We start from the raw sequence: 51,296 nt of genomic DNA, 5'->3' as shown, positions 1-51,296 counted from the left end.
AACACAACAGCTGAATCCTCAATGTTTAAGTGGCTCACAGAATTTATAATTAACTATGGAATTTGATTCTCTAATTATGAGCGAACAAATGGCAAAGAATAATCTCAGGGGCCTCATTACAACAGCCCTGAAACTCTTTGAATCTCACGGAGGCAACATGTCCTAGAGCAGGGGTTCTCAAAATGATGGTCGTGACTCTTATTCCGTCATCAGCCTCCACCCCCAACCCCCACTTTGCCTCCAGCTTTTATAATAGTGTTAAAAATTTTAAAATGTGTTTTTAATTTATAGGGAGGGTTTGCCCTTAGAGGTTTGCTGTCTGAAAGAGGCCACCAACGCAAAAGTTTGACAACCACTGTCCTAGAGGAAAGCGGACAGGCTGGGAGCGAGGAATCCAAATCCGCACCCAGATCCACATTTGAGGCTGATCACCTATCTCTGCCAGGAGCCCAGCCAAAACCCTTGACCTTTGTAGTGTTCAAAATCCAGACCCGAGCACAGGTCTCCATTTCGTAGGTCAGACCCATCTCTCGTACAGCCCTCACCTTAAATATAATTTAATCTGAAGCAATTTTTAATTTCCTTCATCTTCCAGAGTCCTCACTGCCGGACGAGCCGGAAGGCCCGCTTCAGTCAGTGGCAGTGCAACCCGGCATGCCGGTGGCACTCATGATATTTGCGCACTTGGGGTGTGCAATACGGCAGCTCTGGCATGCACCCATCTATCAAGAGGCAAGTTGGATGGAGAGCCCTGGGGCCAGCGTGCAGCCGGAGACGGGCTATTACGGCAGGGCACCTGTAACTGCCATGTGCTCCAGGATTTAAGGAGGACTCGCCCTTTGAAGGGGACGGGGCGCTGGTTCAGGCGGCCCGGCCCCCCTTAAGGGGGCGGGGCGCTGGTTCAGGCGGCCCAGGCTCCCCTGGAGGGGCCCAGGCTCCGCTGAGGCGGGCGGATCCGGCTCCCGTTAAGCGGGCCGGGCGCGGGCGGAGGTTCGTTTTTTAAGGTGGCCTGGCGGGGAAGCCGCGCGAGCTCGAGGCCCCGCCCGCCGGCGGGTCTCTGGGCTTGGCGCAGGCGCGCTCGCTGTAAGATGGCCGGGCGGGGCGCCGCCATCCCTGCGCAGCTAGAGGGGAGCGCCCGCCCCACGGGCTCCCCCATGGCGGCGGCCCCCGTGGGGGGGGAGGCGGGGGGTAGGGACGGGGCCCCGCGCCCCGTGCCCAGTGTCCAGAGAGAAGGTGAGTGAGTGAGTGAGGGGCCGGGCGGGCGCCCCTCCCCCGCTCCCCACAGGGCGGGGCCGGAGCCTGGCGGGGAGCAGCCGGGCTAGGCAGAGCGGGGACGGGGAGCCGGGCCCGGGGCTGAGGCGTGGTGGGGCCCGGACGTGAGAAAGGGAGAGGGGGCGGGGTGTGGGGTTGACGGGGGGGCTGCGCTGGGAGGGGGAAGAGGAGACGGGGAGGGGGCTCACTGGGAAGAGGGTGAGGAGGAAAGAGGGAGTGGGGGGCTGCAGGGGACCTGGGGGGGGCTGCACTGGGAGGGGGAAGAGGAGACGGGGAGGGGGTGAGGAGGAAAGAGGGAGTGGGGGGCTGCAGGGGACCTGGGGGGGCTGCACTGGGAGGGGGAAGAGGAGACGGGGCGGGGGCTCACTGGGAAGAGGGTGAGGAGGAAAGAGGGAGTGGGGGGCTGCAGGGGACCTGGGGGGGCTGCACTGGGAGGGGGAAGAGGAGACGGGGAGGGGGCTCACTGGGGAGGGGGGGGAGGGGAGCTGGGGGGCTACACTTGGGGCAGTCTATGGGGCTGACGCTCCTGGATCCTGCAGTAATACCAGGAATAAGAGGAGTAATAATGAAGTGGTGGGGGTGCTGGGCTAGGGAAGGAGCTGGCAGAGGGCAGGGGAAAGGAGGAGGGATCAACACCCCTGCCCCAGCCTCCCCTTGAACATAAGAACAGCCGGACAGGGTCCCACCAATGGTCTCTCTGGCCGTCTCCTGTCTTCTGACAGCGGCTGGTTCCAGAGGCTTCAGAGGGAGTGAACCGAACCTGGCAGTGTACAGTGATCTGTCGTCCCCTATTGTCCACCCGGAGGCTAGGGACACCCAGCGTATGGGGTTGTGTCCCTCGGACCATCTTAGCTAAAACCCATTCGTGGACCCATCTTCCATCAACTTATCTCAATCTTTTTTTTTTTTTTTAATCCAGTTATAGTTCTGGCCTTCACAACATGCAGTGGTGATGAGTTCCACAGGTTCGCTGTGTGTTTTCTGAAGAAGTACTTCCTTATATTTGTTTTAAACGGGCTGCCTGTTAACTTGTGTTATGTGAAGGGGTAAATAACACTTCCCTATTCACTTTCTCCACACCGGTCATGATTTTTATAGACCGCTATCATGTCCTCCCTTTAGTAGTCTCTTTTCTAAGCTGAACAGTCCCAGTCTTTTTAGCCTCTCATATGGATGCTGTTCCATACCCCTCATCATTTTTGTTGCCCTCCTCTGTACTTCTTCCAATTCTAATATATCTCTTTTGAGATGGGATGACCAGAACGGCATGCAGTATTCAAGGTGTGGGCATAGCATGCATTTATTTAGTGGCATTATGATACATTGAACAGATGTTTTCAGACAACTATCTACAGTGACTCCAAGATCTCTTTTGTGAGTGGTAATAGCTAATTTACACCCATCATTTTGTAAGGATAGTTGCGGTTATGTTTTCTAATGTGCATTACTTTGCATTCATCAACATTGATTTTCATCTGCCATTTTGTTGTCCAGTCACCCAGTTTAGTGAGATCCTTTTGTAACTCTTCAGTCTGTTTTAGACTCACCATCTTGAATAATTTTGTATCATGTGCAGAGTTTTCCACATCACTGTTTACCCCTTTTGCTGGATCATTTATGGATACATTCAAGAGCACTGGTCCCAATACAGATTCTTGGAGGACCCCACTATTTACTCTCTCCACTGTGAAAACTGACTATTTATTGTTATCCTTTGTTTCCTATCTTTTAACCAGTTACTGATCCATGAGAGGAGCTTCCCTCTTATCCCACAACTATTTATTTTGCTTAAGAATCTTGTGAGCAGCCCTGTCAAAAGTTTTCTTAATGTCCAAGTATACTATATGCACTAGCTAACCCTTGTCCACTTGTTTGTTGACACCCATTATGAGAGGCATAATTTCCCTTTATAAAAGTTGTATTGACTCTTTCCCAACATATTGTGTTCATCTGTGTGTCTGATAATTCTGTTCTTTACTGTAGTTTCAACCAATTTGCCTGGTATTGAAATTAGGCTTACTGGCCTGTAATTGCCAGGATCACCTCTGCAGTCTTTTTTTTTTTTTAAATCAACATCACATTTGTATCCATTAGTCATCTAATACAGAGGCTGATTTAAGCAATGTTACATGCTGCAGTTAGTGGTTCTGCAGTTTCATATTTGAGTTCCTTCAGAACTCTTGAGTGAATCCCATCTGATTCTGGTGACTTATTACTGTTTAATTTACCAGTTTGTTCCAACACCTACTCTATTGATCTCTCAATCTGGGACAATTAATCAGATTTGTCACCTAAAATGAATGGCTCAGGTGTGGGAATCTCCCTCACATCCTCTGCAGTGAAGACCCATGCAAAGAACTCATTTGACTTGTCTTGTCCACAACAGCCTTGTCTTCCTGGAGGGCTCCTTCAGCACCTTGATTGTCCAGTGACCCCACTGATTGACAGGCTTCCTGCTTCTGATGTACTTTTTGATGTACCCAAAAAAAAAAAAAAAGTTGCTGTTAGTTTTTGGGGTGGGAGAGGGGCGGGGTGGAAAGGGAGAGGGAAGGTAGGGAGTGTTGTGGGAAGGAAGAGGTGGCTGGGGGTAGGAGGTGTTGGGAGCGGTAGTGGGAGAGGCTGGTGGGCAGTCTTAAAGGGAAGGTGTAGGGGTTAGAGGGAGGAAGAGGCTGGTTGGGGATGGGTGTTAGAGGGGACACAGGGGACAGCCATGGGAGTAGTAGCTGGAACTACTAAGCAGAGGCTGAAGGGCTGGGGCTCTCAGACTCTCCTGTGGGGAGACAGTAACTACACCTAACAATGGTATACCAGGCCTCTTGGGCTGCGAGAATTTAAATGAGGGAGATTTCAGAAAATAATGCGTGAGATTTTAAATCTCAGTGAAACATGCACAGCAAAACCCTGTGTCACAGGAGAGAGAAATTTCAAACACCGCCTTGAAATCCATTCCTTTTAACCTGGGTGTCTCCCTCCCTCCCACGTGCGCAAGTCTTGGCAACGGGTGTGCTTTTTGGCTCTGGAGCATAGCGAACCTGTAGTGCAGCTAGTGTGTATGTAAATATATACCCTGTCAGGTCTGCCAAGTCTCATTCATTGGGGTAAGGGTGACTCTCTTCTCTGTGATGCATTTTAAGCCAGAGTTTGAAGTCTCCCTTTTGTGAGGCTGGATTTTGCTGTATGTTTCAGTGAGACATTTAAAATCTCACTCATTCAAATTCTCACAGTTCGAGACTCATATCTATATTTTATATACTTTTTGGTGATGCCTAATCTGTCTTGCAGTGAGATCTACATACTGATCCTGATGCACCCTGTGCATTTGCCTCCCTGTAGACAATTTTCCCATACATGCTATGATACCCATTGCCACACATGGGGGTGAAAAAAAAATCTTACTAAGATTAAGAAAATGGCAGGAATGTGGCAGTGCAGTTCCCCCTGTGAAATAAAATGTTTTCCACCCTGACAGTGTCTAAAAGCAAGTAGCATTAAAAACCTAAGGGAGAAACTAATAACAAACAAGATGTGAACAGGAGGCTGACTTGCATATGTTTTGCTGTAAGTGGAAAGATGCTGTCCTTTCTTGAAGCAGCACTGAAGAACAGGTATGCTATGGAAAGAGATCCAAATTACTTGACCTTGAGTTCTTAAAAATGACAGAAGGGAGACTACCTGCCAGGTGTAGAGAGTTCGTCAAGCAGTGCATGTCACTGTCCTAAATCTTCTGGAATTTTCTTTAAATCTCAACAACAAACATGAACCAAATTTTATACATCAGACCTGTGAAATAGTCCTGAACTTAATCTTGAGGTTGTGGCTCAGGGTGAAAACAGTAAGTGTGTTTAAAAAAAAAAAAAAAAAAATCTTCACCTCCTCTTATCATGTGATCGTGGAGAGAGTCTCCTGTAGAGAGCATCATGTGTGGTAAAATGTAGCTAATCACACATAACTTACTACCTCATCTTGCCAGAAGTTCAGTAGCAGAGATAGTAAATAAGCCTGCCATCTTAGAATTCATTTATGTATTTATCTACAAAATACTTGGTAGGACACTGAGTACTACAGATTAAAATGGAATTAAGTTAGTGGTCTATAATTGTTTTATTGTTATTTCTGAAACTTGTATTTGTGATTAAATTAACAATGGATCACCCCATTGCTAGTGCAAATTAGTACAGGTCTGCTGCAATGATGAACAGAAATAATAGTGACAAAATGATTCCTTATGAGTAACAGAACTGCTTAAAGTATGGGTGGTAAACTGACACTAAGCCTTTTTTAACCATCAAATTCTTGAAGATGAAGTAAGTTTGGGAAAAGTGGTACAAAGTCTTGTTTTCTCACATTTTTAGATTTTTTGGTAACCACACAACTTCAGTTGAAACTTGGCATTTTATAAACTCATTAACACCAAAGCTCTCAGGGTGAAACTGTGTATTGAAGGTAGTCCTCATTTGCAATAGCCGCCTGCTCCAGCTACTATAAGAAGTATTTTTAAATTGCTAGTGGTTACTTCTCTGGTGAAAGAGAACTCATTCATATGAACTAGGGAGTAGAGTGTTTAAGGGCCCTCAATTCACTAATGTCCCTTTAAGATGTTAATTTTGCAAACAATACATTCTCACACCATTAAAATATCTCCGTTAGCTGGTAACAATAAGAACTAGATTCATGACATACATAACTATCTGTTCTTGTCAGCATATATAGTAGGGGCTGCTAGTTATGTGTTTGGACATGAACTAGCCTGAAGGGCGAATGTTAATAGTAGAGCTGTGAAGCAATGAAAAAAATCATACAGTTAAACAATAATAGAATACCATTTATTTCAATATTTTTGGATGTTTTCTACATGTTCAAATATATTTTAATTAACACAATACAAAGTGTACAGTGTTCACTTTATATTTTTGATTACCAATATTTGCACTGTAAAAAAACAAAAGAAATAGTGTATTTCAATTCACCTAATGCAAGTACTGTAGTGCAGTCTCTTTACCATGAAAGTTGAACTTACAAATATAGAATTATATACAAAAAACTGCATTCAAAAATAAAACAGTGTAAAATTTTACAGCCTGCAAGTCCACTCTGTCCTACTTCTTCAGCCAATCACTCAGACAAACAAGTTTGTCTACTTTTGCAGGAGATAATGCTGCTTGCTTCTTGTTTACAATGTCCCCTGAAAGTGAGAACAGGTGTTTGCATGGCACCATTGTAGCCGGCATCGCAAGAGATTTACATGCCACATGCACTAAAAGAGTCATATGTCCCTTCATGCTTCAACCACCATTCCAGGGGACATGTGTCCATGCTGATAACGGGATCTGCTCAATAACAATCGAAAGCAATGTGGACCAACGCATGTTCATTTTAATTATCTGAGTCAGATACCACCAGCATAAGGTTAATTTTCTTTTTTGGTGGTTTGGGTTCTGTAGTTTCCACATCAGAGTGTTGCTCTTTTAAGACTTCTGAAAGCATGCTCCACACCTTGTCCCTCTCAGATTTTGGAAGACACTTAGGATTCTTAAACCTTGGATCAAAAGCTGTAGCTATCTTTAGAAATCTCACATTGGTACCATCTTTGTGTTTTATCAAATCTGCAGTGAAATTGTTCGTAAAATGAACAACATGTGCCAAGACTGCTATAACATAAAATATATGGCAGAATGCAGGTAAAACAGAGCAGAGCACATACAATTCTCCCCCAAGGAGTTCAATCACAAATTTAATAAACACATTATTTTTTTAACAAGCATCATCAACATGGAAGCATGTCCTCTGGAATGGTGGCTGAAGCATGAAGGGGCATACAAATGTTTAGCATATCTGGCACATAAATACCTTGCAATGCCGGCTACAAAAGTGCCATGCAAATGCCTGTTATCACTTTCTAGTGACATTGTAAATAAGAAGAGGGCAGCATTATCGCCTGTAAATGTAAACAAACTTGTTTCTTAGCGATTGGCTGAACAAGAAGTAGGACTGAGTGGACTTGTAGGCTCTGAAGTTTTACACTGTATTGGTTTTTTTGAGTGCAGTTATGTAACAAAAATCTACATTTCTAAATTGCACTTTCACGACAAAGAGATTGCACTACAGTACTTGTGTGAGGTGAATTGAAAAATACTAATTTGTTGTTTTCACAGTGCAAATATTTAGAATAAAAAATAATATACACTTTGATTTCAATTACAACACAATACATTATATATGAAAATGTAGAAAAATCCAAAATATTTAATAAATTTCAATTGGTATTCTATTGCTTATCAGTGCAATTAAAACTGAGATTAATCGTGATTAATTTTTTTAATCACAATTTTTTTGAGTTAATTGCATGAGTTAACTGTGATTAATCGACAGCCCTAATTAATAGCTATGTCAAAGTAAATGTATACAACTGTATGTATGAGTGTCACTTGTGATGACACAATTTATTTGTATAGGAAAAGGGTTCTTCATGTGTATTTTATTTATTTATTTTTAAATTAACAGCAGTTGTTAGCTTTGGGGACCTATTCTGGCATCTGTCCTTGCACAGCCTAAGCCTGAGGTCTTTCATGGCATTTTAAGGTTCCAGACCATACTTTTAGTTGCTAATTAAACAAAACATAATGAACTCTAAACAGCTTACCTTTTCTGAGATCACAACCATGACCCCTGTACAGAGGAGAATGTGTGACTTACGTCAGTATATTAATGTCTTTTCTCGGAACAATTCATCTCCCCTCCTTCCACCAAAACATGTAATGGGCATAAAATGAGAGCTATTACGCAGTGTTTTACAAGCCAGTCTTCAAGGAGCACTGAGTATAATGCTAGTGAATACAATATCAATCATCTTACAGGAATTCTTACATGCCAGAAGAGCAGAAAACTATCTAACAACATGCACATTGACTTTCATCTTTGTTAAATGTTTGATATGAACAGGAGATACTCCATGTTTGTTTTTCTAGTATTGTCATACCTTCTTAGGATATGAGAACCACAAAGCAAAATGGTTCTGCCATCCAAAGAAAATAAAGTGACACTTTCAGCAAGAGAAGTAACATGGTCTATTATCCTGCAATTTTTTAAACACTGATCTGTGCTGTTGATTCTTTAAACCTGTTTTGGGCAGCCTCATGTGCAATGCTAGGATATAACATTTAGAGTTCATTGTTCCTTTAAGAAGTTAATTTTTGCTGGGATGAACCATGCTATATGTCCCATTTACCAGAAACTGCATAACTACTTGCTAGGCAGATGTCCAAGAGACTTTGTATGATTCCTGTGATCCTGAGCAGTGTGTTACAGTGGAAGTGGCTAGAAGCTGACAAGACCTAGAAATTTCATTGCTGTGCCAACTTAAAAAAAAAAAAAATCTTGTTCATTTCAATTTGCTTCAGCTGTAATGCACTGATCAAGATGTCATTGGTTTGATAGAATATAATGAGCAGAGCTCACTGTGACTTGGAACAGTGTGCACAAGAGCTAGAGAAATGGAAACAAAAGAACATGGATTGAAATGATGAGACTAAGGAAAATAGAGGAAGAGAAATGGAAACTGCAGCGTCAATCAGAATAACTTTATGGGTAAGAGTAGACTACTTCATTTTGTGGGCTTTCATCTTAATTTTCTTTAAAATCCAATATTGAACTTTTTGTGTCTAAGTTGTACATCACTTACAAACGTTTCAAAGGTGGGTATGGAGGAGAAGAGGCTTATTGATGCACACCCTGTCTAGGACAAGTCTTGCCAAAAGCCTGTCCTTTTATATGTTAAGTCAAGTATAATACCTTTTCACTGCTCTGTATATTAAGTGAACAGGTCTTAGGCCCACCTTCAGCCACGAGTTATAAGAGGGTTTGTGCAGTCAAGACCAAACCATGTTATCATCTAGCTTGGCCGGCACCAATTCTAACAATCCCCACTGAACTCTTGTTTTATCAGTATATAGCGGATTTTAGGCCCTTAACCTGCAAATGCTTATACTTAACTTGTACATATAGTCCCATTAAAGTCAACGAAACTATGCCTAGGAGTCAAGTTAAGCACGTGCAAAAGTGTTTGCAGGATTGGGCCTAATTTTGTGCAGCATCCTATCTACACAACTACCACAAAAGATTTCTCTGTGGTTCACTTTGAAAATATAGAATGGGGGGGATTTTTCAGAAGCACTCTGCATTGGCCTAATTCTGCTCCTATTGAAGTCAACTGAATCTTTACCATTGACTTCAGTGGAAGCAGACAGGCCAGTGCTGAGGTCTGTTGAAACTCTCAGCCGAATTCTCTCATAGCTTCGAAAATGAAGGCAACTTACTGAAATTTCAAGTATAGCCATTTCAGTTTTATACTATGCTTTTCCAAGCAACAAAGTACAGTTGTAACATTCCACTTTTTTATAATCTCTTGGGTTTTGACAAACTTCCACTGACTACATTATTTAAGAAAACTGAAATATATTAACAGTTACAGATTTTTCCTCATGGGGGCACATCCTTTCATCAGCCAGCTGCTGAAGCCCACATCTGTCTAGTTCTGATTTGTCTTGTCTGTGAGGTACACAGTTTTCTCTTTGACTCCACACTTGAGCTTGCAGCCATCTTTCAAATTGGTCACCAGAATGAGACCTTAAAAATTGAGGTCCTCTCTGCTCTCCATGGTTTACAAATAAATAAAATAAACCTTTGGCATTTTTCACATGAATAGGGCATTTGTCCTGATGTGCCTTTAAGAGTTCCCTTTTAACCAGCTGTGCTGTGGCTTGTGTGTATGTTTGGCTGCTCCATTGCATCCCAGCGGTGGCGGTATTTCTGTAGTGTTGTATGCCTGTAGTTTGGAATGAAAGGTGTTAAGAAAACATAATTTGATTTTTCTAGCACTTCTAGTGAATGTGTTTTTATGTATGGCTGTGATTGCTTTCCCTTCTGCCTCCCCAAAAACAATTAGCAAGAAAGAGACTGCTTGCCAAAGAGTTTGTTTTCCGGTATTTTCTACAATAGCACCTCTGCCTTTCGTTCTTGCAGTTACTATGAGGCTGCAAACAGAAAATCCTTTAAAAATGCTTGTGAAATAAGAAAATCACTTTTGGGGTCAACATCTGCTCTATATATTTGTTGAAGTCAATGTGTATATATGTTAATGTTGTGTTCCTGACTTTTAATGCTATACCTGTCTCTGTGGTATTTGAGGGAAGAATTTGATGGTATCGTGTTTTATTGGTGCCTTCAAACTGAAACCCCATTGCCCCGTCCTGCCCAAGGGCTGTATTTGGCCCAGGATTTTTCTTTGCACTCTTCTAGATTTCTGTACTCTTGCAAGTTATCCTTGAGAATCGGGGAAGAAGAGTTGTTAGAAATAGTGAGGTTGAGCACACTTCCTTTTCCTTAAAAAGAAAAGGAGTACTTGTGGCACCTTAGAGACTAACCAATTTATTTGAGCATAAGCTTTCGTGAGCTACAGCTCACTTCATCAGATGCATGCAGTAGAAAATAACAGTAGGGGGATTTTATAATACACAGAGAACATGAAACAATGGGTGTTACCATACACACTGTAACGAGAGGGATCAGGTAAGGTGAGCTATTGCCAGCAGGACTGAAAAAAAACCTTTTGTAGTGATAATCAAGGTGGGCCTTTTCCTTGACCCTCTGATCAAAAAGCATCTGCATAAAACTATAGCATGTCTACAATATCACTTTTCTAATGTTTTAACAACATACTCTCCTACCACCTTTAATCTTACACTTCTTAGAGGTTGAAGACTGAGGGCAGGTCTACACTACCGCGGGGATCAATGCTCAGATCGATCCACTGGCGGTCGATTTAGTGGGTCTAGTAAAGACCTGCCAAATTGACCCCTGTATTCTACCCTTGACGAGAAGAATAAGGTAAGTCGATGGAAGATTTTTCTCCCTTCGACCCCCCCACGGTGTAGACTCTGTGGTAACTTGACCTAAGGTAAGACGACTCCCGCTATGTTATTCACATAGCTGGAGTTGTGTAGCGTAGGTCAGCTTACCGCAGTAGTGTAGACATAGCCTGAAGGGAGTGGAAATAGACTGTGTGCAAAGAGAAATTTTAAAATCATCTTGAAGATGCTTATTAAATGACACAATCAGAACTTTCATGGGGATCACCAAAAGTTTTCTCTAAATTTTAACCTACAGTATCTGTCCCTACACTTTTGTAAGGACAAAGTTAAGAGAAAATGTCTGAGAACTTTTAGCATGTAGCAAAAATAAATTAGTGCAGTAATATTTCATAAAGTGCTTTAATTGCTGTATCAAAGCACTGTGCCAAAGGAGGAACAGACAAATAGTTACAAGGCTAAAACAAATGTAGCAAAGCATGCTCCTACAGTGGGGTAGCTAAGAACAGAGTGTCAGGAATTGAATCCTTGTCTCTTAATTCTGCTGCAGACTTAGTGTGCAGCAATAGACTACTCAACTGGGCCCAAACTTTCAAAACTGTCCGTTTGGGTTTTTTGGGGGGAAGTGCCCAATTTAAGCTTCCCTGGTCCTGATTTTAGAAGATGGTGAGGACCTCCAGCTTCCATTGTTTTCTGAAATGTCTAAATTTGGACAATGGAAAATGGAGGCACCTAAAATTACTCTGCTCATGAAAATGTGGGCCTTAACATCTCCTCACCTCTTACCCTCCCTGTATGATAGGGGTGGTGATAAAGCTAAATCAAAAAGCATTGGGAGTTCTGTAGATGAAAAGCAGTATATAAATGCTGAGTCTATGAGTACATTAGTGTGAATTCCTCTTCTTTTGGATGTTGCATTCCCACCCTCATTGAGTGTCTCCATTCTGGTACTAATTGATGTTCTCCATTATGATTCCACGACGTCTCATCACTAGTAGTTGTCAGATTACTTTTTAATCCACTTCATATTAACCTTTAGAGTCTTCTGCGCTGTTTCTAAATGCTCTCAAAGAGCTACAGTCAAGTGGCTTAAGCTGCCTTTAAATTGTTATAATTCACTAGATTCTACACCAAAGCTGCTTTGTATTGCCAGTTTTGGCTGTTGAGCAGTTAACGTACAGGACTCCTGCACTGCTCATGTTGAATCTACTGGGTGCAGTTTAAGAACGTGAATAAAAATAGAACAAGGAAGTAAATTAAATGGTTATTTCAAGCAGTCATAACAGGATATTTGCTTAGTTGGACAAAGACGTTTATTTTAAAACTTAAGAATGCTATTTTCAGACAGTGGAAAAGTAAAAACAAATTTAAATGATAAAAATGTGTCGATTATGGCCTTATAAAGAGGCACCGGTGATATTTGTACTTGGTATTACAATCAGATAGAAAATTTCTTCTTTTTTTAACTGATCATTTTTCAAAATGAAGACACTTCTTATGGAGTTTCCCCCAAAAAGTGTTGTTTGCTCTGCTGGCTGACCGTCTGCCATTAACTAGTGTACCTCATTGATCGCTTTGGGCACAGTGCTGCTGGTGTATGTACAAGAGCTACTGCTCCCAAGAATGATTGGTTTATATGAGTATGTATCTGTTCAGGTACAACTGGGTCTCTCTTTTTCATCTGAATTTGTTTCTCACATGATGATTTGTTTGTGATACCACACTTAGCTGTGGTTAATAATTATACTACCGCAAACTAAGGATAATAGATTCAAGTGGTGAATAATAGATCGTTGCTTGCTGTGGAATGGGCTTTCTATAAAGATAAAATAAACATTAGGAAATGAATGGTTATTTAAAGACTTTCATAGTGAATGTCTTTTAATAAAGAACAATGCTTAGAATTTTGGCATATAAATTAATTACATTTATGCTGGGTCTTTAATATGGTAAAGCATAAGGATAAGATAGCAATAAATATAGTAGAGCTTTCATATAGTCATATTTTTTAAATCTAAGCTCATCTGAGATATGGATGTGCAGTCACCTTTAAGGATCAGAGAACAATCACTGATGTAAGCATAGGTAAAGAGTTTAAGAAGCCTGTTTTTGCTCTAAAAGGAATCTTCAAAAAGCTTCCAAAATGCTTTAGTAATTAAGTTAATAAATTTTCAACAGCTCTGTAATGATTATCAAAGCATAAGATTTGGCTCAGAGCAAGTTTAGAATGTGAATACTTTGTGTCCCAGTCCTGGGTTCAGATTATTAGACTTACCTTCTGAGCCTAACTCAGAGAGAGAAGACCATAAATGCAAATAAAGGGAAACAGTAGACTCCAAGGTAATACAGACAGGTTCTGCACCAGAGAGCAGAAGAGCACTGAATTAGGGGGTGGTGTTTTGTTCAATAGATACAAAGAGAATGTATCTTGATATTCTTTCAAGATTACAGTTCTTGGGAAGTGGTATTAAGAAGAAGAGTGTGTGTTTTTATTTTTTTCCACATTGCTCACTTCTTTTCTTTGTAAACTCCAGCCTTCTAAATTTGCTTAATTTTACCTCAACTGCCATTCATTATCAATTATCCCTAACTGTGCATCAAGTAAAAACTATATTGACTTTGTACCTTCTGTCCTGGGAATATCTCTTTGCTAGCGAAAACTCAGATTATTTTAATTGATTCTAAGGGATGTACTAAATAAGCAAATGTCCTTGCTAAGCATATGACAAGTGCTGGACATATTTTCCTGTTTTAGAGATGTGGCCCACTGAGTTTAAAAGTTCCAGCATAGGATACTGATGAGATTCAACAAGGACAAGTGCAGAGTCCTGCACTTAGAACAGAAGAATCCCATGCACTGCTACACACTAGGGATCAAATGGCTGGGCAGCAGTCCTGCAGAAAAGGACCGAGAGGTTATAGTGGACGGGAAGCTGGATATGAGTCAAGAGTGTGCCCTTGTTGCCAACAAGGCTAACGGCATTTTGGGCTGTATAAATAGGGGCATTGCCAGCAGATCGAGAGATGTGTTCATTCCCCCTCTATTCGACATTGGTGAGGGCTCATCTGGACTACTGTGTCCAATTTTGGGCCCCACACTACAAGAAGGATGTGGAAAAATTGGAAAGTGTCCAGCAGAGGGCAACAAAAATGATTGGGGGACTGGAACACATGACTTATGAGGAGAGGATGAGGGAACTGGGATTGTTTAGTCTGCAGAAGAGAAGAGTGAGGGGGGATTTGATAGCTGCTTTCAACTACTTGAAAGAGGGTTCCAAAGAGGATGGATCTAGACTGTTCTCAGTGGTAGCAGATGACAGAACAAGGAGTAATGGTCTCAAGTTGCAGTGGGGGAGGTTTAGGTTGGATATTAGGAAAAACTTTTTCACTAGGAGGGTGGTGAAGCACTGGAATGCGTTACCTAGAGAGGTGGTGGAATCTCCTTCCTTAGAAGTTTTTAAGGTCAGGCTTGACAAAGCCCTGGCTGGCATGGTTTAGTTGGGGATTGGCCCTGCTTTGAGCAGGGGGTTGGACTAGATGACCTTCTGGGGTCCCTTCCAGCCCTGATATTCTATGATACTCCTTGTTGATCCAAGTGGCCTTTGCTTGTGTCAAACTAGAGCATTGCATGATGGAACTTGTAGTCGCCACAGCCCATATTAAAGATGAGGATGGCTACAATCTGCTGTATTTCATGCCAATAAATCTGCCAGTGTGGTCATCATTTGTACATGAGACACTTCATTGCCAATAGCACATCCAGCACATTTTTAAAAAATCATCTGTAATTTAAAAAAAAAAGCTGTTTTTTAAAAGTATAAAATATATAAGGGCTTATGTGGATGCTCTCTGATCTTTCTGAAAAGTTTGGTTTTAGTCCATTTCCTAGCAGAGAAGTGTCCATCTTCTCACAACCATCAGGGAAGTCAAATAGGCATCTTTATGTGTAGGTCTCTAAACCAGCTGAGTTTCATCTCATGAGTTCTTAGGCTGGAAGAAATGGAGCTTTCAGTTCTTTCACTTATGTATTGACATTCTTGAGTAGTCAAGCAGTGCTAGTGTGCAACAACTGGTATGTATATTTGAATTTGGAAGAGATTACAGAACACTTCTGATCTTCAAAACACTTACTCATTGGTTTTTAAGACAATGAAGGCATTTAATCAGTGAGAATGTTAAGATTTGGACTGAGAAGAATAATGCAAGGAATTTGAGTTACATTCACTCTGAAAACTAGGTTAATTTTTTTCTCTTAGCATTCATCTGGTTGAAGATCTCAAAGAAATCTTTCAAATTAATATGAATTAGTCTGATCTCACCCTCATGAGGTAGGTAACTATTTTCCTCATAGTACAGATGAGGAAACACATTTTTAAGCTTAAAGTGAGGCACCTAAATATAGTATGAATTTAGATAAAATTAGTTGCATTTGAAAAGCTTTGCCCAGATAAAGGTGATTCACCCAAGGTAACAAGTTTCAGAGTAGCAGCTGTGTTAGTCTGTATCCGCAAAAAGAAAAGGAGGATTTGTGGCACCTTAGAAACTAACAAATTTATTTGAGCATAAGCTTTTGTGAGCTACAGCTCTCTTCATCGGATGCTCAGATAAATTTGTTAGTCTCTAAGGTGCCACAAGTCCTCCTTTTCTTTTTCCAAGGTAACAAGCGTATTGTGGAGCTTAGACTAGAACCAAGTTGTCCTGATGAAAGTTCTGTGGTTTAACCACAAGACAATTGTTTCTCCTTTTTAAATACAACTGAGTTCTGGTTTAATTTACCCTGTTGTGTCCTCTTTTGCATATGTATTGTATAGTATATCACACTCAGGTATGAAATGTCTTGCTTTTATCCTGTTGTCACTAATGTGCAGAACAGCATTAACACACTAAAATTTCTATTTAAACACTATCCACTAACATATACTGATGTTTATACACACATTCAGGAATCCATTATTAATACAGGTAGTAGTCACTGTAGTAATTTGGATGGTGTGATTGGTAATGAAATCTGGAGCATTTCACCTCCAGATCATAGTTCAAAATATGGTCAGAATGGACAAAAATCTCTTCAGTTGAGGACTGTTCAGAGGCCTGTGTGAAATGAGTTGTTTATGGTCCACAATTACTCTGGTCTCAGTACCAGGAGTTTACATTGTAACAGACACTGTTTGTTAGCATTCTCAGCAGAGAGAAGTCACGCACTAAAGAGACCTAGTAGTGACTCACAGCCCACGTTCCTAATGGTGGACCCTCTAACATAGAATGGCAGGACTGTATAGGGAAATTATAGTGTCTGTGTATCTTCTGCTGATCAATAGAGGACTCTGCTTTCCTGAGCTGCCTCTTTGGTATCTATCACAAGTGCTTAAAAGTTTTCAAAATGTAAACTGCCCATAGAATATATGCTTCAAAGCAGCATACTTTTACAGCGGGCCCCAGTAAGGTCCAGTTAAACTCGCTTCACTGCAAGCTTTGTCTTAGGAAGCACAGCAGGGTTTGGCTCAATGGGTTCTCCTTATTAATGCAGAGTTGCATTTTTCAGAGTAATAAATAACTATCTTGCATGCCAAAATTCTGAGCCTGGGACTATATATTAATTGAGCCATGGCAGCACTGTGTTTCTCTGGAATCATCACAGCACCACTGTGGCGTGTCAGCCTTTTAAGAGCACTTTCTTGCGCTTAGCGTTAAGGTGTTCATATCTACCATTATTACACTATCGGTGCAAGTCTTTTCCCATAACTGGTCATAAGAGGGAAAGGTGTTGTTATTGTCTGTGGGTGTTGTGGCCAAATACAATGACCTGAATTGAAACCTGATTCACATGGATGCCTGGTAAACTTCAATAATAAGGGTGTAAAAAGGCAGTAAATATTTCTGGTGAATAGGCAATGTCTATAGTTACATCTACATTAGAAGCACAGCAATGTGTGTACTCGGGAATGTTGCTGTACATAAATGGCATGCAGGGCATGATGCCAAAGGCAGTGATCAATCAAGTAGTGCTGAGGTTCAGGATGTGATTAAATTGTCCTCATTCAGGAGTTCTAATACTTTTTCATAGCGTGGAGCACAGTCACATCTTAATAGGCTTTAGGAACATGAACGCTCCCATTCCCTGTCACCTAAACCACATCCTCTCCCATTTGCAATTGCACATCATCGCTGTGGCAAGTACAGCAATTAATTATATGCATAAGTAGTGTTACAAAAATATTATGTGTAACTTAGTTGCCTTTAATGTGATGTAGCACCTGGAAACTATGGAGGAATGTGCAGTTAGCCAGTTCTCTGGGGCCCATTGCCAAGTGGTCACTGTTGGAGGACAGCTGTTCTGTTCCTTCCCTTCTCCTATGGTTCTGTTTCTCTGCTGGGCCCATTTTTAAAGGGCTTTATTAATGTATCTGTTCTGCGGATTATTCAACAATAACAGGGAAATACAGAGCAGACTTTCAGTAATAATGAATTGTAACAAGCTGGCTCGATCCTGTGCTCCTGGATTGCTTGACTTCGCTGTCCCTACTCTTTGGGGTGGGGGGGTTGCGTGCTTTTCCCCTGCTATTTCTACCTTCTGGAACAGCTTTCTCACTGCTCTGCCTCTTCTGAATCCATCTCTAGATTCAGCTCTTCTCTCTGCTTTAGGGCCCCAACCCTCTGTAATAACTTATTTGGAGGACTTGGGGTTTGAATTTATAACATTTGATTAGTTTCCGCTGTTCTGCTGAAATGCACAAATATCCAACAATTAGTCTTTACATAATTGAACCAATACTTGGATATTTTTTCTTCCTGCATGTGAATTTCAATTCTTTTGACACAGCTATATTCATTTTGATATATAAAATAATACGAGTGAGCACTCATCTAGTGCTTTAGATCTCCTTATGATGAATTCAAATGCATAACAGCAAAAGCAGTCACTAGATAGGTTTGGGCAATCTATCTAAATCTATTTGCATAAAGCAAGAGAATCAAAACTCTCAATTATTCCCCCTTTCTCCCACCAGCCACCGCTTCCAGCAAAAGGAGTGGATTCTGTAATTACTGCCCAATTGAAGTATTCTATATCAACAGAACGGGTATGGCATGGCTAAGAGCAGGGAAGCTTCCTTCCCCCTACTGCTCTGGGCTCTGAAACCCAGCAAAGTGGGTGGTCTCAGAGCCTGGGCTCCAGTACAAGCCCAAATGTCTACAATGCTATTTTTAGCCCTGTAGCACAAGCCCAAGTCCATTGACCCAGACTCTGAATCTCGCTGCCGGTGGGAATGTAGACCCACAGTTACCTTATGCAATCTTGTGTTCTGTAACGGTCACCTTTGTCTTCATGCCCCTTCCATTGTGCTGTACACCGTGAGGTGTGTTTTAAACAGGAGAAAGGACTATTTCTTTTGTTTGTACAGTACCCTGCACAAAGAGGCTGTAATCTTGGTTGCTGTCACTAGGATTGCTGTAATACAAATCACACACTGGATTGTTAACTCTGCCTTCGTGTGGGCACATATATTGAGGCAGTCAAAACTTTTTCTCAGGCATTAGCCAAAGAGGCTCATCTAAACGTCTTTTCTGAAGCCCCTAAATACTGTCATTCTAACCTGACACTCCAGATCCTGTGACTTCTAGTGGCAATGGTGACTGATCTTACCAGCTGTAACTGCAGTGTCAGGAAATATTTGTTCAGCTACATATTCAGGAGTTACAGTGAAGTTATACAGATATACTTCTGATTCATTTGTGAAGGGACATTATTGGAGATAGGCTGAGTTCTGTAGTGACCAAATATAGTAAGCCCTGAAATCACAGGCAAGAATTATTGCTTTGTCTCCTAAGACTACTGCACAATATCACTAAGATCAGAACAAAATCAATGGTCTGTATTTCCCAAGGGTACTGAGGATAAATTGGTTAATGACCATGAGAATCTCCAAATCTACTCATTAAATATCACATATAAACACATGGAGTGAAATTCTAGCTCCATTGAAGTCAATGGCAAAACTCCCACTGATTTCAGCAGGGTCAGGATATCACCCTGGGATAGGAAGATGATGATTGGGAGAAACTTACCCTTCTTTATTTTGTTCCTTACTCCCAATATTTCTGATCATTAATATTTCCACTTCTATAGCACTTCCTTTGTGAGCATCTAAGTGGACTTTACAAAACACTGAGTCTCACAGCCCCTGTTTGAGGGATAGATGAGTAAACATTACAATCTCCATTTTACAGATGGTGAAACCGAGGCAGAAACTTAAATGACCTATCCAAGGTCACATGACAAGTCAGTAACAGAGCAGATAGGAAGTGCTGTGCCAGATCAGGCCAACTGTCCTGCTTCTAACAATGGCGAGTGCTTCAGAGAAATGTGTAAGAAACTTTATAATGGACCATTATAGAATAACCTATCCAGAGGGAAGTTTCTTTGTAACCCCAGTCACCTACTGATTGACTTGTGCCCGAAAGCAGGAGGATTTATATCACTCCTACACTTTTTTTTCATCCTATCTAATGTAAATCTGGATGTTCTCATTATCAATATAAATGTGCAATAAATGAGGACCAATCGCTTTGTAGGAAAAAATCATTTGTCTATTTTGTGAGGGTGAATCTTCTTTAAATGACAAAATGTTAGTTCAGAGCGATCTGAGCCCATGCCCTGGAATGCTTCACAAAGTTTTTGTAGTTATGGACAAAATACTGAGTTCAAAATGGCAATCATGCAAGGCTGCCACTTTGAATTCAGTATCTCTGTAATGTTTCTCCTTAACGGTGCTGTTGGATTCAAAGGTGGGCAGTTTGGGTTTTTTAAAGTATATTTAGTTGTCATAAAAGGTGCTGTCTTTGAGACAGAAGTCCTCTGTGTACTCTCAGGTTCATCATAGGCAGTGGCAAGGCATGGTTCCCCATTCTGCTGCCACAGTGCGTCAGTAGCCTTCTTGAGGGATTGCTGAAAGGAGATGAGGGTAAATTCATTCTCCAGTTCTTGCCATTTCTGCTGGGAATGCCAAAACGAATGACAGTGCATTGGCTTTGTGATGTGCACACTTGCCCACAAAGAACTGGACTCAGATTGCATAGGCCACCCTGAAGAGCCTTCGTGATGTACTGGCTGGATTAGATTTCAATAGGAGCTGCATCCATGCCTGAATTTTGGTCTGTATGTTTCTATTGCGTGATCATGTTACACACTGGATAATGGGGTGTATTACTGGGTAAATATTTTGCTTTAAAATCTGTGTTGACACAAAGGTAAGATATATTTCACATGCCTAAAGCCAAAACTTTCAGATTTAAGTTCCTAAAGTCAAGCGCCAGGAAACGGCTCAGTGTTTTTCCAGACGTGATGAGCATCTACAGCTCTGACTGGCTTTAGTAGAAGCTGCAGGTGCTTAGTACCTTTGAAAATCAGGCCACTTAAGGCCTTGCCTAGGTTAGGAAAAGTGGGTACGGTTATGTTGGGCTTAGCTATCACATTTCCTAATGCAGACACATGTTAATGCCTTCAACTCAATTTCAGCAGGTCAGGTTACTAAGCTAAAAGTGTTTCTGTGTATCTACAGTGTGTATAAAGGGGGGGGGGGCAGTTGAGTTTGTCAGAGTTAGCAAGCTCATACCAGCTAAGTTGGACCTAAACTTAACCTTTCCTCTCCAGACAAAGCTTATTTAGGAGCCAAACTTTAGGCAACTAGGTTAAAAAAAAAAAAAGTTGTTGGCCTAATTCTACTAAACAATCAAACTATTCAGCTCTCTGGCAACATGAGCATGACAATTTGCCAGCCTGATTTGCAAACCTACTCACCCAGATTTACCATATAGATAATATTAAAAAAAATCCCATTAAAAATATTACTTGCAACTTTGCATGCTATATATCCCCCTTTCCTCTTGTTTTGTTTTTAAATTCCTGCCTTTTTGCCATGCTTCACATATCAGAAGCTTGTAGAGGGATGATGATGACTAGTGCTATTCAGTTTCTTTTTGTAACAGAATGCAAAATGCTGATCATGGGAATTTGACAAATGCAAGGTCATGCGCATGGGAAAGCATCATTTGAACTACCTATGTACATGGCTGGTTTCTAAATTAACTATGACTAGTCAAAAACAAGACCTCTTTGTCACTGTGGGCAACTCAGTATAAATCTCTGCTCACTGTGCAGCAGCAGTCAAAAGAGTAAAGAGTAACAAATGTTGCCAGTTCTTATGATTGTCACTCATCATACTAAGTGTCTCTCCAAAAGCCTTGGTTCTTTGTCACGTTATTAGTTGAAAATCTCAACTTCCATGGGGGGGGGGGGAGGGAGTTTCTAGCCGTCATGGTGTGAAGAATGTGAACCCTAAAGGCTCCAAAAAACAACAATCCTGAATTAATTATTTTTTTAAAAAAAAATAATATTTATATCAGTCTCTTTGAGCTCAACTCTTTTTTGGACTCGGGGTTGGCAATACTACAAATGTTAATATGTGCAAATAACAGAATAGAAAATAATGCAGAGAACATTATACCACTTCCTCAATGTATTCTCACCTGGATTCTGATTACCCTATTAGAGAAAAGATAGAGCTAAAATAGGAGAGGGAGGAGATGTCTGGAGAGCAAAGACAAAATTGATCAAAAGTATGGAAGCTTCTACGGAGAGATTGGAAAGATAGGAACTACTAAGAAAGGAGGGATCTAAGATGTAACATGATAGAGGTATAGAAAATAAAAAATGGTATTGTCATGTCCTACTATTTATCCTTTTGTATAATAAAAGAACAGGGGGACACTCATTGAAAATGAAAGGCAACATTTAAAACTAGTAAGATTTTTTCTTTTTTAATTCAAGGCAGTTAACCAGAGGAAGTCATTACCACGAGATGTCATTGAGGACAAGAGCATAGCAGGATTCAGAAAAGGATTATAAATGGTCTAAGAGAAAACAGGAATTACAATGCCAGATCAGACCAGTGGTTTCTCTAATCCAGTATTTATTTCTGACAATGGCTGGTACTAGCTGCATTAGAGGAAGATGCAAGAAACTCTGCAATGAGCAGTTGTGGTATAACCTACCCGTATAGAAAGCTTCCTGATCATTAGTTTATGGGATTTTTTTTGTCCTGAAACACACAAACCCTCAGGCTTCAGGGATAAACAAGTGACTAGAGCTAGAAAAAATCTTCTGTGGTAGGTTATTTCGTAATTGGCCATTACAATGTTTCTTGCACCTTCCTCTGAGGTATCTGGTTTGGCCACTGTCAGAAACAGGGTACCAGACTAGATCGACCACTATTCTGATCTAGTATGGCAATTCCTATGTCCTAGTCATTTTTTTTCTTGAAACAATATCCGAGTTTAATGAAGAGGGGAAGCTGACTAGTCTAGTCTGTGTCCTTTTGGAAGTTTGACAGGTTTGACACTGCTACAGAGAAAAACTGAATAGGTTTAGTCAGTTTCTCTTTGCAGCATTTTAATAGCAAAGTGAAATTAACAACACATCATAATAGCACATCATTGCTTGTTGTGTGCATACAGCTGAGTGGTGGGGTGACTAGCAAAAAGCATCAGTAAATTGTGTTGACCCCTCCCAAGCCGCTCTTAAAGGGGAATGAAGTAGGTCAATTAATAGCCCTCCTCCACCTTTAATTTTTGTTGTTATCTGTGAGATAAGGGCTGCAAATGGACCTGTCTAAATGCTGACTTTGATTTGCAGCACTCCATTCCTTCTCTGATAAATAAAAAGTACATGTGTTTAAGAATGCCATTTATAGTGCAACAGTTCTTGGCAATCACCAGAGGGAAATGTTCATCTGCTGTTCCCCAGAGTGCTTATAATGTAAAATTAAAGTTGCTTGACCCAGAGTAGCCAGCCAGCAGGTGTTAGCTGTTTGCCAGCACAAGAAGTGGGAAGCATACAGTGTACCTGATATGCAGTTACTTTTCTCAGGTGACCATTAGGTTATGTCTACGCTACAGCAACACAGCTATCGTCTTTCCATCGCTGTAGATAATCCACCCTTGTGAGAGAAAGTAGCTAAGCTGATGGAAGAATTTTTCTGTCAGCCTAGCTGTGTCTACACCATGGCTTAGGCTGACTTAACTACATTACACGGGTATGAATTTTTCATACCCCTGAATGACGTAGTTAGGTCAACCTAAAGTTTAGGTGTAAACCTGTCTTCCGTGTGATTATTTTTAGGACTGAGAAGCTTAAAAATCATACACTCGTTTCTGTGTTTAGCTGGAAAGGACAATCTAGGAATAAGCAGAGCCATAGAAATTATAAATGGAAAAATACCAATAGTTCAAACTCTAGTTTCTTGAAACATGACTACGATAGTCTTTTGCACATAAAAAAATCATACCTCACTGATCTCCAATCTTTATGATAAGGTTGGCTGTCATCTTATGCTCCCAGAGGAATGGAGAGAAAAAATCCATGTTAGTGTCATGTAATAATGTCCATTAATTTTGTGCAGCACTTAGATACCATGACTGTAGGCATACCATAAAAATCTAACAGATACATTGAGTTTGATGTACTGATAAAGACTTTTACAAGATCGTTGAATTGCTCATAAACTCTGGATTGAAGTTAGGAACTCAAGCAGAAGTCCTTTTGACTTTTTTATCCCACTGAAGTCAGTTGAAGCTGCTGGGCACTCAGCGCTCTTGGAAAAACAGGCCATTTATTCTCGAATGTGGATATGGGAACTTCAGCATCCATTTTTTGAAAATTTTGGCTAGTCTTTTTTAGGTGTTCTTACTATACTAATGATGGCTCACAGTCAGACCTTGTTATGTAGTCGGTATGCTTTGAAATGATAGGAAAAAATGAGACTCTAGAATAAGAAAAGCTATGGTAACAAAATTCTACTTTTACACAGACCCCACCCCGAATTGCATTGACAAGAAATAAAAAATGCCCACTGTACACCAGCATCTGTTCGGTTCAGGTGATGCATAGTTTAAGTACTATGGTTAAGATTTTCAAAGCAGCCTGGGGGATTTAGACAAATTTTCCACTAAAAGTTGTGGAAGATTTGTGTCCCAATCCCTTGCACTGACTTGAGAATTTAAACACATATCTTTAAGAAGTGACTGCCTATTAATAGTGCAACTTCTTGTTGGACTGGAAGTTCAGGAGACCTGCTATTCCTTATAAAACCAAATATCAAATCGGTGTCTGTTTTCTGTAGGCATACAATGATAAAACATAACTTTATGGCATCCAGTTAGTTGTTTCAGCTCAGTTCCTTGAAACCACCAGATCCATATTCCCTGCTGCTAACGCTATAACTTCTTTTTGCTTTCGCATTCTATGTCAGGATTCTTAGGTGTGCTATAGAAATGTCTGACCGCACATACTTTTTCCTCTGCTAAGAAAGCTGTGCAATGTGGATCTACGGTCAGGAGACCATATTTACAATTAATGTTCTTGAGTGGTACAGGAAAGATTGTCCGAGTTTCCCTGTTCAAAACAAAGAAATATTACAAACATTTTCCAATGGTAAATAAGGCAGCCATTGCCCATGGTAATATTATCACATGTATTCACTTACATTCCAATTCATTTTTTTTTTAAAAAGAGATCTCCTTCATGTATATTTCCCTAGTGTAGACATCCCCTTGCTGTTCAGTGCTCTTGCTAATTATGCAGGATAAGGGGCCTTCCTTTAAGCAAACTGATCCAGTTTTGTAGAAAGTTCGTAACTTTTGGAAACTTAGGTAGGCTTGTACTAAAGCACAGAGCTGAGAATCATGAAATCTTGGCTCTCTTCCCAGCTCTGAGATGGACTTCTTGTGTGGCTCAGAGCAAGTCATTTTACTCTCTCCATTTGACAGGGATGAGACTAAATACATCATGAATCTCCGATTGTTTTACAGTTATTGGATGGATAGTGCTAGAGAAATGAAAAACATGATTAGAATTAAGCATCTGGCCAATGTAACTCATGAAAAGTGTTTGAAAATAAAGTTTGCATTTGGATATAATATTTTTGAGCCAGTGACTGGCGGTGGACATCTTGCTGAAAAACAACATTTGTCACACAATCAATGTGGGAACCCAACACAGAAGACTGTAAGGACCACATTTTTAAATGTCTCTGCTTATGAATTGCAGTTATAGATCAACCAGTAGTTATGTGCAAGTCAGGACTGTACATATGCATAGATACAATAATAAAGATTTGTGCGTCTGCAAATCCCCACTTTGTGCAAGTGCATCAAGACTTTGTGGTAGAAGCTTTTCTTTGGATTGTTAAACTGATATGAAAGCAACATGCAAAGTGGTTTTATAGTCCCATGCTTCAGGCTTCCATTCTGTAGGAGCCACAAATGGTGTCCCTTTTCAGTGAGATGATTGCAACTGTGTCAGTTCATTCCTAGGTTGTACTGCTTGTATTAAATGCATGCTTGATTAGCAGAAGTGTTTGAGTATGTCTAAAAACACTCCTTTATAACAGGGGTATTTTGATGTCACTGATAAGCTGATGACTGTGTTCTCCCTAGTGTTAGCAGAGGAAATATCATTCAGAGCAGGGGTGGGCAAACTTTTTGGCCCGAGGGCCACATCGTGGTTGCGAAACTGTATGGAGGGCTGGGTAGGGAAGGCTGTGCCTCCCCAAACAGCCTGGCCCCCTCCCACTTCCCGCCCCCTGACTTCCCCCCTCAGAACTCCTGACCCATCCAACCCCTCCTGCTCCTTGTCCCCTGACTGCCCCCTCCTGACCCCGTCCCTAACTGCACCCCCCCGGACCCCACCCCCTATCCAACCCACCCTGCTCCCTGTCTGCCCCCCAGGACCTCCTTCCCCTTATCCAACCCCCACCCCCTCCCCTTACCTTGCCACTCAGAACGGCAGGACAGGCTTATTGGAAAGCCTGGGAGGTGAGCGGGTGTAAGCTGCACTGCCCGTGCAGCAGCGTGGCTGCGGTGGAAGGGGGACAGCGGGAGAGGGGCTGGGGGCAAGCCTCCCCTGCCGGGAGCTCAGGGGCTGAGCAGGATGGTCCCACGGGATGGATGTGGCCCATTGGCCGTAATTTGCCCACCTCTGATTCAGAGCAATAAAACATTGGTAGCCAGGGGGTCCCAAACTTTTTCATAGTGTGGACCACCACTTAACGGAGAGCATCTCATAGACCTGACACCTCCCCTATAATTTGTGGTCATACAGGCCATCTGGCTACCCACATGGTCCTTTTCATCCCCTGTGCTCCTGGACATATTACCTGGCGCATTCCTTTCTCATGCTCCTCTGGATGTTCCTTTCCTGTTCTGAATGGGAGCTGCAGTTCCACTGGTGAATCCAATCGCCAAGGGCTGTTTCCTCCTCCAACCTTTATAAGAGCCCCCCTTAGTGGAGACATTAAAACTTGCTCTTCTTCTTTGCTTCAGTCTCCTCACCGGGATCTTCAAGGCCCTGCCAGTTCAGTGCCTGGCTGTTTTTCCTCTCGTTTCCTCCTCTCCTCTTCCCAAACATCTCTCCTAACTACACTTCCACTTCCATGTTGCCCTTTAAGGGCTTGTTGACACAAGAAAGTTGCCTGGGTTTAAATTGAGGTGTGAATTTAAGCCCATTTAGTTAAACCAATGCACACCCCTATGTGGACGCTCTTCCTTTATTTTAAGAGTGGCTTTTTTGGGGTTAGTTTAAGAATTTATCTACACTTGAAAATTAATTCGGATTAAGCGAAAGTGTGAATTTAAAGCACAGTCAACCTTGGATTAAGCTAAGTGAGAATAAAATGCTCTTATTCTGGGACAAGAGTGTCCACACATGGACCAGCTACTGTGCTTTAAATTCATACCATACCTTGATCCAAGTTTACTTTCAAGTGTAGGCCATCCTAAATCAACCAGGAGCAGAGTTAAACTAAACCAGAGCAAACCACTCTTAAACTGAAAAAAGCCTTCATGTAGGGGTTTGCCCCAGTTTAAGGTAAACGAGTGCAACTTTTTTTGACGAGACCTCAGTGCCTTCCTCTTAGTTGTATCTAGCAACTTTCTCATCTTCCTTCAAATCTGTCCTTTAAAACGCACTTCTTTTGCCAAGCCTTCCCACGCTCATGGTGAAATTCACTCCTGTGCAGAGGGCTAGCACAGGACCTGTGTACTACTTCAGTCCTATTTAAGGGCCTGTTCCTATCCCATTCCTTTCAAACAGTTTCCAATCCATCTGAACTGGACTCTAAGTCCTTGGGGCAGAATCTTTGCTGTCTCTTTATTTTTATAAGGACCAGGTACACTTATGGTTTTCTATAACTAATACCTTGATGATTCACCAGAGCAGCAGTTTTGTGGGTGAGATGGTTTAGGTAGCTTTGCAATAGTCCTTTGAAAACAACCAGGCTCTATGTGATTTCTTGCTTTAATACATCACAATTCAGTGAATGGACCTTTGTTTCATCCTATTGCATTGGATGTAAATATGTGAACATCAACAGCAGCTGGTATGTCTCTTAAGTAAAGAAATGAAAATCTTTCTTGTCCTAGCTACTGACTGTTCCTCTCTTTAACCTTTGATTTTAGGTGGTACATTGGACGAGGCGACCAGAAAAGATCTTTTCACAGACACCTTCTGTAAAGTGTGCGGGGCTGTGCTGCAGTTTGAGTCGCAAAGAATTTCACATTACGAGGTAAGCCATAAGGGTATGTCAGTATCCTCCTACATAATGCTACCTGTTTTTTTTCCAATGACAATTGCATTGCATATGGGTCACTTATGGCTTTTTGTAGTGACTTATCCAAGACTCCTCATGATGGTTGGACGGTGACCAGAGTTGCATACTATGACTACCAGGATCAGTTACAGTTACCGCAGCTGAAGGGTTGTACACATGTTCTAAGTCAGTGGTTCTCAAACTTTTGTACTGGTGACCCCTTTCACATAGCAAGCCTCTGAGTGTGACCCCCCCCCCTTATAAATTTAAAAACACTTTTTAATATATTTAACACCATTATAAATGCTGGAGGCAAAGCAGGGTTTGGGGTGGAGGCTGACAGCTCACACCCCCTCCCCCCCACGACCCCCGAAGGGTCCCAACCCCCAGTTTGAGAATCCCTGTTCTAAGTAGATTACATAGGACACAGTGAACTATAAATCATGCTGAAGGCTTTTAGTCTTGAAACTAATAAATATCTTGGGTGAATACTTTTTTGTTATAAAGTGTACTTTGCCTTTACATGGGATCCTTTGTCTGTACAGAGGTTCCCAGGCACTAGTATTTCTTCCAGTTTCAGCCAAAGCAATATAATCTCTTCACTCTCAATCTTCACAAGTTAAAGAAGTTCAGAATGTCTACTACCTTGGGAGTTCATTATTGTTATCTACAGTAGAAACTGAGGACTTGCTCCAGCAAGGTGCTGAGTGCCCTTTACTCTTGTTCACTTCAGTTGGAGTCAAAGACACTCAGTATCTCATAGGGATCAGGCTTCAGCATGAGTTTCTCTCTTTTGGGATATGTCTTCACTGGAAAAAAAAAAAAAGGTGCGTTCTTAACTCAGGTTAGCTAACTTGGGTTAAAATAGCAATGAAGACATGGCAAGTCAGCTTTTCACTTGAGTTAGCAACTCAACTTAAAGCCTTTAGGGGAGCTTGAGGTTGAACTTGAGCTACTAGCCTGAGTTAAAAACAGAGTTGCTGTGTCTTCACTGTTGTTTTAACCCAGATAGTTAACCTGAGCTAAGAACACACCATTTTGTTTTTTGCGGTGCAGACATACCCTTTGTTGAATCTGACCTCAACTGAGGATGCAGATAATATCCTAATGACTTCACCATTACAGGGGGAAAGGCTATTTTCCATACTGGTAGTGTTTTCTGAGTCAATGTTTTAGCCAGCATCAAACTCGTGTGTAGCAGGATCTCGTTCTCTTTGGTGGCTTTGTATGGGCAGCCTGGGATTGCTCCTCTGAAGCCATGGCATCTGCTTGGATAGTATCCGCTCAGAGCAGGCAAATGACATGTTGGCCAACAGGTGACTACCATATCCTGGAACATATGTGCAGCTGTGTTTTACCAGGATAGGGTGTGGTATGAGATGGCACCTCCAGAATTAAAAAGGAACTGAAAAATGTAGGATCCTTCCTACTGGGAGGCAGAATGGCCTTGTGGTTAAGGCACAAGAGTGGGAAGCAGGAGAGCTGGGTTCTCGTCTTCATTCTGCAATAGACTTTCTCTGAGATCTTGTGTATGTTTCTTAGCCTGTCCAGGCTTCAGTGTCTCCATCTGTTAGAGAGAGATGGAAGGGATGGTTGTTTCACTAAGGTGAGGATTAACTCGTGACTGTAAAGACTGCTTTTAGATCCTTGAACAGAAACCCCTAAAAAAGCACTACATATTAGCATTATTGATTAACTTAACTTCTGTACCCAGAAAGATAATGGAGCAAATAATTAAGCAATCAATTTGCAAGCATCTAGAAGAAAGTAAGGTGATAAGTAACAGTCGACATGGATTTGTCAAGAATAAATAGTGTCAAACCACCCTGATAGCTCTCTTTGACAGGGTAACAAGCCTTGTGGATGGGGGAGAGCGGTAGATGTGGTATATCTTGAGTTTAGATACTGTCTCACATGACTTTCTCGTAAACAAACTAGGGAAATGCAACCCTGATGGAGCTACTGTAAGGTGGGTGCAAAACTGGTTGGAAAACTGCTCCCAGAGAGTAGTTATCAGTGGTTCACAGTCAAGCTGCAAGTGCATAACAAGTGGGGTCCCGCAGGGATCAGTTGTGGGTCTGGTTCTGTTCAATATCTTTATCAATTATTTAGATAATGGCATAGAGAGTACACTTATAAAGTTTGCGGATGATACCAAGCTGGGAGGGGTTGCAAGTAATTTGAAGGATAGGATTAAAATTCAAAATGATCTGGACAAACTGGAGACATGGTCTGAAATAAATAGGATGAAATTCAATAAGGACAAATGCAAAGTACTCCATTTAAGAAGAAACAATCCGTTGCACACACAGAAGATGGGAAATGACTGCCTAGGAAGAAATACTGCTGAAAGGGATCTGGAGATCATAGTGGACCATAAGCCAAATATGAGTCAACAGTGTTACACTGTGGCAAAAAAAGAAAACATCATTCTGGGATGTATTAGCAGGAGTGTTGTAAGCAAAACACGAGAAGTAATTCTTACACTCTACTCTGTGCTGATTAGGCCTCTGCTGGAGTATTGTGTCCAGTTCTGGGCACCACATTTCAGGAAAGATGTGGACAAATTGAAGAAAGTCCAGAGAAGATCAACAGAAATTATTAAAGGTCTAGAAAACATGACCTATGAGGGAGGATTGAAAAAATTGGGTTTGTTTAGTCTGGAAAAGAGAAGACTGAGAGGGGACTTGATAACAGTTTTCAAGTACCTAAAAGGTTGTTACAAGGAGGAGGAGGAAAAAATGTTGTTCTTAACCTCTGAGGATAGGACAAGAAGCAATGGGCTTTAAATTGCAGCAAGGGTGGTTTAGGTTGGACATTAGGAAAAACTTCCTGACTGTCAGGGTGGTTAAGCACTGGGATAAATTGCCTAGGGAGGTTGTGGAATCTCCATCATTGAAGATTTTTAAGAGCAGGTGTCATAAATATAAAGAGAAGGGTAAACACCTTTAAAATCCCTCCTGGCCAGAGGAAAAACCCTTTCACCTGTAAAGGGTTAAGAAGCTAGGATAACCTCGCTGGCACCTGACCAAAATGACCAATGAGGAGACAAGATACTTTCAAAAGCTGGGGGGGAGGGAGAAACAAAGCCTCCCTCTCTCTCTCTGTCTGTGTGATGCTTTTGCCAGAGACAGAACAGGAATGGAGTTTTAGAACTTAGTAAGTAATCTAGCTAGATATGCGTTAGATTCTGATTCCTTTAAATGGCTGAGAAAATAAGCTGTGCTGAATGGAATGTAGATTCCTGTTTTTGTGTCTTTTTGTAATTTAAGGTTTTGCCTAAAGGGATTCTCTGTGTTTTGAATCTGATTACCCTGTAAGGTATTTACCATCCTGATTTTACAGAGGTGATTCTTTTTACTTCTGTTAAAATTCTTCTTTTAAGAATCTGAATGCTTTTTCATTGTTCTTAAGATCCAAGGGTTTGGGTCTGTGTTCACCTATGCAAATTGGTGAGGATTTTTATCAAGCCTTCCCCAGGAAAGGGGGTGTAAAGGTAAGGGAGGATTTTGAGGGGAAAGACGTTTCCAAATGGGCTCTTTCCCAGTAATATACCGGTTAGACGTTTGGCGGTAGCAGCGATAAAGTCCAAGGGCAAAAGGTAAAATAGTTTGTACCTTGGGGAAGTTTTAAGCTAAGCTGGTAAAAGTAAGCTTAGGAGGTTTTCGTGCAGGTCCCCACATCTGTACCCTAGAGTTCAGAGTGGGGAAGGAACCTTGACAGCAGGTTAGGCAAACACCTGTCAGGGATGGTCTAGATCAGTAGTTCTCAAAGCCAGTCCGCCACTTATTCAGGGAGAGCCCCTGGCAGGCCGGGCCGGTTTGTTTACCGGCCACGTCAGCAGGTTCGGCCGATCGTGGCTCCCACTGGCTGTGGTTCGCCACTCTAGGCCAATGGGGGCTGTGGGAAGTGACGCGGGCCGAGGGATGTGCTGGCTGCCCTTCCCGCAGCCCCCGTTGGCCTGGAGTGGCGAACCGCTGCCAGTGGGAGCTGCAGTCGGCCAAACCTGCTGATGTGGCAGGTAAACAAACCGGCCCGGCCCGCCAGGGGCTTTCCCTGAACAAGCGGCGGACCGGCTTTGAGAACCTCTGGTCTAGATAATACTTGTTCCCTGCACTCATGGCAGGACTAGGACTACATGACCTCTTGAGGTCCCTTCCAGTCCTATGATTCTATGATTAATAAATATTATTATACAGTCTTTATACAGTTGTGGCTCTCTTGCTATATCAATACAATCTGTAAGTGTGAAAGCAGCTTTTCATAGTTTCATAGAGTTTAAGGCCAGAAAGGACCATTAGATCATCTAGTCTGACTCCTATATTGAGCCCAATAACTTGGTTTAGACCAAAACATTTCAGTCCTCAGGAGACTAAACAGTTATGTGCCCTAAGCAGAGAACAGGAGAGACTGAGGTGACATGACCAATGCAATAACGGAATTGATTAGTTGTGATATGCCCAGAAGATCCTACCAGGAGAACCAGGCCCCATGATGCAGAAGAAGGTAAAAACCCACAAAGGTCCCTGCCAGTCTACCTGGGGAAAAAATCCTTCCCAACCACAGACAGATTCATAGATTACAAAGTCTGGAGGGACCACTGTGACCATCTAGTCTGACTTCCTGTATAACACACCCCATAAACTTCCTTAAAATAATTCCTAGAGCAGATCTTTTAGAAAAACATCCAATCTTGATTTAAAAACTGCCAGTGGTGGATAATCCACCACAACTCTTGATAAATTGTTCCAATGGTTAATTACCCTCACTGTTAAAAATTTATTTTCAGTCTTAATTTGTCTAGCTTCAACTTCCAGCCAATGGATCATGTTATACTTTTCTCTGCTAGATTGAAGAGCAAATTGTCAAATATTTGTTCCCCATGTAGATACTTCTAGACCGTGATCAAGTCACCCCTTAAACTTCTCTCTGTTAGACACAAGGAGCTTATGATATTTAGCTTATCACTGTAAGGCATGTCATCTAATCCTTTAATCATTCTCATGGCTCTTCTCTGAACTCTACAATTTATCAATATTCTTCTTGAATTGTGAACCCAGCAGCAGATACAGTATTTCAGCTGTGATTGCACCCGTGCCAGTACAGAGGTAAAACAACATCTCTGCTCCTACTTTAGGGTCCCCTGTTTATGCATCCAAGGATCATGTCAGCCTTTTTGGCCACAGCATCACACTGGGACTCACATTCATCTGATTATCCACCATGATCCCCAAGTCTTTTTCAGAGTCACTGCTTCCCAGGATAGTCCCCCATCCTATAAGTATGGCCTGCATTCTTTGTTCTTAAATGTATACATTTACATTTGTCAGATTAAAATGCATATTGTTTTCTTGCATCCACTTTACCAAGCAATCCAGATTGCTCTATTTCAGTGACCTGTTCTCTTCTTCATTCACCGCTCACCAAATCGTTGTCATCTGCAAATTTTATCAGCAGTTATTTTATGTTCTCTTCCGGATCATTGATAAAAATATTAAATAGCATGAATCAGCGAACCAATGCCTGTATGTTGATGCCTCACTTACAATTACATGTTGAGACCTATCAGTTAGCTAGCTTTTAACCTGTTTAATAAGTGCCATGTTAATTTTATATTCTAGTTTTTTAATCAAAATGTTGTAGAAGTCTATAAACATTATTATCTTTATCAGCCAAATTTGTAATCTCATCTAAAAAAGTTAGTTAGTTTTACAGTATGTACTTTCCATAACACTATGTTGGTTGGCATTAATTATTTACCCTCTGGTAATTCTTTATTAATAGAGTCCCATATGAATAGCTCCATTATCTTGCCAGGGATCAGTGTCAGATTGACCGGCCTGTAATTACCTAGGTTATCGCATTTTCTCTTTTTAAATATTGACCCAGTATTTGCTTTCTTCTGGAACTTCTTCCTCAGTGTTCCAAGAATTATTAAAAATCAACACTAACAGTTCAGTGAGCTCCTCAGCGAGCTCTTCTAAAACTCTTAGATGCAAGGTATCTGAGCCTGCTGATTTAAAAATGTCTGGCTTTAGAAGCTGCTGTTCGACATCCTCCTGAGATACTAGTGGAATGGAACAAGTGTTATTGTATGATATGACTACATCATCTGTTTTTTCCCAAATATGGAACCGATATTTATGGGATGTTTCAGTCTTTTCTGCATCATTATTGATAATTCTACCATTTCCATCTAGTAAAGGACCAGTACGTTTATTACGATTATCTGACAGATCTGGCAACCAGTTTGATCCTGAGCGTGTGAACAAGACCTACCCGCCAAACATCTAAGGGGATTATCTGAACCACCTCAGAGTATTGGTGTCTTGTCTCCAGCTGTGGCCCATCCCTCATGCTTCAGAGGAACACAAAACAAACAAAAAAAAGCCCCCAACCCAGAATACGTCTGGCCAATTGTGATACAGGGATGAAGGGGAGGAGGATTCCTTCCTGACCCCTTCAGGTAACCAGCTGAAGCCTAGAAGCATGAGATTTAGATTATAGTCATTGTCTTAATGCAGAGCTGCAAGTGTTATGAGTGTGCTGAGGGCAGTGCAGAGCTTCCTGTTCTCTCTGTGTACCATGAAGGAAGGGAATGAACAGGGGAATTCTCAGATTTTGACAAAGCAAATCTTAATTTCTGGGTAAATCAACACATGGGTCCTTGTTAATGGAGTAGGAATAATTTTTCTCTTTCCAGGGCAAAAAGCATGCTCAGAAAGTTCGCCTTTATTTCCAAATGCGCAGTGAACAAGATGACGGACAAGAGCCTGGCAAACAGAAGAGACCAGATCATGTGAACTTTCAGGTAACATTTCCTCTTCAGATCTCTGGCTAAGATGTTAAATGAGCTCTTTGTTGTTGAACCCTTGTAACTGAGCTTGTCTTTGGTTTCAGGTGGATGGGAGTGGAGTAGTGGACAAAAACAAATATTGTAATCTTTGCAACATGATTTTTACTTCTCCAGTTGTTGCTCAGTCTCATTACCTGGGAAAAATACATGCCAAAAAGCTGAAGCAATTATCAGGAGACCAACCTCAAGTGCCTGCACAGAACACTCAACCACAAACAGGTGAGAACTAAATGGGCTTTGTGTCCTACGTGGTGCATGTATTTTATTGTCACTTCTCTGAAACAGATAAAGTGAAGCATTGACCATCTTCCCAGCACTACTACTTCACTGTGCTTTTATTGAAGTGTGGCAGAAGGTATGACAACTCAAGATGCAACCATCAAGTGAAAGAATGAAGACACTGTTGCTTAATCAGAGTCAGCAAGTCCATAGCAAAGGACTGGGAGTCAGGGACCCTTGCGTTATAATCCCTCCTCTACCACTGACTGTGGCTGTAAGCAAATGTCTCCATTTTTCCATCTGAAATGCAACTAACACCACTTCTACTCTTGGGGTATTGTGAGGGTTGATTGCAGCCCTTAGCAGGCATGATACTAATTGCTAAATTAGTATTACTGATTATTAAGAAAATCTCACAACTGAGACTAGCATCTTGTGCAAGTCCTAGGGTTGAAACCTAAAGTATCTTTCGTGTTCTCGTGCCACGCACTCAGTATACCTGCAGGAGCTGGAAGAAGGTGACTTGGTGGTGACAGAAGCTCACGTGCCTGGTGAGCCCATTTCTCCTCTGTGAGATGAGAGAGACTGAGGATTATTTTCTCTCTTGAACAGTGTTGTCTGGAGGCCCCAGGGTTGCCATTCTGCTGCTCTCCCTTTTCAACTCCAGTAGTTCAATACTTGGTTCTAAAGAACTGTTCCAGACTTTCCTTTGTTGTGCTGTTAACAGGTTCCCCCGCTGGGCCTTCTACATCTCTGGCACTCCAGCAGCCCTCAGCTGAGAAGCTCCCCCAGGAGCTGAATGTTGAAGAGTCCACGTCATCCTCTAGCATTGCTTTGGATTTAAATGATCCAGACAAGTACTGCAAGCTCTGCTCAGCTCCCTTCAATAATCCATTGATGGCCCATCAACATTATGTTGGCAAGAAGCACAAAAGGAACGAAGCACGGAAGAAGATGATGGCGGAGATGGGAGAGGAAGCTGTTCCTGCGGAATCTAGTGCAAATGGTAAGTGAGCTATGGGGAATTATTCCAGGGTCTTCACTGATTATAGCTGGGTGTTGGATGGTGCCTGATTTGTGCAAGGAAGTGAGGGCTCATTCTTCTGTTTTGGACTCAGTTTGTTTTCACCTTTCCCTTTGCGCTGTCACTGTTAGATTTTATGGTCTCTGAACACCTTTGCTTTGGAAAATATTTCCAGATGGCCCTGAGATCCAAATCCAGTTCTCATTGAACTTTGGCAGCAAAACTCTCATTGACTTTAATGGGAACCGGATCTGGCCCTCAGTGAACTGCCAACCCTTCCTATACTAGAACTCAAGATCTGGATCTGACTCCGTATTCAAATGTTGCTGTTTATATATTTCAGATCTCATTAGATGAATCAGGCTGTTGATCATAAATAAACTCGAGGAATACACTTTGATGCCAAACAATAGCCTGTTGGGATTGGGTGTATTTGCTGAATTTGTCTGATAGATAAGGTTGTTGGCTTTTGAGGTGGGGCATTTATTTACTGATTTTGCTGTGTTTGGAAATATTGATGCTTCAGCTTCTAAAGGGCGGTGCGGGGGGGGAATGACGTGACTTAGTAAAGCACAAGCCTTTCCTTCTCACATCTTACCATGTATTCACTTGAGGCTACATGTGTTACATCCGTTATGTACCATGTTGAAATTTCTCTAGGCATCATCCAGCATTCTCTACTCAGGAGATGCCCTTGTCTAAGCTAATACTACTGTATTTAGACTGGATGGTCCGGTTTATATTGTGAATGCTTTATACTTTATCCACACTGTGTATTTACAGTAATACTTCAATTTCCAGCACAGTTATCCTTCTTGTCAGCACTTGGGTATCAAGGTAATAGACCCTCTAGAAATATCATAGACGGAGAGCTCATTATCAATGTCCATAAATAATAATCTCATTATTTAGATCATGCCCATAATATACTATATGCTTTAAGGTTTACTATCACAGACCCAAATTCTCATGTGACTGGAACAAAACAAAATCTGTTTACTGCAGAAACTTTGCATCTGTCTGTAGAAGATTTTAGGAGGACGCTGTCTCTATAAAATGGCAGTTGCTTAAGGGAGTAGACAAAATGTGCTTTGTGTTTTGCTGTTTGTTTGCAATCTCTTTAACCTGCAACTCTGTTCTTTCAGCAGTTGGAGTTGGTAACTACATATGTCCTATATGTAACATCACTCTTACGTCTATAGAAATGTACCAGTCCCATATGCAAGGAAATAAACATCAGATTAAGTAAGTCTTTTGTCACTGGGGCAACTTGCATTGGCCACTGTCAGAAGACAGGAGACTGGGCTAGCTGGACCTTTGGTCTGACCCAGTATGGCCGTTTTTATGTTTTTACTGTACATCTCTGGCTGCACCACTGCACTGCTGGTTCAAGTTTCTGTTAAAGAGTAGAAGGATTGGAGGGGGTGCCCATCTTGTGCCGCAGCCTCTGGTGGCTGCTCTGTTAATTGGCTTTGACGTTGCACGTTTATTCTGCTGACTTAAATAGACACCAACAATTTAAAAATCACACTCAGATCAAAAATGTGTCTACCACTGGATGATAACATCATCTCCCTCCCTTCCCCACTCCCCAGATCAGCTCACGGAGCTTTCTCTCTCACACACACACTCAATTCTGGATGTTCCTTGCCTGCGGAAAAGGCCTGCACAGTTTTTCCTTACTAATTTTGCCAGATGGAGGCAGCACCACATACTTCGGTATGGAGCCTTCTGTGCTCAATCACCGTTGGAGGGAATGGCCTGTAATGTAAGGTTACCATTGCCGTGACGATTTAGGACCTGATCCCAAACAGTGTGGAGAGCCTGCAACTCTCATTGGCCTCCATGAAAGTTGCTGCACACCCAACACCTGTTGGAAACAGACCCTGTTAATATTAAACAACCTATATAAATAATATAGTAAACTAGTTTATTTACAATCTAGATAGAGGAAAGTCTTTAAATCTCTGTGTCCAGCTAGTTTAACAGTTTGTGGCTTTAATCTCTCTCTACATTCACAAATGGTATAATACTTTACTATCTGGATTCTGTACCACAGAAAGCTGGGAAGACAGGATGTTTTTTTCCCCCCTTCTCTCCCGCCCCCCCCCCCCAACCTTTTTTTCCTTTCCTTTCCCCTAGTCGCATCTTTTTAAAAAACAAGACAAAACTGCTGGTCATAATAATACTTAGCACTTGTGTGTGCTTTTCAAGGCATCTTCTCCGCTTAGGTGTAAATGTACTATGTAACATGCCACATCTAAACCAGGAAGACATAAAAGTCTTTACCTGACATTCTACCATAGTTCAAGAAGGAAACAGGCCAAAAAGTAGATTCGTTTTAGTAACTAAGATTTTATATCTGATTCTTGCAGAGAAACCATGGTTGTCAACCTCATAAAGAATTCAAAGAAAACATATGACTCCTTTCAAGATGAATTAGAAGATTACATTAAAGTGCAAAAAGCTAGAGGACTGGAACCAAAAACATATTTCAGAAAAGCAGAGGAGGAAGAGTTTGTAAACTATGAGTTAGAAGCTGTAAATGATTCTGATAATATTGTATCTTCCAATGTTACATTTGAACAAGGACAGCATTCCATCCTCTTCTCAGAAACATACATGTCATCACATGCTGTTGAAAACAGATCTCTGTGCTGGTTACCAGCTCATGAGAATAGGCTAAGACTAGAAAACATGGCTAAATGTCATGACAGCAAGGAATATTATTCAGAAATGCAAACATCTCAGGTGACCTCTTTCAAAGATGACAGCTATGGCGTATCATCTGCAGAATCCAGTGACTGCTACAAACACATCTCTTCTGATAATAGCACCCACTCCTATAGGAAAGGCCGAAAGCTTCGAAGGAAGCATGAAGACGGGGAAAGACATACTGGGGAAGGAGAAGAGAAACACAACAAAGAAGCCACAAAGCAGAAGAGAAAGGAAAACAGTGAAGACACAGATTCTGGAAAGGACAGAGAAATGCAAAAGCGAAGAAAGATTGATCTAGATTCAACTCACGAGAAAAAATCAAAGCACAGTAAAGACAAAAGAATTAAAGAAATACCCACTGAGAAAGAGAGTAGAAAGCACAAAAAGGATAAAAGGAAACTACAGCCTGATGGCAAAACAGAAGAAGAGATACTTTGGGATGAATCTATCCTGGGATTCTAATAGAGGTTTTGATTAACTTTATGAAGTCGGTATTTTTTGTAGTCTCTCTTAACCATGGTGTACTATGTTATGACTCAATAATTTTTGTCCCACTCTGTGGAAGCAAGAAAAAGCCTGACTTCTGAAAGTATTGGGTAGTAGGTATGAATCAGCTTTTAATAATCTCATACACACAACAGTCCTACAACAACATGAATTGAAAGCCTATAATCTGTTCTGGAATGTACTTCAAATATGGGTCAGTAGCTATACCATTCCTTTTGGAGTTTTATCACAGTGAATTGTCTCTTCCAAATCATATTACTGGCATTAATGTGGAGAATTTGATTATTCTTCCATTAGTATACAGAATCTTGTAAAATAAATAAGTACACAGTATTCCCAACCCTCCCTGTTCCAGTTTCACTAAAGGCTTTTAAGGGGAATGTGAAAAATATTTAGGTTTTTTGGTTCCAATTATTTACAACTGTTATTTTTCCCTCAGTTCTGAGTGAAAAGAGAGTCTATTAAACATGTAACTGATTGTCAGACATATGTTGTCCAGTATATTTTTCTCATAGCTGTGATCCAAATTTTTAGTTTAGAAAATACTGATAAAGTACCATATGCAAAATCAATTTCAGTTGATAATTGCCACTCTGATTCAAGATAATTTACTTAAAATCTGCAACTATCAGTGGTGGAATAGAGCTTGATTTGAAAAACAAACAAACAATGCTTGAAAAATAAAAGAACAACTTTGTTGGGGGGAGGGTTAGAAATAAAATTTTACTAGCTCTTCATTCACAATATGAAACTAGATCCTTTTGATAGAGAACTAATGTAATATTTGGTGTCCTATAGTACATGAAATGAGTTGGTGTTCTCAGGCTGCCTTTGTGCTACTCTCAGGTCCTGGGCTTAATGGGCCATTGAGACTGGAACTACCTTTGCACCCTTACAGATGGTCCTTCTATGGCAGGGTTACCTTTGCACCCTTACAGATGGTCCTTCTATGGCAGGGTTGAGTCACATTAGCAAAGGAGTTGGGGGGATAATGCACAGTGCCTGCAAATGGCAGTGGTTTTCAATCTGTGGTCCACGGACCCCTGGGGGTCTGCAGGCTATGTCTAAGATTTCCAAAGGGGTCCGCACCTTCAATTGACATTTTTAGGGATCCATACAACAACAAAGAAAGGTTGAAAATCACTGGCCTGTGATGTCTAAGGTCTTTGGCTAAAGGAGGATAGGAGTTTCCCTTGCTGTCATTCTTTCACCTTAGGAGTGTTAAATTGACTCTAAAATGCTGTTCTACTCACCAAAAGAGAGATTGGTCTGTCATGTAAATGCTGCACATGCTACTTATCAAACGTTCTCATCCAGCATATGTGATATGGACCTCTATTTTATATTGAGAGGTTATAATTTTCTAGCCATTCATATTATATAAATAATGTGGTTCATATTTTTTCCAAATATTTATTTGCCTGTATTTGCAAATTTGTGTCAATAGGTATTTATACGACAGTCCATTTTTAAAACACTTACCAAGCCCATTTAAAAAAAATACTTACCATGTATTGCGAGTACATGTTTACTATATATACTGTTTTTAACTGTCAACTATCATACACTTTTTTCCTCCCTAGTTGCCAAAGCATCTAGATACTGTTGATAACTAAAGGAAAGTGTGCCAATTTTAGGTTATTAATCTAATTGAAACCACAGAAGCATGGGAATTTTGAGTTGAGGCACAGATGAAGGCCCCGATTCTACAATCAGATCTGCATGGATGGACAATGACATCTGCATGGAGACCTATTCAAGTCTGTGGTGCTCCATGCAGGCTCAAGGCTCTATCTGCACAGATGCGACTGCAGAATCGGGGACTTAATCTGTAACACGTTCTTTTCTAAATTTGTATATTGTGAGGGTCTTTAAACAGACAACTGCTGTGTATCAGCACAATAAGAATGAGCTATGGGCAGATTTTCAGTCTTAACTGTGAACTTCATTGTTGCACTAAGACTGCTTGAATCTAGGCTCAGTGTGAGACAGGATAATCTAACGGTTAGAATGAGGGACTGGGAATCAGGACTCCTGGACTCCATTCCCAGTTCTTCCACTGGCTTGCCACATGACCTTGCCGAAGTCACTTCACCTTGTGCTTCAGTTTCTCCATCCATAAATTAGGTATAATAATAATTACCTCTAAGAGAGGGATTGTAAGCTATACTGTTTGTAAAGAGTGTAGTGATCTTCAGCTAAAATGTGCTGTGTGAGTGCAACGAGTGTGTATCTTAAGGGAGGATTTTAGAATTTCCTGTGCCCACCTGTCTTTTTCTCCCTGGTATGTGGTACATTAAAATATCCGTTGTGATATCCATTACAGATATGTTTGAAAAAGGTTATGACTAAATAGGACCTTTCTCCTGCACTTTCAAAAGCAGGAGAAAAGTCTGGTTGACTGTGAAATAGAATATGTAGCCGAATGATGTCGTCTGAAAGCTGTACAGGGTACAGTTTTTAAAGATAAATGTGAACTTCTGAATATACCCTGTATGCCCCCAGCTCAGCAAGGTACATTGTGACTATTCACATCTTAAACGTAGTCATGCACTTAACCTACCTTGCTGAGTCCGGATTTAGGCCTTTAAAATCTCTCCTAGCAGCATCTCTATAAAGTGAAGATTAAGAGGTATTCTATTTTAAATGTAGTATATGGTCTGAATACAATGCCCTTCAACTAGCTCCTGTAACTGTAGTTCAAATTTATTATAAAAGTACAATATATTATTTTTATTTCTGGGTTAGTGTAATTGCATAGGGATATTACCATAGATATGAAAATATATCAGGTGAACAAATGTTCAGAGTGTTTTAAATATTGGAATAAGACATTAATTTGATAATTAAGCATTCCTAAAATTCTTGTAAGTAGCATTTGTGCTATTACTCATGTTACTGTGGTAAAATGCTTAGCAGTATTTTTAAAAATGGGACCAAATTGCAGTGAAGTAGCTAAATGATCGTTGTCAATTAGTTTAGGGTTTTCTCTATATCTCATTTATTTTATGCCCTGTTGCTTTTCGTAATACCTCTTTAGAATGGGGAGCGTATCATTCTAAATGTCCTGAACCTCCGAGTCATTAAATGGAGCCCACCATCTGTATTCGGATCCTCTAAAAGTTAGTGACTGTTGGTTTAAAAAATGTGTTTATCCATCAGATACTGAGGTGAAAGCATCCGGCTGTGATTCAAGAGATCTCTGTTATCTTCCCAGCTGTTCCACAGACTTCCTGTATGACCTTGGGCAACTCTCTTAATTTCTCTGTGCCTTAGTTTCCCCATTTGTAAAAATGGGCTGATAATAGTTTCATGGTGTTGTGAGGATTAATCCATTAATTTTTGTGAGGCGTGCAGATACTATAGTGTTAGGCTTATAAAAATGCCTATAAATAAAGATATAAATGTACAGTGATGACCAAAAATGAGCATAAATGCCACAATTTTTTTCACTTTCTACAGAAAGTCTTAAAAACAAACAGAACTATTCCTTCTAAAGAGGGTTCAACCTTCAAAAGAAAAATGAACTCATTTTAGCAATCACTCTTGTCAGATCAAAAGTTGGGCCTAAACACCATATGATATATTTTCAATAAATGCAGAGTGTCTTAATTTCAGAAGGCTACAGGAAAAGCACATAAGGCTGCTGTTTCATGCATGATGAGCTGCATGTGAGAAATTGGAGCAGCAATTTAGGCCTAAATTCTCAACTTGTGATTTTGGGGTGTCAAACTTAGAGATCTCTTAAAGGGCCCCCTGATTTTCAGAAAATGCTGAGGACTTGCTCTCTCAAAATTAAGCTCTGTTAAGGTGTCTCAAGTTGGCCACCCAGAATCACTACTCGCTTTTGGAAAACGTAGGGCTTCGTGCGCCAACTCTTTCACCTCTGGAGATGTGGGCTCCCCTACTTGTATCCCAAGTCAAAGTGAACTTGCTGATCTGATCTTAGAATGTGAAATTCTCTGCTGCACACACATGCCGCCTTCTCTAAAGAGGGAAAAGAGGGAGTATTGCGTGTCCGGACTGAAGTAATTGCCAGACCCATGACATGAAACTTGTACCATGCCTTTCTGCGAATGCATAGTGCTTTCCTGTGCTTGCTTAGCCCGCTTTCAACTTCAACACTATTTTTAACCAGTATGCTTAACAAGTCACCTGATACACGATCCCCTCCACATACGGCCAAACTGGTTGTGGCTTCATTCACATTATCTCATTAAGGCCCCACTCCCACAAGGTGCTGAGTGACTACAATTCTGCCTGAAGTCTTCACCCGAGTACAGGACTATTCCAACGAGAGGTAAGGTTGCTCAGCACCTTGAAAGATTAGGCCCTTATACCCAACCCTGCTCCCTTTGAAGTCAATAGAAGTTTTGCTGAGTTCACCTGGATCAGGATCAGGCCCTAAATATTTAAGGGATAGGGATGCATAATCTTCGCATGTCTCTCTCTTGGTGTAATATGCCATACAAGGCCAAATCAGGAATAAAGATCCATGCATTAGTCTGTGAAATCCATATCCATTATTCACTGTCATGCAGTTTTATGAACTAGAGCGTTCAGTACAGTTCTGAATTATTAGATGAAAACTCTTGGGCATGATTCTCATTTACGCTAAGGCCCCTTTATGCACTCTGGCATGGTATGTAGGTAATATGCCTTAAAGCGGGCATAGTTTACATGTATATCATTTTAAGGTGCTTTGACTCCCAGAGTGATGTAAAAGTGCTCTATTGTAAATGAGATTCAGGCTCTCAAATCTGAGGGAGAATGTCACCCTAGATCTTTAACTGGCTGCTCTATGTTTTTTGTCTCTGCCTCTCTCTTTTTTAGATTAGCAGATGAAAGAAAGCAATCTCTCATCCTAAGGAAAGAGGAGAGCTCTGGGCAGACCACACACATCAACCACACTCCTCTCTCTCTGCTGTCTCAGCCGTTCATGTGGCGAAAGTGTTATGTAGGCTAACACGTGCAAAGCCATGCACACAGTGTGCAGCTTGGCTGTAAGCAGTGGGTGCTGGCACAGCATCAGGTACGTACAGTATTGGGTGCAGAAGTAGTCACAATGCCATAACCCCTCCTGCTCTTCCCTTTCACATTGTCCTGCTTCTCTTCATATGTGACAAAACAGGAAAGCTAATGTCAGTGGGGAATAAGAAATCCAGATATACTTTTGTGCTGATGTCCAGTCTCTATCTTCTTTATGATGACTGTTTGGTCTGCTGTAGCTTTTATCCTAAGCTATTATTTTACTCTAATATCTGTGATGATTTAGTAGCAGGGACTGCTTCTAGCCTTGCCCGTATCCCACTGGCAACTGGATTGAAACCACTAGTTCTGTTTTATGGAAGGGCACAAAAGACGGCAGGATGGAGGCATATATATTTAACAATATAATATGTTCTACCAGTGGTAGCATAACTGTAACAAACATCTTTTTATAAAGCTGTATACAGTAACCCTGTTGCGTACAAAGAGCAACTGTTACACAGGTAAATGACTTACATGTCTTTGCTCACATTGTGGGGCTCTGGTGTTACCGCAGTTCCCACAAGTGCAGAGCTAGGGTAGTTCAATGATCACAACAGCAAGATGTATGCATCTCAAGTATGATCCAGAATGTGCCTGTGTTACATTTGATAGATCACAGGAGAAATATAACCTGAGCCCCAAATGTTCTAACCCTTGTGTTTAAATAATAATAATAAGTAAAAATTTAAGCGCCTAAATCAGTGTCTTGGTTTTCAGAAGTGCTGATCATGTGCAGCTCCAGTTGACTTCACTGGAAATTGTGGATGCTCAGCACTTCTGAAAATCAAAGGCCACCTATTTAGGTGCCTAAAAATGAATTTGAAAAAATTTGAACATTCTGATCTTAATAAGATCAAGGATAGTTGTGAAATGCTGCAAACATGACTTCTTAAACTCACTCATTCTTTCCTATGTGTGTTTGTTTGTCTAGTGGGCCCACGAAAATGAGCTTCCCACCACTTGCTGTGCTATGCTAGCTGGCTTGTCTTGTCACATTCACCATTGAATAATGCTGGTGCCTGCCTACAGAGGTAAGGTAAGTCTGTTGATTTTCCCCCTCTCCTCCCACCCCATATTGTGTGGTGGTTGCAGGTCTCTGATAATGTTTGTTTTAATCTGATACACACAGAGAAGTGTATTTGTATTGGGTTTTGGTGACTAGCTGTATAAAGTACATTACTCTTCCTGTTGTTCTGATACACAGTACAAATGATGGCTCATACAGTCATATATAATCAGACTGATTCTATTGCCATTCTAATCTGTATGTGTGTCCTTTGAATGCATTTACAAGGGGCTAATGCTCTGCACGAGCATTTAAAAAATAAACGCAAAAGAAACCTGTTAAATTAACATTATAGTTCTGAGTGAATATAGCCAAAGTCAAGGATATTCAGAATGAAGGCTTCCTCCCTATCTCTCCACATCCTGCTGATATCAGCCACAACCTTCATCGTGGTTGCAGAAGCAGTGCTGGAGAGGCCTTCGTCCATGCTTTAATCTTAGAATGCCTGGTATATTTACAGTAGATAGATGACTCCATCCTCGATTCACACTCCTGTAAATATTGGTGACCACAGATTGGCCCCGATCCTGCAGTCTGATTCACATGGACTGATGTCCATAGGATACTGCACAAGTGTGAGATCTGCCAGCATGGATCAGATTGGCGGATCAGGGCCACTCTATGTAAGATTAGTGCCTGATCTCAAATCTCTGTGTAGGCTGGACTCAAGAGAGTAAGGTGCAAACATCACTTACCTCCCCCCAGCCCTGTTGATTTATGTTTAATCCTGTCATTATTGCAAGGAATGCTGCAAATATAAGGTAATTTAAAAAAATATTTTAAAATCTCTGTATTACCAGCCTGGTAAACTCAGTTTTCATATTGAAATCTAATTACCTTGCTACCAATTGTACTCTCTTTATGCTTCATTCAGCTTGGACAGGGAGAGTGGCTTTGTTGATTTCACTTTCTGCTTCTAGTTCATTGTGGCTTTTGCGCACCAGTAAGTTCCTGTTGGAGTTGAGTGCCCATCACTGTAGGGGGAATACCTAATATTTTTATTCAGTTTTTTAACTGAAAATAATTTTGTTCGTGTTAGGCTCTGCAAGACCCTTGACTATGGGTCTAAACAACTTGGCAGTGTCCTTTTAAACACATTTTAAGGTGGTTCTAATTTTTATTTTTTCAGGGTTTAGAATAGGAAATATATGAACCCATAAGAGGTCACTGGGTCCCCATCTTAAAATATAATTCCAGTCATTCAGCTCCCCAGTAAAAACAGATGCAATGTGTTTCAATACTTTACAGAGGGAAGGGTTCTCGTTTTCTCAGTATCAACCCTGAACCCATCTACCCTTCCTCATTCTGCTCTATGGAGTAGCTCATATGTCAACCTTCATGTTGATTCAAAAAGATTTCAGACACTTCGATGGATTTCAAAAGCCTCTCTTGTGTTTTACAGGTATACAGAGCAGAGAAACAACACAGGCGAGAGGCTATCTCAGCATCCCAGATGAGTTGCCCAACTTTCTGCCTAATTCTTCTGAGAACGTTAATCCAGATGATCTCTTTGGTCCACCAAGCAACAACCCTTTTTGCAGCCCCTCGCTGAGACTCACTTCTTCAGTTGTGCCCTCAAGAAATGAGCAAACAATTATATCTACATTACTCCTGGGGGAATTCTGTGCCAAAAAATCAAAAATTCTGCAACAAAAAATTAAAAATTCTGTGCACAATATTTTAAAATTCTTCAAAATTCTGCATATTTTATTTGTCAAACTAGCACAATATAATCACACCAGTTTCAATTATTTTTGGTCATTTATTTCAAAATACCAGTCAGCAAGTATGTCTGTAACGATACAGACAACAAAAAAAGATTCAGGAAATGTTTTTTGACAAATTGATTCCTAACTAGGCATATTAATACAGAACTCTGAGTAATAATTCATGTAAACTACAATACAGAACTGTATTTCCCGTACCTCCCAGAAGCAGTGCAAAGGCTTTGGGGTGTCAGGGGTAACAGCGGAACTGAGGGAGAGTGAAGTAAATTGCTGGGAAGGAGCCTGGGTGTGAACGTGGAGGGTATGGTTGGATATGGGTGGGAAACGTATGGAACCATTTTTTTGGTGGCGCATGAAGGGATTTTTAGGGAGCTTCCCCCCTGCAGACCCTGGCTGACCCCTCGCCTCTGCCATTCAGTCAGGCACTTCTGCCCCGTCCCCATGTGTTCCTGCACCCCAATGTGTCCTTGCACCTCTCCCCGCTGTCCATGTGTGTCCCTCCACCCCCACTCAGATGCCCACTCCTCCATCCCCATGTGGCCCTGCACCCCTCCCCCATTCCTTTGTGGCTCTGTACCTCAACCCCATGTGTCTCTGTGCCCCCACCCGGCCACTCCCCTGTCCCTGTGTCCCTGTACACCCTCCCCTGTCCCCATGTGTCTGTGTCCCCACTCAGCCACCCCCTGTGCCTATGTAGCTCAGCAGCCCCTCCCCCATCACCATGTGGCCTTGCACCTCTCTCCCCCCTGTGGCCCTGTGCCTCCACTCCCATTCAGCCCCTGCCCCAGTCTGTCTTCCCCCACTAACCTTATGAGCTCCTGTCTGACGCTCCGCAGCACTGGACTCTGTCTGTCTCCCCATAGCCCATGTATCTTGATATGGCTCGACAGGCGCTGCGAAGAAGGCAGGCTCTTTCTCTTCCCTATCTGGCTGGGAACTGCTGCTGTTCTTGTGCCACATCGCCCTCCGGTGGACAAAAGGTGGAACTGCAGCAACTTTTAGGCAGAAGCTTTTATCATCATGATTATTTATTTTATAGAATGCCTTAAATGTGCACTGCTTTACAAAATGTGTAAGGACAAAAGGTTCCTGGCTCAAGTTATAATCTAACCCAGACAAATATAAAATGCTGGGCAGTTCAGGCCTAGAAAGGCAAAGAGACCTTGTCCTTGTGGGGGTGGAAGCATAGGAAGGTCCTCACCAAAGCAATGACTTTTGGGCAGTGGAAGATTTGAAGGAGGAGATTAAGTTGTTTTGGCATGTGGGATGCAGAAGGCTGGTTCAGGCATAGGGGCCTGTTTAAAAAAAGGCATAAAGTTAAGAATGGGAGAAGTAGATAAAAGGATCCATGAGGAGAGAGGAAAGAGAAGAGCCTAAGGATCTAGAGAGGATGAAAAATGTGAGAGCTCTTGCAAAGCCTTGAAGTTTGAGGATGAGAAATTCAAACAGGAAGTGAAATCAGTCTAAAGGTTTCAAGGTGAACTGGAAGGCTGAGCTCAAAGTGATGGCAGAGAAGAAACCAAGCAACCACATCAGCAAAAGAATCCCCTATTCAAATGTTTTCTTGATACTAAAAATTATCTTCAACGATGTAGAAAATTCATTGAAATTACTTGTTTAAAATCAGTGGTGGTAGTGTTTCTGTTACTCACTTGCTGACTGACCTTGACCCAGGTTAGTTTATCCTAGTGGAGGTTAAGACTAGAGATGGCTGGAGGGTGATAATTGCATTTTGTGGCAACTTTTAAGCATTTAGAATTTATCTTTGTTCCCCATTAGAACAAAACCAAAACTTTTCAGAATGATTTCGTGAAAACAATTGTGTCCAAATGTCCATTTTCAATTAAAACCCTGAGCTTTTTGATCCTAGAAGGTGTGTGACACATTCTATAGCGTGGTGGGGAGGACCTGGGATGAGGAAGACTACCATTCAAGTCTCTGCTCTGATTGACAGAAGAGATTTTCATCCCAGATCTCTCTGAGTCAGGCAGGGAAGAGGCTTGAACCCGGACCTCCTACATCCCAGTGACCTCACCACCGGGCTATAGAGGTGCGATAGATAGATAGAAAGATAGATAGGAGATAGATAGAAAGAAAGAATGAATCTCTCAAAATGTCATTTAAATTTCATTTAGTCCAAAATGTTCCAGTCAGCTCTAGTTAAGTGACTTGATCATGGTGTACAGGTACATATGTGGGGAAGAGATTTGTGACTGTAAACACCTCTTTAATCTAGCAGAAGGTGGCATGACAAGATCTAGTAGTTGGAAGCTGAAGTAGACAAATTTAGACTAAAAATAAGACGCAGTTTTTTAAGAGTGAGAGTAGGTCACTATTGGAACAACTTATTTAGAGGTGTGATGGATCCTCCATCACCTGAAGTCTTTAAATCAAGCCTGGTTTTCTTTCGAAAAGGTATGCTATAGCTCAGACATGCTATGGGCTTGATGCACAAACTACTGGGTGAGTTCGCTGGCCTGTTATGCGGGCGGTCAGACTAGATGATCATAACTGGTCATTTCTGTCCCCTTGAATTTTTCCAATCTGTAAAACTGAGATATGGATACGTACCTGCCTTTCTAATGCACTTTTGAGATCTACAGATGACAAGTGCTGTATAAGAGCCAAATATAACTACTAACATTCATTGTACATTAAAGTGTTAAAAAGTTGCTTAGAAACATTTGTCTGGTATTCTGAATATTTTTATTATAATGTAATGCACACTGTAAAAATCAATCCCAATTATACATACAAAATGATAGATTCTAAATTAGCTGTTACCACTCAAGAAAGATCTTGGCGATGTCATGGATAATTCTCTGAAAACATCTGCTCAGTGTGCAGCAGCCATCAAAAAAACTAACAGAATATTAGGAACCATTAGGAAAGGGATAGGTAATCAGACAGAAAATATCATAATGCCACCATATAAATACATGGTAGACTCAAATCTTTAGTACTGCGTGCAGTTCTGGTCACCCCATCTCAAAAAAGATATATTAGACTTGGCAAAGGTACAGAGAAGGGCAACAAAAATGAGTAAGGGTATGGAACAGCTTCCCTATGAGGAGAGATTAAAAATACTGGCACCGTTGATCTTAGAAAAGAGATGACCAAGGGGTAGGATATGAAGGAGGTCTATTAAATCATGCCTGGTGTGGAGAAAGTGAATGGGGAAGTGTTATCTACCCCTTCACATAACAAAAGAACCAGAGGTCACCCATTGAAATTAATAGGCACCAGGTTTAAAACAAACATAAGGAAGTATTTCTTCACACAATGCAGTCAACCTGTGGAACTCGTTGCCAGGGGATGTTGTGAAGGCCAAAAGTATAACTGGATGCAGAAAAGAATTAGATAAGTTCCTGGAGGGTAGGTCCATCAATCGCTATTAGCCAAGATGGTCAGGAATGCAACCCAATGCTCTGGCTATCCCTAAACCTCCGACTGCCAGAAGCTGGGGCTGGTGGACAGGGGATGGATCACTCGATTAAATTGCCCTGTTCTGTTCATTCCCTCTGAAGCACCTGGCACTGGTCACTGTCAGAAGACAGGATACTGGGGTAGATGGACCATTGCTCTGACCCAGTATGGCTTATGTTCTTATGATTGTATCTCCTTTGAGTCTCTGTCTCTTAATTAACAATGAGTTAATTGGGCCCAGTCTTTCAAACACTTGAGAAAATTTAGTTGTGTGCAGAAGTGTTTGCAGGATTGGGCACCCTTTTTTCCTTGGCTAGACCACCATTGTAAATGAGAACTTGTTCTCCAGTGGATTTTCCTGGGTTCAGTAAAGTTTTTATTCCTGTTTTTAAACAATAATTGTAATGCTGTGGTTTTCAATATGATTGATTTTTGCCTTGTTTATTAAATTAAATCAGATTTCATGAACTTTAATAAATATTATGATTATATTTATAGATGTTTTTAATCTACAAATAAACATTTTATTTTCTTTGGACTGTTTGGGTGCTAAGTGACTGTTTTACTGTTCCTGAAATTGGTATACAAGTCCATGTTGCATTCTGTGAAGGGGTGTACCAGGCCCTTTGAGGCCCCTCCTGGAGACCTTGCAGTCCTACCATACCCTGCCCCAGGAGAGGAGCAATAAAGGTGGGTCCTCCAGCACCGCCTAGAAAGGCTGCAAGGAAGCAGCCAATCAGAGCATAACAGACTCAGATAAAAGGAGCTACAGGGTCTGAGCAGGTCTGTTCCTGGCTGGAACCAGAAGGGTGATGTAGGGCTGGAAGACTGAAACTCTCCTGGCAAGGAATACTGGGCGAGACCATGCTCAAGCAGGGATAGGACAGAGAAACTCTCCAGGCGTGGAAGCTTGGGAGAGACTCTGCTCAAACGAAACAGAAAGCGAG

At 41.3% G+C, this 51,296-nt stretch overlaps 1 protein-coding gene across 3 annotated transcripts; it reads left to right on the top strand.

Moving 5' to 3' along the window:
- Positions 1 to 902: 902 nt before the first annotated feature.
- Positions 903 to 46,892, top strand: KRCC1 (lysine rich coiled-coil 1; the record flags this gene model as incomplete). Of its 3 annotated transcripts, none has more annotated exons than XM_084626986.1 (10): positions 903 to 990; positions 27,645 to 27,751; positions 34,479 to 34,586; positions 34,676 to 34,850; positions 35,578 to 35,856; positions 37,020 to 37,119; positions 38,250 to 39,195; positions 43,933 to 44,131; positions 45,062 to 45,166; positions 46,599 to 46,892. In XM_084626986.1, the coding sequence occupies 5 exons, from the start codon at positions 34,518 to 34,520 to the stop codon at positions 39,052 to 39,054; spliced, it is 1,428 nt and encodes a 475-aa protein (XP_084483112.1). In that variant the 3' UTR covers positions 39,055 to 39,195; positions 43,933 to 44,131; positions 45,062 to 45,166; positions 46,599 to 46,892. The 3 variants fall into 3 exon arrangements, with proteins under 3 accessions (XP_084483112.1, XP_084483111.1, XP_084483110.1); XM_084626985.1 differs by lacking the exon at positions 903 to 990 and adding an exon at positions 1,089 to 1,233 and having other exon boundaries at positions 45,062 to 45,161; XM_084626984.1 differs by lacking the exon at positions 903 to 990 and adding an exon at positions 1,089 to 1,233.
- Between the last annotated feature and the right edge of the window lie 4,404 nt (positions 46,893 to 51,296).

Source organism: Lepidochelys olivacea (assembly GCF_965140295.1).
Source record: "Lepidochelys olivacea isolate rLepOli2 genome assembly, chromosome: 4".
Lineage (NCBI taxonomy): Eukaryota > Metazoa > Chordata > Testudines > Cheloniidae > Lepidochelys > Lepidochelys olivacea.
Note: the sequence above shows the minus strand (reverse complement) of the source record. Positions and strands in the feature narration are given on the sequence as shown.